Consider the following 69,420-nt stretch of genomic DNA (forward strand, 5'->3'; position numbering starts at 1 on the left):
GCTAAATACCTCAGTCTCCAGCGAAGATCCTCCATAGGGCGGCCATTTTCCGATGCCTGTGCAGCGAAAAATCCATCCTAAAGCACAGCGGGGAGCCATTTTACAGAGCGGGTGGTCATTTTGAAACCCGACGATCAGCTGTTTGATCGTCATAATGCGAAGAATCGGTTCCTGAAGCAGGGAATCCATCGTCGGGAAGCGAATTTTGCCCATTAAAACATCGTTTTGCGATCGCAAAAGCGACCGCAAAAACCTCATCATCAAGCGGATTCGTCGTTTAATGAGGTAATCGTTAAGCGAGGCACCACTGTATTTCTGAAGAGGAAGTTATCAGAACTGGCCCCTCGAGGGAGCCAGAGAACATTCTCTATATAATAGTGTTCGCTATTAAAATAGTGTTTGCTCTAATCCATATTTTTCCAGCATCCATGGGAGAGGGGGCTGGGAATCGATCCCCCACGGATACGGGGGTCCTGCTATACCAGGAACTGCTGATGTCCATTGATCGGGCTGCTCTTAAAGGCACAAAAGGGGCAAAGGAAGTAAAACTGCTGGGCATCCACCTTCAGAAGATGCCCATTTTGAAGGGTGAAAGATTACTCCATCTGGCCAAAGTCAATTCAAAGAAACATCAACACAAATTTGTTTAATCAAAGCTCTTTTGCTTCTTTAACAAATCTTCACAGTCATTCCTAAATTTCAGCAATACAAGGAGTCTGGAGATTCCACGATCATTATTATTCTTTTTTTTTAAGTATTCTGTTTCACTGTTCACAGCAAACCCACAGAGGCAAATGCCCCCCCCCAACAAATTCAACATTGCTCCATTGCCCATCCTCCCCGGGGCTTCCCCATTCCTTGGACAAAGTTCCTCTTGAGTTGTACCTCCTCCATGAGATCTAGCGCCATGGCCAGTGAGGCTGCACAGGTCAGGCCCCCTGGGGTATTCTTCCCTTCCCCAAATCCTGGTCATTAAAAATGCCCCAGCGCTGTGTGGGGTCTCTTGAGTTCTGCCACGGAAAGGGGGGGGATTTGGTTCTGCCACTTCCCAAAAGACCACAGGGCAGAAACTGGGGCTTTCCCCGCACCTGCTTGCACCCGTGTCACAGGAGATCCATTTCCTCAAGGCAACAACAGAACAGGATGTGCGTGACGGCCAATGATCGTTCCCCAAATTCAAGCGGCTCTCTTGAAATCACTGTCTTCCCAGAAAGCACTGCGTTAAGCATAGGGGTGTTAATTTTCCTTTAATTTTTTTTTAAAAAAAACACTGGGAGTCCTGGATCCACTTCCAGCCAACCTGGAGTAACAGGAAGGGTTGAACTCTGAAAACTTTTAAGGGTTGGACTACAACACCCATCCTCTCCCCCCCCCCCAGCCTGAGAGTTTAGGGCAGCTGTCCTTTTGAAGACGTCAAAGCTCAGAAGCAGAGCTGTCCCCTTGCTCAAGTTCAGTGGAGAGGAGTGGTCCCGGTATTGTGAATGGAAGCAGGATTGGTGCTATTATCATGTATGCCCATGCAGCTGTTAAATCATACATGCCCAGTTGAAACAATGTGATTTCTATGCTTCTCTATTTTGCTCCATTTTAGAGTGGGAAAACTCAACAACATAAAAGCACCAATGTTCAAGACACCTTCCTTCCAGCTGTTCGGGAATGCAACCCCATCAGCATCCTCTGTTTCAAAACACCCCCCACCGCCCACCGCCCCCCAAAAGAGAATGCTGTGATTCATCTGCTTCTCGGTTTATTATTATTGTTATTATTATTGTTATTATTATTTGGTTAAATAAAGCAAGCTTCTTCATAATCCTCCTCCTTTCATGACAAGCAAACGGACCAGCATCTAGTAAATCTATGGGATCTTTTTCCCCGACAGCGAAAGAGGACATCACTTTAGTTTCAAAGCCAAACAGAAAAAGGGGGTTGGGAATCAGAAGGGTTGGCCTTGCCAGTTCTGTCCTGGTGGAGTGCGCGCAGCATTCGTGCGGTGCCATCGGCGCCCCAGAAAGGACCAGAAAAGAGCCAAGAGGCATCTCGGCCCTGCCTCCATCTATGACGCTCCTGTACGCCTTAGAAATAAATTAAGGGTCTGGAGGGGGAGTAAAAGAAGACACGTGATAGGTTTTTCTCTTCAGGAGGAGGGGGGGTCGATGGCTGCAGTGTCCTTCCATCCCCCCACACCCCAGACTGTGACAGTGATGCTTTTGTGCCATGCCCGTCCAGTGGCAGAAAACGTCTGAAGTCCTACAAAGTTCTCTGTTCTGTCCTGCCAAAGAAGATCCGGGCGGGTGCTCTTCAAGGGGTTAACGACTGCTGTTCTTTATAGCCTCCTTTGCAGCGATGATCAAGGGAGTCAGGCTCGAGAGTGGCTTAGCCAATTTTAAAAATGGATGCTGAAAGGAATGGAAAAATAATTACAATTATATACCAAGATAGACATCCTTCATTCGTTTGTTTGTTTGTTTGTTTGTTTGTTTGTTTGTTTGTTTGTTTGTTCCTTCCTTCCTTCCTTCCTTCCTTCCTTCCTTCCTTCCTTCCTTCCTTCCTTCCTTCCTTCCTTCCTTCCTTCCTTCCTTCCTTCCTTCCTCCCACTTATCCTGCCTTCCTTCCTTCCACCTATCCTGCCTTTCTCTCAGTCCATCACCCAGTCATAACACAAATCAAAAAGCGATGCTGCTAAAAACATAGTAAATTAAAGATAGAAAACCGCAATGGACACAAAATATCATGTGCATAAGGGAGAGTGGTTGGACGTCATTTGGCTGCCCAGCCTTGAACTAAAGGCCAGGGGCGGGCACTTGTGATTCATAGCTGAATCCAACTTAAGTCACCCGGCAACTCGGGGGGCACAGCAGTGGGGAGGGCAAAAGGACTTGAGATTCGGACTTGGGACGTGGGCCCCCAAGACTCAGACTCAGGCAGAAAGAGTTGCCAGCACCTCTGCCAAATGGACAATCAAGTCTGCAGCCTGCCTTCCGCTCCATGACTGTGCACCTCCTTCCAGGGTCTTGAGTTTATGCTGTGCAAACCCCCTGGGATTCCAGCCCATGAAATCAGCTGTTCTTTTCAAAACGGGAATAAACATGTTAAAAGCCAGTTGGAAAAACCACCATTGTGTTTGCCTTTACCTGCAAGAGCTCCTTTGCTGACCCTCGTCTGTCCACGTCCATCTCGAGGCAGCGATTCAAAAAGTCTCGGAAAACAACAGAAAGTCTCTCAGGATTCTGAAGCTCTGGTGTCCCATTTGTAGCTATCAAATATAAGGCCTAGGAGAAAAGAAGTTTTAAAATAGATTGGATTTTCTCAAATACAGCCTCTCTGCTTGTTTCCCGGCATTTATATGTGGGTTTTCATTCCTTCTCTCCTTCAAAAGACCACTTTGGAAAAGAATTTTAAAAAAATAATAAAGTAACTACAATAATGGTATGCCTTCAAGCTGATTCTGGCTTACGGCAACCCGTTCTAGCGTTTCCTAGGCGGAGAATACACAGAATACACCCTTCCCTTCTTCTGAGAATATCTGGACTTGTGCAGCTGGTCCAAGGCTACACAGGCTGGACCATCGAACATGCACCATGGGGAACTGAAATCCCAACCTCTGGCTCCGCAGCCAGAGACTTAAACCACTGAGCTATCCAGCCAGCTTTTTAAAATCACTAACAATAAAGTGAACTCAACTGTTTCAAAATAAAATAACCAACAGGAAATGTTTCCAGATTCATCCCTATGGCCAACTTCCAGATGTTGTTCTTAACTGGAGCAGCTATTGCTGGATCGGGCGTATGGGAGCTGAACATCTGGGGGACTGTGGGTCAATCACCCAGGGATGTGATGTTGAATACAAGAGAAGGAAAGAAACCACTAGAAGTGGACTTAACCCTTTGTTGTGAGTTGGTTGCATGCGGTTCTGGAACATAAGGAGCAGCCCTATCCAGAGTGACACTATGGGTCCATCCCAATATTTCCAGTTTTGCCTGGTAGAACATCTCCAGGACTCTGAGAGTCAGGATTCTATCCGAGCCCTACTTGGATATCCCTATTGGAAAGAACTAGAAACCAGGCCTTCTCGGCGGTGGCTCCTCGCCTCTGGAATAACCTACCTCCGGAGATTCGCGCTGCACCCTCGCTGGGTACTTTTAAGAACCAACTAAAAACGTGGATGTATAGGCAGGCCTTCCCTTCCAGTTAATTCCTGTCCTCTTTCCTTTTTTATTCTTTTTTTCTCTTTATTTGATTTATTTTGTATTTTTCCCATCTTGCAAAATCATTTAATTAATTAATTGTTATAAATTTTTCTTGAACTAGTTATCCTTTATGTTGTAAGCCGCCTAGAGTGGTCGAAATGACTAGATAGGCAGGGTATAAATAAATAAATAAATAAATAAATAAATAAATAAATAAATAAATAAATAAATAAATAAATAAAGAAAGAAAGAAAGAAAGAAAGAAAGAAAGAAAGAAAGAAAGAAAGAAATAAATAAATAAATAAATAAATAAATAAATAAATAAATAAATAAATAAATAAATAAATAAATAAATAAATAAATAAATAAATAAATATTCATTGGTGGTCTCCCATCCATGTACTAACCAGGCTCAACCCTGCTTAGCTTCAGAACTCAAACCAAGTATATTCAGGGCAGGACGGTATGTAGTCAACCTGTAGGATCCCCATGAATTACAGCAGAGTGTACCATCTGGGGTAGCTAAAAAGGGGGGGGGGACGACACAAGAAGGTGTTGGTCTTACCCTGAGAGGATTTTCATTAAGATACGGAGGTTCTCCTTCCACCATTTCGATCGCCATGATCCCTAAGGACCAGATGTCCACTTTGGGGCCATAAGCTTTTCTCGTGACCACTTCGGGGGCCATCCAGTAAGGGGTGCCCACCATCGTGCTCCGCTTACTCTGTTCGGGAGTGATCTGAGCACAGAAGCCGAAGTCAGCTACGGAGAAGGAAAAAGCAAAAAGGCTGTGGCTTGGAGAGATCATGCAGAAGAAGGCACGCAACCCAGCCCGCGGGGGGCAGGCAAAAGGGCTGGGATTGAGGGGCTGGAGGGGGTGCGGTAAAGAGGAAAGGATGAAAGCACGATTACAGCCGGACCCCCTTATCTGCGGGATCAGTTTCTGATGATTCAGTCTAAAAATATTTAAAACATTAACAGAAAAATCCAAAAATATTTATATATTTTAATGATGATATTACCACAACTAGCCACTAAATGGACAGTGCTATGTATAGCATTCACTAGAGCAGGGATCTCCAACCTTGGGCCTCCAGATATTCTTGGACTTCAGCTCCCAGAAATCCTGGCCAGCAGAGGTGGTGGTGAAGGCTTCTGGGAGTTGTAGTCCAAGAACATCTGGAGGCCCAAGGTTGGGGACCACTGCACTAGAGGAATAGATATCCACATTCTCATTACCAGTACTGGCCACCAGATGGAACCAAAAATCATCCTATGTGTAGTGTTCGCTATTAAAATAGTGTTCCATGTTTTTCAGTATCCATGGCGGGGGGGGGGTTGGAACAGATCCCCCGTGGATATGGGGGTCCTGCTGTATTGCAACAAACTAGAAAAGCTCACAGAGGAAAATGATACAGTAGTTGTTGAACATGAAGAACATTCACACCCAGAAAAGGAGTTTAGAAAAGAAGATATGAAGGGAGCAACAAAGCCTACATTAGCTTGGAACAGTTAGGGCTGTGCAGACTGGAGCAATCTGGCCATTGCAGCCCCAGAAAGTAACTTTTTGCAGGCGCTGAGAGAAGAAGCTGCCTAAACCAAGCAAGGCCAAGAGTTCCTCTATACAAACAAACCGGCTGAAATGCTGTTGCCCAGTTAGGCAAATGGCGTAACTTTTAGGCAAACATTGCTGTAAGTTAAGAAATCTCTGTAGACCTTACATGCCCAGTCGTGAGACTCAGTAGATAATCTCTATGGAGCTGTCTTACCTTGGGGCAATTTCCTTCCAAAAGTTACGTCGTTTGCGGAACGACCCAACAGGATTTCAGCCTTTCAGATTTTCAGACCTGAAGCCACCCCAACCCTCCATGTAGACTGAATCTGGATGCACTGGCTTTGCAAAACAGGCCCTCTCTTTTAACTACCTAACAATGTGCCAAGAGTCATCCCAGGACAAACTGAAGGACTATCAAGCCCAGCATTTGGAATGCCTGTGGAAATCCTGTACGCAGGGGATGAGAACCACAGGTTGACATCCAGCAGTGAGTTGCAACCACAGTAGGCTCATTGTATGGGTGGAGGTTTGGTTACCCAACTCCTCTATAAGTTCCATGGACTCAGTGGGCCCACGCCAGTTGTGACTTACTACTCCAATTTAAGCAACCATATTTACCATCTTACGTTCCCAGCGGCTGATACACAGAGAAACGCTGTGTGTGTGTGCTATTGGAGATGATGCAGAGCCAACAAGGCCAGTAGCCACCATGGGTGGTCTTGACTTCCATGATCTGAGCTCATCTCCACTTCAAGCCTGTCAAGCCGGAAGCGTGACCCCCATCCTGCGACAGTGAGTTCCACAGTTTAACTGTGCACTGTATGAAGAGGCGCCTTCTTTTTATCTGCCCAGCGTCTTAACGTCAATCTGCTTTATGGGTGACCCTGCAGGTTTCTGGCAGCGGACAAAGGAAGAGAAACACCAACCACTCCCTTGAGCCTCAAAGTGTTCCCTCTGAGCTTCAGGGCAATCCTCACAGTAGCTGATTTTTTTTCAGGAACATTGGAAGGTATCACCGCCACTATAATGCAAAATGTGTGTGTCTTATGTGCTGTCAAGTCAGATTTGACTTGTAGTTGACCCTAAAAGGGCTTCTAAGCTAGATGGATATTTACGGAGTGGTTCCGACCAATTTCTGACTTCCAAGTTAAGTCAGATGGTTAAGGAGTAGTTCCGACCGATTTCACTCCTCACTGAATTTCTACAGCCAAACAGGGATTCAAACCCAGGCCCTCGGAGTCCTAGCCTGTCACCTCCTCTGTTCTTGACTGACTTTTCTCAGAAAGAGACAACCGCGTGCAAGAGGGATGAGTGTGCACATTCACGACAACGACACAGCCCGAAAGGAGGATACCTACTAAGTTTGACCGATCCATCCATCCCAAGAAGAATGTTGTCGCTCTTGATGTCTCGGTGGATGACTTGGTTCGAATGCAAGAAATCCAGCGCTTGCAGACACTGGGCGTGACAAAGCAAGGAGATCGGCATCAGTGGCAACCACCGCAGCAGCAGCAGCAACACAAGAATATGCATAAAGGAGTAACAATGGGAGCAGAGGTGCCTTCTTGGGTTGCATTGAGAGGTGGATCGAGAGTCACAGGGCAGAGGAAATAAGCCGATTCCTACTCATACATCTCGGACAGTGGATCTCCAATCTGGGCTTCTAAATACTGTTGGGTTTGGAGTCCAGCTTTCTGGATCCCTGACGAATGGATCAGCTCGGAGGGGCTTCTAGGAGCGAAGCCCAGATCATCTGGGGAACCATTTCTAAAAACCCTTCGTCTAACCAGTCAGCAATGGTAGAACCACCGCCTTCTCCACCACCACCACCTGCCCCACGGATGAGGTTTAAGCATCCTTGGGCAGCCCTGATCGCCGTCACCCAGGGACCCCTTAGGTTTATTTAAAGAGCAGCTTAATCTTTCCATTATCTAGAAGTAATTAAAAGCTATTTTAGTTACTTTTTAAAAAAACTACTGACTGTTGACCTGTGGCAGAAGGACATTTCCTATAATTATAAAGCCTAGTTAAACAATTACAAGCAAGACTACAACAGCAGTGGCCATTCCAAGTTATACTCAGATTAGGATGTAACTGAGTCACGCCTGAGTAACTACAAAAAAAAGAATTAATTGCAAGAAACTACTTTCATGTAACTATTGTTTGGAACAATTGGATTTTTCACCCAATGGTTAAAGTTTCTGAGGCTACCTGTGATGCTTATGAATGGAGAAGCATCATTATTCACCACTTACTTTAATATCTTATTAAACCAAGACACATATGTGCAACTCAGATCACATACAAGAGGATGGGGAGGAACTCTTCAGTTTACATGGCCCCAGAAAAAAATTTCTTGCCTCTCTACAGACAGCAGCAATCTGTCCTTCATCCATGCATGTTTCTGTGACGACATCAGTCAGGGAACCTCCAGCTAAGTATTCCATCACGACCCAAAGCTCATCACCAACAAGGTAACTGAAAAAAAAATCCATTAAAAATGAATTGAGTGGTTTATCTTAGCCATCGATGGGTCAGATTTTTATGGACAATATTATCTCATGGAAATAAATAATGACATTTTAAATAAATGTGGTCTTTCAAAGAGTGGTCTTAACTGACCAGATAGGCGGGATATTAAATAAATAAATAAATAAATAAATAAATAAATAAATAAATAAATAAATAAATAAATAAATAAATAAAGAAAGAAAGAAAGAAAGAAAGAAAGAAAGAAAGAAAGAAAGAAAGAAAGAAAGTTGTCTCTACTTTGGGCACATCATGAAAAGGCAGGATTCTCTGGAAAAGACGATAATGCTGGGAAAAGTTCCAGAAGGCAGCAGGAAAGGAGGAAGACCCAATATGAGATGGAATGACTCCCTAAAAGAAGCCATCAACTGTGACATCATATGCGCCCAACCCATTTTTGGCTCTGAAAGAAGGAAATCGGCAGCTGCAGCTCTGGTAACACTGGTCTTCATTGAACATTTTGGCAGTGTAAATGTCCTTCCAAATTAACCTCCCCTCCAAGACACACTTTTTGGGACTCGGGACTTGGTAGCAAAGACTCGGACTGAAATTCAGGACTCAGACCCAAAGACTTTCCAGCATCCCTGCCGACCAGTGTTCACAAATGCAGGATTTGATACATACACACACAGACACACATCCCAATGAAGAAACACTAGTCAGGTCTTCACCTGGACTACTCCCCATCAACAATTCAAACCCACCCAAAAAAAAAACAGTCGGGCAGTGTGACTCACCTATCTAAATAGTTCACAATGTTGGAGTTCTTATTTTCCCGCATGACCAGGATTTCATTGATTATTAATTCCTTTTTGGGTTGCTGCTGGAGATTCATTTGTTTGATCGCAACCTGAAAGGACATTGTTTTTAGAATAATGTGTCCCCCCTCCTCGAATCCACAACTATCACCAAAAAGGACAGCAAAATACATCCGCAAAATACAGCACGACATTTCTGGGGTTACCGCTCACGATTTTGAGGTCTTTTTTAAACGCTCAAGGTGGAGCAGTTAGGGTTGAACCACTCGCGGCCATGTGCGGGTCAACCTTCACTCCCATCTTCCATGTGGAACCATAGGGATCTTCCATGTGAGACTTGATAACCACATCATCACCCCTGTTCTCATCTAAGAAATGTTGGATGGTTGAATGTCTGGGCTAAATTTGGGGGAGTGATAGCACCTACCTTGGGGAAAGTCCACCATCATTAGTCCTAATTGTTTAGAAGTCCTGCCATTGGGGTTGGCAATACAACGAGTCTTTTGCTGAGATCAACAGCAAAATTCTCCTCTGCGTTAACTGTTTTGGATTATACATTAACCTCCCTTTCTCCTCAAGCTTGAGAATCTTGACCTTCGCGCCAGGTTTCTCCACCATTACAAGAAAGGCATGAACATTAAGGTGACAACTCAATTTGAACCAAACTCAAGGGAGTTCAAAGGCCTGCTTCTTTCTCGGCTTTGACCAATCCCTGGATGGGTCACCCTCCGGTCAACATGTGGAACAGTGCCAAGCCTGACACCGGTTACGCATAATTGTGTGGTTTAAGGATGGGCCTCTTGACCCTCAGTCTAATTTTCCTTCATTTTAACGATCAAGGGCCAGCTGACCTCCATGCCACCTAACTACAAACCCCAAGCTTTGAATACGGATACTGCTTTAATTAATATTTACAGCCAACTTTGGAGATCTGTCCAAATGTTAAGAATCATTAGCATCTCTGGAACCAGTAAGAAAGGACCCCTCAGAAAAAGAACCACCCATCAATTAAATGGATAGGTGGGTATTGTATTAATGATGACAGGCTTAGATGGCCCTTAACATCTGCTTTCTCCAACATGTAATTATCTCTGGGGGGTCACATCCACTTCTACAAAAGCAGAAGGTCACCGCCAACAATGGTCACCCATTGTTCTACCACCCTATAACAACAACAGCTACCTGTTCCTTCAAGTTTCCTGCATGAGCTGTGATAATGAGACCCACACGCTTATAAGCACCACCAGAACACTCCTACCTCCTCCACAAGTTTTGTTGGTTGCCTGTATTATTTTATTCTTTAAAAAATATCCTACAGGCTATAGACATTCTGTGCAGCTCCATGGAACCTCAGGGCCAGTGTGATCATTGGGCAAAGCAATATTGGCCTTGGACGGCAGATATGATGAGGTGGCAGGAAGGGACTTGAGGGGAGAGAGATGTTTTTAATGCAGTCCATCTCAGGATGTGGTGGACCATCGTAGCCCAATCAACAGTACTGAAGAAAGATCCACCTGCCCATGTAGTCATCTTTTTTGGTGATCATAGCTCCTGGGCATCATATAAGGCGTGAAGCAAATGTTGTTGTTGTTGTTGTTTAGTCATTAAGTCGTGTCCGACACTTCGTGACCCCCACGGACCAGAGCACACCAGGCCCTCCTGTCTTCCACTGCCTCCTAGCATTGGGTCAAAGTCATGTTGGTCACTTCAATGACAGATTGAAGTATTACCAAGTGGCAATTAATTCTTCCATCTCTTGATCATTCCACACCTCAAGATACATTTTCAGTAGCTTAAAAATAGTGAGACTGGCTGGGAGGGGACACGTTCAGCAGCCACACTGGCTGGAGAATTTGGGGGGAGTTCGGGTTCAAATGCCTCCCATCCCTTGAACTGGCCAACACAGATGGTGACCTGCTAACATCGCTCAGCAGTCCTGTATTCTGGCTTGCCCGTCGCAAGATGTCTGTGAGAAGCGCTTTATTGCCTTCTGCACAGCCTACCATACCATTCTACGGCGCTGTGTTCGGTTTAGTGAAATCAATCTATTTAGAAGAAGGTGGAAAGAAAAACACTCAAGACAATGACATTATTTGCCCCCTTGCTCTGCTGGTGCAACCACCAAGGGTCTTGCAATGAGCAGGTTTTCCAGCGGACAGCAGGAAAGAGTCTGGAATTTGAACACAAACCCCCTAAATTGCACTCACCTCTTGACCGGTGGCAATGTCTATTGCCGTATACACCGTGCCGGATGCCCTAAAGGAAAACAAAAGGTGGGGCCGAGTTAGGAGGAGCTGCTGAAAGGTCTTACGGAGATGAACACGTGTGTGAAAATATTTATCCTTGAATATTCAAGTCTCAGAAGCCATTCCATCCATTAAAGTGGGACAAGTGTAACTGGACCAGCGGCTTCCATAATCTAGGTGATGCTAGGGCTGATGACAGCTTGGCCAGAAATATCTGGAAAACCAGAGGTGTCCGTCCGAAATTAAACAATGGAGGGATAACGGCTGGTCGGTCATCAATTGTTTTCAATTGACACACATAATGCAACAGCAAGATGACGATAGGGACGGAAACCCCAGTAGCAAGTCTTCAGAAGAGGAAACCCAATGGAACCTACAGCGGAATTGACTCCCCAAATCCTTACTGATTCAATGGGCCTAATAAGTTAGGAATTAGTAGGCGGATTTAAGGTCTAGAAGGATGATGTACGGCCATAGCAGACATCTTTCACGTCTGCAAGCTGGCAACCAAGACGCAACCAAGACGCAACCCAGCAAAACTTACCCTTGTCCGATTTTTTCAAACCGCGTATATTTCTTCTTTGGATCTCCGACACTCACAATGCTTCCTAAAATAACCAAGAAGAACAGATTTTACTTCTCTTGCATCCAGTTGTAAAGAAAAACAGGAATTTAAAAAAGAATCCCAGTGGTGTTGCACATGAGTAAAAGAGAAACCGATTTGTTCGATGGTCAAAATATCAGTTATGAAGGTGACCCAAAAGCTTGCCTTATTCTTCAGGAAATGTTGTGATAAATTGGTGGTCCCATAAAAGAACTTCCCAAATCTGATTTAAGAGCCAGAAAAGGCAGATAATCTCATTCGGCTTTTACTCAGAGTGTATCTATGCTACAGTTTTATATCAGCTGGACATCACTGCAACTTCCATGCCTCTATGAGATCTTTAGGGTTTGGGTGGGGGGGGGAAGGATACATAGAAAACCCCACAGTCATCCATGGTGGGCACTGGAATTCTTCTAACAGGGAATTTTAAGTCCCCGGTGAAAATACAAACCCCAGGATTCCGTAAGAAGGAGTCACGGCAACGAACGTCAATTATTTGCTTTGTTTCTTTGCTTATTTTACTCATCGGTTTTTAATAAAAATCATGTGAAAAGGAGACTTGACATCAGTGAGCATCAAGGCTGGAGGGCAATTCTTCTGAGCCGATGAATCTGCTCACGTTTCAAGAAGATTCAGTTTGGCCTTTTTTTAAAAAGTATAGCATACAAATAATATCCAGTGTAGAGTGCTGCCCTCTGCTGGTAGATTTTCCCCCTGATAAATGCCTGGAGAAATGACTATTAAAAAGAAACCATGAAAGTGTTAAGTCCTATAAGGTCCAGAACTGGACCATCTGGCACTTTGTTTCTTCCTCATGGGATGATTCCAGAAATCGTTATTTCTCAAGTTACATCCCTGTCTCCTCTTTCTTCTCGAGAGCTCCCAAGCGGTATGCGTGACCCTCTTCTTCTTTGCATTAGTCACACAACGACCATGCAGTGCTGGCCAGGCTGTAAGAAGGTGACAGGACAAGGCCAACCAATGGGCTTTTAAAGGCTCAGCGAGGACTAGAACTCAGATCTTCTAAGACCCAGTCCGGTGCTCTAACCACTACACCAGGCTGGTTCTTTGGGGTCACCTGTTCGTTGCACATCCACAAGCATCAACGGCTGCTGACTTCAAAGGACAGGCAACTGCACATGCAGGAGATGGGGCCCACATAAGCCATTTTATAACATGTCAGTCAATGCTCAGAAAACGCCTGGATCCTTTTCAACCACAAGCGTGATTTACTTGACAAGGAGAAACACTCATACCACGGGGGAATAAGGCAACCCAATTCAAATTTTGCATTTAAAAAAGACGGGGAGAAGGAAATGAATTCTTCCTGGTGGTGGCATCCAGTCAAACGACACATGGCCTTAGCTGTCAGACAGCATGGAAGGACAGCAATTTTTACAGTCCAAGCCTGTACGTATTTGAGTGGAAGCGGTACCATTGAACTCAATGTGCATAGTCCTAATTATGGAGGAATAAACCCCACTGAAACCTGTCTGAATAAGCATTCATAACCTGTGTTGTGAATTACACACGGCAATCACAGGTATCCAGAAGAAAGTCCGTGCCGCGCAGCGGGATTCGCTTTTACGAACGTAACATCACTCCACCTCTGGGGAATTTCATAGCTCTTCATACACCAGTCCATTCCACAAAATCTCCCCATCATCCTGCGGGTTGTTGTTTTTTTTTGGGGGGGGTTTGTTCTTTAAACGCACAAAACCTTGTATTCATCATTTACGTACAACTAGAGATGGCTCGAACCGGTGGTTCGGCGGTTCGTGCCAGTTCGGGCAACAGCCAAACAGGTATTCCACAATTCAGCAACCTGCTTATTCCGGCGGCTGCCAACTTACTGGCCATGCCCAGAGGAGGCGGCACAGGGGAGCCAGGGCTTTGTTGCTTCCGAATGGGTGCCCACTGAAGAGGACAGGATGCTGAACCTCAGTACACGTATTCAACTGTTGTCCGAACCAGCACGAACCACCAACCATCAGTTCGTGCCCATCTCTACATATGACTATCCTGAGCATACATGTCTTGTGTGCATCTTTCCGCAATACATGCATTTACTTAGCATCCATATTTTTCTACACAACATCCCCCAATATCCTCATTACTATCACCACCAGCATCATAGATGTGCATTTCTATGCATACGTTTTGAATTGAGGAATGCATGGGCAAATTCAGAGAAATACTGAAACTTTAGGATGGTTTTGGGGACCCCTCTGACTGCTTATCAATCTGGCGGAAAGCAAATAGCATCCATTTGTTTAGTAATGTTGGCAAAGCTAAATTCTCCATCATCCTTATTTCTGAGTAAAGCTGCATCCAGGTACACCCTAACCCTCCAATTTAAACCAGACGGCTAGAACTGGGGGTGGGGTGGGGTGGGTGGCTCCCGAATTAATTTTGTATTTTTCGGCAGTCCAAATCTTGCCAGCTGGGGTAAAGCACTCACTTAATTTCTCCAAGATCTCCTCGTCGGTCATCTTAGATTTTTTCCGTTGCCGGTCTGTATTCCTGTATAAAGTGTTTGTGGTGGAGTTCTCCGGCTGGGGGGTGGTCGGTTCTTTAGCAGGAGCAGGGGTGGCAACCGGCTCAATGACAGAACGTGTATAAATCTGAAAGAAAGCAATTGAAAAGAGACCTGATCTCACAGGATCAAAAGAGACACTGGACAACCACAAATTGTTGAAAGGCTGCAAAAGGAACGACATGGATTGTTTTTGAGACTTCCAAAAAACTACTCTCTCACTCTCTCTCACTCCCTCTCTGTAAAGGTTTAATATAAGCTCTTTAGGCACAGATAATAGTTATCCATGAGGCATTTCAATTTATGATGGTCCCCTGAATTATCCTTTTTGTGCAAGGCAAAAAACGCTTAGGATTAAACAATACAACGCAGAACAGAGTTGACCGGCAGCCATAATTTCATACAAATTAAAAGCTTGAGAAAGGACATTACCCTTGCACTTTTCCACCAAAATGATTTTTTTTCCTTCCGCTGCTTCTAATAATGAGCTACTCGGCTGCCTCTGAGGCAGAAGGTGCCATTGCGCTAACTGGCGCCCAGAAAACATGAGTTCTGTACATATGTAAGATTATGCCAGTGGAGTATTTCTACATAAAGGTTCCACTTCGGGATAAATTGTTGTGGTTTGTCTAAAATCATCACAAGCATAATATTTATTTATATTGTGCTCTGCACCGGAGTGCACTCCAATCATATGAATCATGCACAAATAGGCAACACAACATTTAATCAAAATTTTAATATTCTGTATATGAGCAGAAGCAATTATTATTCAGGGTTCTGAAGGCCCCAGCCCTATTTGCAAGACGTATCAAGCAACTTGGCTTTTGATATTTCTTTTTCCAGATACTGTATTTCTGACTGACTTCACACTTCTCCATGTGACACGGTGACCAAAATCCTCTTCGTTACACAAGCCAGCGGCATGGAACCAAGTAAACCTCAGTGGTCAATTGCCACAAGCTAAAAAAGCATGAAATTAAAAGACGCCTGCTTCTTGGGAGGAAAGCGATGACAAACCTCGAGAGCATCTTAAAAAGCAGAGACATCACCTTGCCGACAAAGGTCCGCATAGTCAAAGCTATGCTTTTCCTGGTAGCGATGTATGGAAGTGAGAGCTGGACCATAAAGAAGGCTGACTGCCAAAGAATTAATGCTTTTGAATTGTGGTGCTGGAAGAGACTCTTGAGAGTCCCCTGGACTGCAAGGAGAACAAACCTCTCCATTCTAAAGGAAATCAAGCCTGAGTGCTCCCTGGAAGGACAGATCCTGGAGCTGAAGCTCCAATACTTTGGCCCTCTCATGAGAAGAGAAGACTCCTTGGAAAAGACCCTGATGTTAGGAAAGTGTGACGGCAAGAGGAGAAGGGATGACAGAGGATGAGATGGTTGGACAGGGTCATCGAAGTGACCAACATGAATTTGACCCAATTTCAGGAGGCCGTGGAAGACAGGAGGGCCTGGCGTGCTCTGGCCCATGGGGTCACGAAGAGTCGGACATGACTAAATGACTAAACAACAACAAGGAAAGCAGCACAGGTAGCTGCCACTGCAGACGAAGCTGTGCGACTCAGCTCACAACACGAGCGTCTGCTCTGATGTCTTAATTGGAGGAAAGCGGCTGCTGTGGTTTATGCTGATTGCATCATGTCCACATAAAGACATAACAGGATTTGGGCCGGCAGCTAGACGTGAGAAGAACAAGAATTCTTTAAACCCTGAATTCTGCATCCAGTATTGGGTTCTATCTTTTCTCCCCTTGCATCTTTCAGGACAATCGCACCCTGTGCCACAGTGCTTAAACGGCAGTACTGCAGTAGGACCTCTGATCACAACCTGAGTTCAATCCTAATGGGCTCAAGGTTGACTCAGCCTTCCATCCTTTCAAGGTTGGTAAAATGAGTACCCAACTTGCTGGGGGACAAAGTGTCCCTTGCTTAATTCTATTGTAAAGCTCTCTGGGACGGTATATAAATTGTTGTTGTTGTTGATTCATTTAGGATACTTCTACCCTACACTAAATCAAGAGCCTCCATAGCACAAAGCAAAAAAAAAAAAAAAAAAAAAAACCAGTTTAAAGCCTATGTATAATGTAATTTAATCCAAGCCATTAAAATATATACAGATAGAACATAAAAGAAACTGGACGAAGCCTTTATAAGTTGTACCATTACAGCAGAACGCTGCACAGGGACCCACCAACCGATGAAGCTACCGCCGCTCAGAACTTACAGACTTTGTATGCTCCGGACGTGGGGCGATTACAGGGGGCGGTTCATTGTCATCATCCTCTTCTTCATCCTCCTCATCTTCCTCTTCCGAAACTGGGGGGGCTAGCGGGGGTTCGGAGGCTGTTTTCGTGCTCTGTGGAGGAGGGAATGGTCGGCACAGGATGAGGCCTTGGCCAATGGCAGAGAAAGATCTGGCAGAGACGTTATCACTCCTGCCAGCCATCATCTCACTTCCCCCTTCCTCATTTTGTTTCCTTCTCTGTCACCTCCACGAGGTGGCTAAGGGTGTGTGTACCGACTGGGAAATAGCTCACGTTTTGGACTGCTATACTTATACATTTATTTTATTTTACACTGCAACTGGAGAGAGAAATGCAGAGACCAGCTGCGAAAGTGTGGTGACCTCACTCAGACACCCACCCAAGCATCTCAGTAATTGGAGTAAGTCGGAGAAGTATTGGGTTTCATTGGGGCAGGAAGCTGTCAGTCTTCTTCTCCTTCAGCTCGGCCTCTTCCTTATAAGGAATTAATACCTCTAGTTTCCCTTTCCCCAATTTTGATCAGCTCGTGTTTTTATTTTAACATCTTTGCCCCACAAAGGCCGCTTATAGCACACAGGGGCTTGCCCCTCCATCCCATAAGCATCCCAGACTCTTTGCTCTGCCCCATATTCATCCCAGGGACACACAAACAGCCCTGATTCATTAACGTTTGGAAATTAGGCTGAAGATGGCACACATCTCCAGTTCACACAGAGGGACAGGTTTTCATACTCACAGACGGATGGGCTGCGATGTAGCCATGGGCGCTCTTATCTGAAACGAGAGAGCAGAAAGTCCATAATAACCAGTTATAATGTAAATCAGTAGTTCCCAGCCCCACATGTTCTCTCTGCAGCAAAGACCATGAAATGTGGAGAAGACATGGGTGGAACTTTATAAGCTCCATGGGACCTGCAAAGCATTAAGGGACTAGAGGGTGGCTTTCAAAATTCTACCAGTCCTGTAAATCTTTGCAGTTGCCAAGAAGCCTAGAAATTTCCACTGATATCCTTCTCCATCCTTTATGGCCACTGGGACAGAGAGACACTGATTGGTTCCCCAAGATCTGGTGGCTTATCTACTCATGTCTTCTTACCTCCAGAAGTAAAGCTCATATATTTCTGGTTGTTTACTGTTTCTTTGGAATCATAGAATTTGAGGACATCTAAAACAGCTTGTGGGTTTTTCTTCTGCTCCAGTTTTGTTATATTCGACGTCTGTAGTAGTCTGGCCCACTGCTCAGGGATCCCCTGTGAACAGCAAGCGGAAACAAAGACGATTCAGGGTGTTTCGTCCACTTTAGCTGATCACCTGCCCACACAATTCCCATGCTCCCTGTAAGATTATTATTCGGAGACTTTGTTTGAGACCTGACACTTTAGTGGTGGGGCATAATCATTCTCTCATCCTCTCCTAAAACAAAGTGCTAAAAGCATGGATTCAACAAGAAAGAAAGAAAGAAAGAAAGAAAGAAAGAAAGAAAGAAAGAAAGAAAGAAAGAAAGAAAGAAAGAAAGAAAGAAAGAAAGAAAGAAAGAAAGAAAGAAAGAACCAACATTATGAGCATGACAGGAAGAAAGCTGCATGGAACTCATCCTTAAATTAACTCTCGCTGATCCATGGAACAATAGCAGAAAAGCTATGCTCTTCCCTGGTTATTTAATGCTCGGCATCCGAACACTACTCTAAATCAGAGGACGGCATGGTGTGTATTTTAGGAGCCTCACACTGGATATCTGGTGCAGAACAAGGGAAATGCAATTCTACTTGAATGATAATAGCAGATCCGATTGATGGCAAAGCCACTTCCTAATGCGCTAATTGGCCTCCAGGGAAGCTCCTCCAGAGTTCGGAGGTGGGGCTGCATTTCGGAATCAACCCAGCAAAATGGAGTTATGCAACGCAGCCAGAGCAATCAAGGAAACCTCTTCCTTGACGCCTTTGCATCTCCCTGTTTTGCACAAAACCCAGGCAAGCGAACAACAAACACCCAGTCCATGAGCAGATCTTGTTCTTGCCACACCCGTTTGCATCGCACTGTTCCGATTTCTGGAAACGTTGCTTCAAAACATCCAGTATAATTTCCAAAAATCCAAGAAATGGCTGTTCTGCCAGCCCAACCCACCCGCAGGTTATTTACTGCAGAAGGAACATCGAAGCAGCAAAGGGTGCCTACGGCATCCAAGCGGTACCAGCTTAGCACTACGTTCTAACCAAGTCAAGGCGTCCATCCTTGCTAAAGGACTCTCTGCCAAAGTGATGCATGATTGATGTGGGACTTCAGGCCTGGAGGGTTAAGGATGAGAGCATGGGAGAAGCCAAGCCAACGAAATCTACGACACACACACAAAGCCTGCCATGGCAGAGCTAGGACGTCTCAAAGAAGCGCTTGGAGGCTAGCTTCTTTTGGGGGGCTTGGGAACGCACCTCTGGACGCTTCCCTGTGCACCTCTGCGAGCCATAGAGATCTGGCTGCAATGGATGTAAATAAAGAAAGAAAAGAAAGTTAAAACAGAAGGGGAGGGACCGGGAGAAAGTTGGGAAGAGGTGTGGAAACCCCGGGGGGGCGGGGCAGAACGGGGCAGGGAGGTCATCCGTGAAAAAGAGGAGATGCGTTGCAAACAGAGTAGCCATTGACAAGTTAGAGAAGACAGATTTTGGGGTGCTGGACAGAAGGAAAATCAGACTGAAGCCCAAAGTTTGAAAGCATCAACACACACACCCATGTCGACAAGGTTGGATAGTTGTCGTGGGGTGTAGTAGAGTCTTTGGGTAGAGCTGTCGCTTCATTCGTTAGAATAAGGATTCCCAACCTCGGGTCCCCAGATGTTCTTGGACAGCAACTTCCAGGAATCCTGGCCAGGCACAGCTTATGGGGAAGGCTTCTGGGAGTTGTAGTCCAAAAACATCTGGGGACCCAAGGTTGGGAACCACTGCTCTAGAAAATCATTCTGCTCAGGGCTGATGGTTGGAAAAGTCATGTTCACAAAACTTGGAGAAAATACTTAAACTGTGCTTGCAATTCTGAACTGACTCCCTACGTGATCCTATGCATTATTTACTCATACTCCTCTATGGATGGGGCTTACTCTCTACTGTACATGCATAGGATCGCCAAGTCAAATGACTTTCCCAGTCACCTTATCAAAAACGTATAAAGGAATGGAAAATGCTATAAAAACATTCCCATTCTATTTACTCTTTCTTATTTATGTATTTATATATTTATTTATGTATTTATTTATGAATTTATTTATTTATTTATTTACTGACTTACTTACTTATTCACTTCACTTGAAAGCAATATACCAGATCAATGCCACTTATGTCAATTATTTTGACTGGTCATTAGTAAGATAAACAAAGTGCAGCTACAGATTAAAGCCATTGCTTCCTTGGGGTTGAAAAAAAAAGAAATCGGGATTGTGTAACCTGAGGTGGCAGGCCTGTTTTTCCATCTACATGGGGCATAAGGATATGTCTCCCCAAAAAAAACCATTTTGCCAAATTGGCCTTCAGACACTGCTGAAGATTCAAACATCCTTTCCTTTCTGTAGGAATGGGTCTCGTGACTGCAGAAGGATGCTCCTGCTCAGCCATGTTCAACCATGTTCTTTTAGTGCCCTGTGTCCCAACTTCTGTGGCTCATGGAGGCTACAAGCGACGATGAGGTGGAGATCAGACATGCATTGATGAAAGGCAGCATCATGTTGTTGGATGCTAATGACCAAAGGCCGAACCTCTCAGAGCCCATGCAGGTAATCTTGGTCCTCATTTTGGAGGCAGCTCAGAGCCATGCAGCCTCTTCAGCCAGAAAGCAGGAACACGGCCAAGGCATCCAAGGAGACTATGTGCCCCTTACGTGGCTCTTAATCAACAAAGGACGCACCGCCACCGTGGCCTTGCTGTGATGTGATGGGAGTATGTTTGTGCAGATTTTGAATGTTCCAGGAGCACTTCCAAACTTTTGAGGCAACAGGAAAGAATGTTCATAGAATCATAAAATCATGAAGTTGGAAGGGTCTATGTTTCTATTGAATGCCTCCAGCGTTCAAGCAGTCACTGCCTCTCAAGGTAATTGATTCTATTGTTTTACTGCTCTAACAGTTGGGAAGTTTTTCCTGATAATCAACCAAAACTTGGCTTCCTGTAACTTAAGCTCATTGTTACGTCTCCTACACCCTGGGAGGATCGAGAACAGATCCTGTCCCTCTTCCAAAGGACTACTTTTCAAATATTTGAAAAGTGCTGTCATATGATCTCCCTTCAGTCTTTTTTTCTGAAGGCTAAACATGCCCCGTTTTTCCCATCTTTCCTCCTAGAGCTTGGTTTCCAATCCCCTAATCATCCTTGTTGCCCTTCTTTGAACTTGTTCCAGTTTTTCAGCATCCTCCTTAAAATATGGTGTCCAGAACTGGACACAATATTCAAGGTGAGGCCTAACCAGTGCCGAATATTGGTCAACTCACACAATTTGGAGACTATTCTTCTGTTAAGGCAGCCTAAAATACCCTTAACCTTTTTTGGAGTCACGTCACACTGTTGGCTCATATTTAGCTTGTGATCTACAACAACTCCAAGATCCTTCTCGCTCATAGTATCGCTGAGCCAGGTATCCCCCATCTTGTAACTGTTTGTTTAGCTTCTTTTTTCCTAGGTGCAGTACTTTGCACTTATCCCTGTTGAGTTTCATTCTGTTGTTCTCCATGCTCAAGCCTATGTAGATCATTTTGATTTTGTTTCTGTCTTCCAGGGTGTTGACTATTCCACCCAATTTTGTATCATCTGCAAATTTGATTAGCATTCCCTGCAGCCCTAATCCACATCATTAATAAAAATGTTGAAAATTGCTGGGCTCAAGACTGAGCCCTGGGGTACCCCACTTGTAATCTCCTCCCAGTTTGAGAAGGAGCCATTAATCATCACCCTCTGAGTATGGTTCTGTAGCCAACTGTGTATCCACCTGACAGTTGTTCTATCCAGCCCATACCTAGTTAACTTGCTAATCAGGATCTCATGGGGACCTTTGTCAAAAGCTTTGCTGAAGTCACAATATACTACGTCGACAGCATTCCCTCTAGAAGTGTTTTTTAAAATCTAGCATTAGCCACTGAAATGTTTGCATGACAAACTTACCATGTACAGTCATGCCCCACTTAACAATTGCCCCGCATTATGACGAATCCGCTTTACGACGATGTTTTACTGAGATCGCAAAACGATGTTTTAAATGTTTATTATTTTTACTTTGGCCCAGTGCTCAAGGCATCTAGAGCAGATCTCATGCTGCCCATCTGGGAAGTGATGGGTTAACCTGAGGGCTCACTGATTTGACCTGGCATGGGTGAAGTTGGGGGGCAGTAAGCCCTAGACAGAATCTCCAATAGTGAGCAATGCTGGGGGGTCGCAGAGGCAAGACCCAGGATGGGACATCTGTGACCTCCCTGTCACTAAATAATTACCATTCCCACCATCCCCTACCACTTGCTAGGCTCACAGGTAAGTGGGACAGAATCCAACAGTACCTGAAATGTTAGAGACATGGGGCCTACAACCTCCCTTCTAGACTACAAATCTATGTTGATCTCTTATAGATCAACAATGAGTAGCTATCCTTCAAATATCCCATGGGATCAATCCACAAACCATCCTGAGGTCTTTTCCCATATTTTTCACAGCCCACAATCTATGATCAGCAACCTTTGGGTGAACAAAAATGTGGTATGCCAATTTACAGTAAACTACACAACACTCACACAGAGACATTGTCTAAGTAATTCTGACTACCTGTCTTCCATGCGGCCAAAATGGATAGTCTGTGTGTTACTCGCATGTAGAAGTCATACTCATGGGCCATCAAGTCAATTCTGACTTCTAGTGACTCTTTTGAGGGTTTTCAAGGTAGAGGATGCAGTAGGACCCCCTTATCCATGAGATCAGTGTCCAGTGATTCCCTTATCCACGGTCTGAACATTTTTTTTAAAAAAAATCCTAGAAATATATATTTCTAAAGATGAAGTTACCAGAACCGGCCATTAGAGGGAGATGGAGACCATGCTATGTATTGTTGTTTAGTCATTAAGTCGTGTCTGACTCTTTGTGACCCCATGGACCAAAGCACACCAGGCCCTCCTGTCTTCCACTGCCTCCCGAAGCATTTGCTATAATCCATGTTTTTCAGCATCTGCAGGGAAACTTGGGACTGATCCCCTGAAGATACAGGAGACCTACTGTATTCAGAAGTGATCTATGACAGTGGTCCTCAACCTTGGGCCTCCAGGTGTTCTTGGACTACAACTCCCAGAAATCCTGGCCAGCAGAGGTGGTTGTGAAAGCTTCTGGGAGTTGTGGTCCAAGAACATCTGGAGGCCATAGGTTGGGGACCACTGATCTATGAGACACCCTTCCAATACATGCTTGTTATACTCTAGAGTTCTGGCCTGGGTCCTCCGCCCATTCCCATGCGCTTTCTACATAACGTCAACATAGATATGATATGTAGGCTGGCTGGTTAGCTAAGCGGGTTCGGTATCTGACTGTGGAGCCAGAGGTGGAGCGTTCAATGTGATGCGGTAGAAATAATGGCGGTGTGTTCTCTGAACCTCACAGCTGGCACTGCGCCCCCCCATGCACGGATTCACGGCATGCAAGTAACTGCTGCAAATAGAGGGCAAGTTTTGCCAAGGAAGTCCGCAGGGGGAGCAAGTACAGGACAAGACGGCCACTTACTGTGAATTCGCCCGTGACTGCGTCAAACCCCACATGGATCGTGTGTTCGAAATCTGAAGGGAGAGAGATTTCAGGGCGTTCTTTTTCCTTCTTCTTGTTTGCTAAGGGCAAAACATTAACAAGCACTTATTCTTCTGCACAGCCATTCATTCGCAAATTTCCTTGTCTGGTCTGTTCCAAGCAAGGCACTGAAAACCTGGAGGACAGTGGGGAAAACTCCACCAAAATGGACCCTTGGCTACACAACCCAACACATTTAATGACATTTGGACTGATAGGTTTAAAGAATTGTTACATCACTCTTCAGCCCAAAGGAAATGGTGCCGCTTCTTAACAATTTAAATGTTAAAAACAATATTTTGTGACCATTTCTTTTTATTATTATTATTATTATTTAAATCGTGATTTCAATCAAGTTGATGTAAAAAAAAAATCCTTGATTTTTATGCCCCCTGTAACTAGGCCCCACTGAGTTCGGTAAGCACGCACAGAATTGAAGTTTAACTGTACAGTAGGACCCCCCTTCTCTGCAGGATCGGTATCCACTGATTCACTTATCCACAATCCGAAAATATGAAAAATACTTAAAGAAAAATACATATTTTAGCTAAAGATAAGTGGCCACTAGAGGGACCCAGAAACCATGGTATGTATAGTGTTCACTATAATCCACATTTTTTAGCATCCACAGTGGGGGGGGGGGGTTGGAACCAATCCCCTACAGATATGGGGGTCCTACTGTGTACTGTTTCTCTAAGCAGGGGCATGTCAATTACTTGAAAGCATCGCTCGTGACTAGGCAATATAAGCACCTGCTATTATGCTCATTAACAAGGGAGAACAAACTTACACATCAAGGAAACGCCAAAACCCTGTTCCATAATTTACGCCAGGAGAAGGAAAAAGGCGTAACAGAGTGGCTAACTGGCTCTTCTCCTGCTCAGATTCTTGGCAATTAGCTGCTACAAGCTATGCCATTTCCCTTCTGCTGATGTAACTACGAAAGAGGATTTGGGGAAGTGGAATGAAAACAGACACAAGTTCTGCCCACATCTAACCTAATCAATCAAGTGTTGACTTGACTGAAACTCATACAATGCAGCAAAATCAGATTTCTTTAATCCTGCTGTAGACCGACTTTCTTCTTTCGTACAAAAGAGAGACTGAGAAGCAAATGTCAATAAGACACCTAGGATGTAATAATTTCAGACACAACCACTTATGCTGGCGTAAATTACGCAACAGGATTTCAGCTACTGTAAGCTAACTAGAAATGTTATTTACAAAAAATTCTGGAATCCTTAAATATTAGCCAAGTTCTCATAGAATGACCAGATTGTGTTTCATTTAATACTGCCCTGCCATTGTATCTGAACCCATTCCTGCAAACAAACCATGATCTCTTGGCCAGAGCTAGAAGCTATCATTTCTTGTTAGCTTACAAATTCCAAATTGTATAAACCGTGGCTTGTCGTTACATCTGAATCCAGGACTATGGCTTGTTCCCACAGCTTCGTATCCTGAATCGGGAGCCAATGAAAGGTCCGTGAGAGAATCAGACCAAACACAGGGAAAATCAAACTGTGGTTTGCTTGTCTAACTATGGGACTACATAAACCATGGCTTAGAATGGCAGCCAAATACACGAACTAATTCCAAATTCTCCATCTATCTTCATTAAATAATAATCAGTCTGGAGTTTCTGCTCAGAATTCTAATATCCCCACTGTCTTAGTTAATATATGATTTTTACTGCAGCACTCATTAGACCAAGGGAATATTGCACCACATGACCCTAACCCTTACAAGCCCCTGCTCTATCGCTTCCCTATCATCTCCATCATCCTCTTTCTAAAATTTACACTGTGTTCATCCTTCGATTTCCAGCAGCAAAAGATGTCCTATCATAGAATCATAAAACAGTGGAGTTCAAACGGCACTAGGCAGAAATCCTTTCAATGTGGACACCTATGAACAGTAAATAACAAACTTAGCACTGATTTCCATACGCCTTTCCATTCCATCAACGGTGGTAGAAATTTGGGCTTTTCAAAGAGCTGCCGAGTTACACTGGAAGGAAAGCCAGATCTGTACATGGCCTAAAATGTTGATACATAATCTAAAGGCATCAGCAGGCTGTGTTTTCCTTTATAGTTGTTTATGGGAGAACAAGGGCTGAGGCTCCAGTAAGAATTGCTGGCATACATCACTGGCGAAGCCTCTCCTTAGCGGGCTGCATAAGTAATATCTTCAATTGAAGAATGCCATTTAACATGTAAATTAAATATGGAAAGAGATGGCTATATTTATCCTCAACAGCGAAGGACTGGCTGCACCATCATCAACATGTCCTGTATTTATGGGGAAGATTACAATCCAACTCCTGGCTGCTTCTAGAAGTTCAGCTTGGTTGACTTTATTCTATGCCTTGCGGGTATTATTTTTTTTCCTAATGGATTAACCAGTTTTCTTGGAACACTCCAAGCCTTACCCAAACCATGTACATCTCCTAGCACTTTATCTCCAACTACAATTCCCATTGTTCCCAGAAAGCATGATTATTAAGCTGTGCAGGCTGACAGGTAGTATATTCCCCATGCATCTCGTACTTGCCAGATTGTGAAGGCTGATGCGTGGCTTCTAAGACATGCTGTGCTTCCCAACCTTGGTTCCCACAACGTTTTTGGACTACAATTCCCAGAAATCCTGGCCGGCACAGCTAGTAGTGAAGGCTTCTGGGAGTTCTAGTCCAAGAACCAAGGTTTTAGTCTTGGGGAACCAAGTTTGGGAACCACACTGCTCGAAATGAAGGCTGACTCTGATCCTGGGCCAGCCCAACACTTCTGCCGCCTGAGGCAGAGCAGTGCTTCGTACTTCCTTTCCATCCACATCAAGGTGCTTATTCTCGAAAGTCCCAACTGCAGTAGACCCCCTGAATCGAGTGCTGAATTGTAAGTCAACACGTACAAACATCCCATTGATTGGATGGGTCTACTCTAGTTGCAATTTGCAACTGGGTTCTGGCCCTTGTTTCCTCTGGGTGTTATTCAAAATCTGAATGTACTCTTTGAATCCCAGTCTCCCAGCTCAGAATTTGAAATATTAACATCCCCAAATCTTCTTTTCTTCTGCTTTCTCAGGAGAGCCGGGTGTGTGTCTTAATAGACCTGAATAGCAGCCAAGAGAAATGGGAATATCCCCTATTTCAAAATAACGGACTAAAAGAGGCCTATGGCTCTTGTCCACGGTCCGTCCCCACCCTTTTCCTCTCTTATAAAAATATCAAGGAAAGCAGTGGTGAAATCAAAGGACCAGAACGACTCGAAGGCCCTTCGCGCGTCTGATACTTTACTTTTATCCCCTCCCGGAAAGATCGAGCGCAGGCGAGCTTTCTTGTTCTTCTCTTCTGGAGCCATGGGGAGAGGTTTGGTGCCGTGGTTGAGTGCCGAAGAATCGCGGTTGTTGCTGTTCATTCTTAGCGGAGGGGCTGGTGGTTTCTCTTCCGTATCCACACTATCGGACATCTTCAGCAATCCTCACAGCCTCCTGGTGGGGTGGGGGGGGTGGAAGGAAGGAAAGGAAAAAAAGCAGGGAAGAAAGAGACAGGGGGAGCAAAAGGATGGGGTTAGGAAAAAATGGAAAAGCTGGAACCAGCGAAGAGACAGGTATTTCAAGACTCATTCCAGCTAGTTTTGATCTCGCGCCACCAACAATCCCAACATGAATGGTTAGGAATTGCAGAAGCGTGGGGCCGAAATGATCTTTGAAATTGCCTTCTCGGACTAAAGCAAGGAGGCAAAACCAGGACTTAAGACATTTCCACAGTCCTCACAATGCATTGCCCAGAACAATGCAGAAGGGATCAAGATAACAGCCGTTTGCTTTTGATTAGGCTGCGACCCTCGCACAGCACTGTGGAACCGACGAACAGAGTTGGAGCAACTTATAATTAATTCCTTTTCCCAAAAACAAAGGTGATCAGTACATTACATGGCAATCATGTCCTCTGCTACTTCTTTTGTGGTGTAACTTTAACAGGTTTAGATATTTGATAGCTACAGTGGGTATGAATTCACTGTTTAGATATATTTTGTACCACTGGCTAGTGACATATACAATTATTGTAGTTAGACTCTGTTTCCGCAGGAGATGGGTTAAAAAAAACCCGCAGATGCCAAAAATCGCGTATAATAGCAAACCCTATACATAGCGTGGTCTCTGGCTCCCTCTAGTGGCCCATTCTGGTAAATACATTGTGGAAATACATATTTTGGGGATATTTTCCTTTAATATTTTTAATATTTTCAGACTGTGGAAAATGAAGATACCAATCCCACCAACAGAGGGGTCCTACTGTATTTAGGTTTTTTTTAGTGACTAATTTTGTTACTTTGGATAATGAGAAAGCCAAGTGCTACTTCTAAAAAACTGAAACTATAGGAATAGCTAACTACATTAGAACCATAATGGTAAACAACTACTTTCTCAAACTAACTTTCCTAGTTTTGCTGATCAGCGTTAGAGCAGTGAGTTATAGCAATGTTCCATGCACTGAATGGCAGGTATGTCTAGGGATTATTTTAATTGTTACCCACAATCGCTCAGAGCATCATTACCTGACGAGCAAGGCAAGTAATTCAAATACGAGATCCCAGACTCAACTGGCTGCCACCAATTTGCCAGTCATGGAGGAACTTTATAGGAGGAACTCCCAATGGGGAGTGAAACAACAACTTGATCAAAGTCCTGCTTGTTAGGTTACCCACCAAAATCCTCATCGGTAGGTTGTGTTTTCCTCTTGCTTTCTCTAGTATGATGATGTGATACTAACCGAGCCATTATCCATGGTAGCAAGGAGCAGGGAAACACAACAACACAACTATCATACTCCATGGGTAGCAGGTGAAATGATGCAAGGGTCTGGGGGAGCCAAGTTTGAGTGTCATGCAAACCCCTCTCTCTGCCCTAATGTGTAGTTTGGCCCTTTTGTAACCCTGTTAATTAAATCTCAATTGGATGTTAATTATGCCAAAGGTTGCAGTGATTAGAAATTCTGAAGATAATTAACCAACAGGTGGTAGTGGGGAGATAAGGGAATTCATAAAAGCACGTCGTGGCTGACTTAAGATCAGAAGGCAGAATCGGAACATGAATTATGCACAGCGTTCGGATAGAAACCGTCTCCAGTGATGTGAAAACTCTACCCCCCTCACGCCTATTATATTTCCTGCAGGTTGCATTAACCCTTAAAATTAATGACGTCTTCCCCTTGTTTCACACAGTTAGAACATAAAATCCAATCACACACAGAAACTAGAAGATTAAGGAGCTGAAACTAGGAATACAGGATAGACTGGCTGATCCGCGTGGAGGAAGAGAATGACCCTCTCTGAACTTTCCTAGCCACCTCCAGCTCCAGGTTTCTTTCCTAGGACCCTGGCTCCCCACTGTAGATCCCCAGATGTTCTTGGACTACAACTCCCAGAAATCCTGGCCAGAAGGCATCTGGGAGTTGTAGTCCAAGAACATCTGGGGATCCAAAGCTGGGAGCCGCTGTCCTAGAATATTGCCGGAGTCTGTTTTGATTTTCTTTACTGCTAGAATTACTACTGTGTGTGTGTGTGTGTGTGTGTGTGTGTGTGTGTGTGTGTGTGTGTGTGTGTGTGTGTGTGTGTGTGTGTGTGTGTGTGTGTGTGTGTGTGTGTGTGTGTGTGTGTGTGAGAGAGAGAGAGAGAGAGAGAGAGAGAGAGAGAACTAGCACAAAAATAACAGCTGACTGAGGAACAAGATGCAAGCAACCCATTTCCGGATTCTGTTTTTGAACAATCTCTGCAGTGGTACATCAAGTGTCATATTGTTGTATAATTTGCCTTATATGAGATATTGGCACTCTTAGTATCATTTTTGCAAAAGTCACTCTCACAAATGTGAGTACTACCCACAAAGCAATCCACCTAAAAAATTTCTCCCAATCCTCTAGCTACCAGTGCATCCCCCGGAAAAGGGCCCATTTGGCTTAAGGTTGCATCCAAGACAAGAAGTTCAACATCAAACCAAGAAGTATTATTATTATTATTATTATTATTATTATTATTATTATTATTATTATTATTATTATTATTATTATTATTATTATTATTATTATTATTATTATTATTATTATAAGAATAATCTTGGAACTGCGGAGCCGGAAGGCACCCGATGGATCACAAAGTCCAGCCGCTGTCAAGGAGGCACCGTAGGGGAATCGAACTCCCAACCTCTGGCTTCGCAGCCAGAGAGAACTAAGCCACTGAGCTGTCCAGCAGTTCTTTTTTGTTCTAAGGAACCATCTCTCTACAGTCACCTAAAGTTTTATAAAAGCATTTCTCAAAAGGGCCAAAAAGACAAAGTGGTCTCACTTATTCCAAATCTATTCAACTTCAGAAGCCCATCCCTATAAGGTTTTGACCCCTTTCCTCAAACCATTTGCTAGATGTACAAAGAGAGGAAATCCCCCCCCCTTTTTTGGGGGGGTGACATCTTCAGGAACCTGATACTGGCCATGGATTTTGGGGTGTTGTAGCCCAGAAAGAAAATTTCCAATCGCCAGAGTTGCATTAGTACCGTGGTGTCCAGCCTTGAGTAACTCAGGTGTTCTTGGACTACATCTTCCAGAAATCCTGGGCACCATGGGCTTGTGGTGAAGGCTTCTGGGAACTGTAGTCCAGGAACACCTGGGTTACCCAAGGTTGGGAATCACTGCTTTACTACAGTGCTGCAGCATCAGATGGCCTGACTAGTGGGTGGTAGGGCTTCTCAGCTATTTCTCCAACTGTTCATGACGATCCCATTAGAAAAAACAGATCAACTTTTACCTGGCTTACCAGGCATGGTGAGCTGACCCTAATCGGTAGTAGTAAGGAGACCCTTCCTCCCCCAGTCTTTTGCATTTCCCACAGCTCAGCAGAGTAATCCTTCGGCTCGTGCAAGCTGTTCTTAGAAGGCAAAGAATCAGGAAAACACACACACAGTTTGAGAGAAGATAGGAACAAGTTACAGCAAGAAATTTATGCAGCTGTCACCAGAGTTTTTCTCTCTGCCTTTTGCTTTTAGAAAGTTATTGGAAAACTGAGAGTGGAGGAGAAAGGTAAAAGCATCAGGTACTGATTTGGTTCAATTCCGGGATCGTGTGCACCGGAAACAAACCAAAACAGAGATCCTACCTGCCACCTCAAAAACAGCAGCCCCTGATAGAGATTCAGAAAGGTGCGTCTAGAAATGCTTTGGGGATGGCCTGGTTCATGCTGGCACTTACATCATCTGATCATCGACAAAAGGAGCGAACCATCCCATCTCCAAAGGAAACCAAAGCGGAGTACCAATGTCCATGAAGCCAGCCCATTACTGTATAGAGGTTGAAAAGTAAACCCTGGATCTCCTCTGGTTCCTGATAGACACGGGTCCAAACTGCCAGTTCGGTGGTTCGCGCATGTTTGTTTATCGGGCAAACTGGTGTTTGGCACTTCAAAGCCCCACCTGGAGGAGGTGGAGCAGGGAAGCCTCTGACTGGGCGTCTGCCAGAAGACGGAGGGTTTTGATGGGCTGAACACCTGTTCAGCCAATAAATGAAGCAGCGTTTCAACCTGATCCAAGCCATGCAAAGGAGAGGTGGGGGCGGAGATACAGACTGAATGATGATATCTTGGAAAGAGCAACTCTATAAACACCTCTCTGAGGCTCAAATCCTGACCTTTCTCCCAGGTGCATCACACTGAGGGGTTTGTAAGGTGTCTACAAGGTAGGCAGAACTCCCAGAATGGGTGTGGGGGGGAAACACCATGCTCATGCAAACATGACAGCGTTGAAGAGGCTTGTGAAGGCTGTCTGCGCGACAAGAATGGAGGAAAATTGGCGTCCTGGCTTGCACAGAAAGTCTTCGCGAATAGACAGATCTCCCCTCTTCCTTCTGAGTGAAGGAATAAGGCCACAAGAGAGCTAGCACATGCCCCATGTTTGCAAGACCTGGATTGGGCTGTTAATACGAAGACCTTCTGAAGATCATGCCTTCAAAAGGTCCCCATAAATTGGAAGCAACCGGATGGTGTATAAAAAAAGTGTACCCTTACCTCTCCCCAGGTTGATGGGCGATCTTTTGTGAACAGACACAGCCAAAGACAGGCCAGTTTCCAGGGTCCAAAGCAAACCCTGTGGTCCACACAGCGCTGTCCTACAAAGGAAGAGGAATGGTTGGGGGGTCTCAAAAGGATCACCTTGGAAGCTGCCGCAATCTTTCAGCATCTGGCACTTGAGGCCATGGTCTCACTCTGCCTCATGGAAGGGCCGGCTACATCTACAAGATGTCAAAGCTGGCAAAGATGCACTTGCATACTTCATCATCATCTTCACGTGCCATCAAGTCAATTCGAAAATTATGGCAATCCTTTTCAAGGTTTTCTAGAGGTGCTTTACCCTTCCCTTCCTCTAGGGGCAGCCTTGGGACTGTGCAGCTTGCCCGGGGCTACACAGGCTGGCTTTTCTCCCTAGAGACACAGTGCAAGGAATCAAACTCCCAACCTCTGGTTCTGCAGCCAGATAATTAAACCACCGAGCTATCCAGTGGTTACTTGCATGTTTAGGAGGAACATAAAATGGAGACCCAGAGACACCGTCTCTTTCATAGCCCCATCAATCCAAACTATCCAAAGCGTCCTAAATGGCAGGTTTTAAGAAGTCCGGAATGTCTCCCTACAAAGGTAAGTGTATTTCATATATAAAGCTGCTCATTTTGGCCACGCAGCCAGAGTACGCTGCTCGGGTTTGGAGATGCTGGTTTATGATCCCAGCCTTCTTAAAATCTATCCAGTTCCTGCATGTAAATCTTTGCTCCTTCGGGGAACCCGGCTGACCTTTCCACAATGCTGTTAAATGTTTGACTAACTGACAGACTGAGAAATGTTTCAGCAGCTTCCAAAGGAATAAAAAAGACTTGCACGCATTACTCACTGTGGCCATTTGTAAACAAAATCAGTTTGCTAAACTCATCCTCCCAGGAGGGAGGAGGGGGGGAGTTTGGTCTACAAAGGCTTCTATTAAGAGTTTCTGGCCCAATTTTCTGGTGATGTCACTGTTTCCAAACTCTGGACCGGAGCAGTATACTTTTATGCCTCAAAGGTATTTCGGGCGCCGAGTCAAAACCAATACAAAGTGCCCTTCTGTGCTGCACAGCAAGAGCGGGAAGACGGCCCGACACGCTTACCGTTTTATAGTAACTTCTTACAAACCGTGCGGGGGAGCAAAGCGAGAAAGGAAATCCAACTGGAACCTAATTAGAGCCACATGGAAATTGTTTCTTGGAATTTGGGGTGAGATTTGGGGGATTTTCAGGACTACAAAGACCATACTTCCCCAAAGACCTACTTTGCAAATACCTCACTGTGATGCACCTGGGAGAACTTTGCAGCATGAAAATGGGGCCATTTCCTGTGCCTTTCACAGCAGCCAGACACGCAGGAATAAAGTCACCCCCTTTCCATGTCCAGAAGAGCAAGGAGAAAATTTCTGAAAAGTTTTGTTCCTGCCTGTGAAAAAATTTACCGTATTTTTCCATGTATAAGACTATACTTTTGTCTAAAATCTTTAGACTAAAAATTGAGGGTTGTCTTATACATGGAAGTAAGCTGAGGCGAGAACAAAAACAAATGGAGAGAAAAGCAGGGATCAAAGTGATCCTGCTGGGCTTTGATCCCTTTCCCCCTACACTTGCTAAGCCCCACTTAGATTTCTTAATTTTGGATTAGAAAAGTGGGGGGGGGCTTATACATGGGGGTGTCATACACAGAAAAATGCAATCCCTGCCTATTCAAATTGATCATGAAACACCAATGTACAGGGGCAAAAATGTGCGTCATGGGGGTAGAATGAAGTAGTTGATTCTTGGAAGTTTACACAGGACTAGAACCATGAAATGAAACACTCCACTTTGCAAAATTGAGTTGCCGGTGCCACTTCTTAAGGTGGTTCTTCATAATAATTATGTGTCATCAAGTCAACTCTTGACTTATGGTGACCCTTTTCAGGGTTTTCTAGATCCTTGGAAGTGCATTACCATTCTCTTCCTCTAGGGGTCCTTCTGGGACTTTGCAGCTTTCCCAAGGCCACATAGGCTGGCTCTTCTCCCTGGAGGCAAAGTGGGGGATCGGAACTCCCAACCTGTATCTCACTCACTCAGCTATACAGGCAGCTTGTTATTCATACAACACCATCAATAGACTGACAAGCTAATAAAGCAAGGGCAAATTTGAGGGGGTTCCCATCTTAAGTTTTCTAGAGATTAAGAAACAGAGGGGGGGGGAAGGAAGATTTTAAAAAAACCTACATTGAGTCCAGCCCCACGTATTCAAGCTTAAAGGCTCACTCTGGACAATGACCGATAAGGCTAAGATTGTTAAGAAACCCATACAAGGGCAGAAGGATGATAGCCCTTTGATGTTATGCTTGGTGGTGGTGGGAGAACTCGCTTAATTCTCAATACCCGTTGACGCCTCAAATGTTATCAGCAGGAGTGGAAAACCAATAAAGAGCTAGTATGACATCCCTGTGGAAGGTGATGGCCGTCAAGAGATCTCATACTCTCGGTTTACTTTAAAGAAGAAGAAAAACATTCTCTGGTGGCAGCTACTGCTTTTTAAATTCTCCAGAGGTGGTTCCTGCCCCTTTAACTCCTTACACCTCATGGCATGGGGAGTTCTGTACCATACCTGTTTATACCGTCAGAACTAAAGTCTGCCTAAATGACATGTCTTGAATACCAACCTGACTTCAGATCTAATGAGAATACACAACTGTCATCTCACGACAGAACCATCATCTTAGAACTGCAGAAGCTGGAAGGGAACCTACGGATCATCCAGTCCAACCCCTGTCAAGGAGGCCCAGAGGGGGAATCGAACTCCCAGCCCCTGGTTCTGCAGCCAGAGGCCTCAACCCCTAAGTTATCCATGTTTGACTCTTGAAAGGTAACCATTCTCATCAAATACAGAGAGGGTGATGGTTCGAAAAGCAAACCAGAGCACATGTTCAAAACATATAGCTGGGTTGCTTTCAGTTAATTTGGACTAATTAACCCTTATTAATAGTTAATTAGTCCAAATTACTAATTTGAAATAATTAACTATTAATAATGACCGTTCTCAGGCATGGATCTTTAATACTGGTTTTACTGAACACAGAGGCTATGTACCTGTACGTCTTTCTGCTGTCTTTATAATTGCATTGCATTGTACATTAATTATATTGTGTTAGATATTACCATATTCTATTCATCTTCTGAAATTTAATGCAGACCGTAAAATAAAACAAGATGGATCAAAGCAGCCCTGATTTCTCATTCTGGACATATATGTGTGTGGATATGGGAACAATCTGTGGTTTCCTGCAGTAACGTTTATTTGCTTGAAACTATAGGTCATCCCCAAATGAGCCATAGGTCATTTGATGGTGAATATCAATGTGGCGTGCAATCAAGACACATCCAAGGTGCCACATGACATCCAAACCTGCCCTTTCCAGCTGAATCCTGAATAAGAAATATGTCATTCTGCTCGGAAATGTCAATAATCCAGCACAACATGGCTTCAGAATTCCCATTGTTGGCTTACATCAATCACAGAAGCAGAACCAAAGGGATTCTCAGCAGAACCCAACGAAGGGAAGCATTTCCTGTCTCCCCACCTGCCTCCCAGCCAACTTGCGTCCAAGGAAGCCAACCCATCACAAAGCAAAACAGAGTCCATGGAGAACACAGGCAGGAATGATGTGTACGTGACAATGGAGACATAAGCTGTTCCGGAATATTTACTGCCATGGACCCACCATGCTGGAATTCTGTAGTACAGAATAGGCAGCCATGAGGTTGCATGGATCCCATTTCCTGCTCAACTGGGCATGTGTGGGCTCTGCTTCCAGATTCTTCCAGAAGCTCCACCAGCTTCTGGATTCCAGCAAAACTGAATGATGAGCAAAACTGATATAGGGGCATGCATTCCTTTAGAAGATAATGATACACCCTGATGTCTTCCAGAAGTGCAGTTCTTGGGTCTTCTGGAAAATATTGGAGTTGCAGAGTTATAGGGGTTCCCCGGGGGTGACAATCACGGTCACGGCAGGCTATCCCCAGGCCAGAGGCTACATCCTTCCCACCCTGGCACTACCGGAATTATATGTCTCACGTTCCTACAAGGCCGTTCCCGAACCTTTCAGGCCACAGAGCAAGCAAATGGCCGGATGGAAGACCAAGGTGCCAGCTTCCCCCCACCCTCAATGCCTTCCTTTGCCAAAGAAAGGTGAACCAGGCAGCTTACCCAACCCAGCGGCTGGAAAGGGACTTTGGCTGGACCGTCTGAAATTACATCGCTCGCGTTTTTTCTGAGTGTCGCTTAGGCGGCCTTGCGGTTGGGTTACACCCTGACCCAAACCTCTTCAAAAAGTGTCGCTTACACAGGCTCTAAATAATGTGTCAGGACGTAACCTGACACAGAAGAAAGAGTAGCAAGACAATAGGTCCTGCCATCCTGGACTGATCCTATTATGAGAAAGAGCAAGGCAACCATCTCAGGTAGCAAAACCAGCTGCTGCTGCGGCCACCAACCCACCCCAGCTATTTCTCCTCTGCATTCGTGCACGTCAACCGATCTTCTCTATTAGAGGACAGAGTTATGTGTGTCACCATGACCCAGCCTGCGCTCACTAAATTCAGGTGCACCGTGCAGTAGAGATAACTAGTCCATCACCAATGTGAATAAAGGGCTTGTGTCCTATCAGTGGTTCCCAACATTAGGTTCCCAGATGTTCTTGGACAAAAACTCTCAGAAGCCTTTGCCGCTAGCTGTGCTGGCCAGGATTTCCAGGTGTTGTGGTCCAAGAACATCTGGGGACATCTGGGGACATGAAGTTGGGCAACAATGTCATACATAAAAGATGCTCATCTACCCAAGATTGGAGTGATCTACCAGGCTATGATGGGGTTTTCCCAGTGGTGGCATCTTAGCTACAGAATTTCCTGCCCACAAGGCTGTCCCTCTGGTTATTGCCTTTAACCTGCCAGTTGCCCTACTTCTTCTGCTTCTGGTGCATCTTTCCCAGACCGTTTTAATCTATGATTTTAGAGGAGGTGTGATTTTTCAATCATGCAGTGTGTTATTCCAGATGTGTGCGATTTTAAATATTTGTAGCTTCTGAGCTTCCACGGTGTATTTTCATGAGTGGCCAGTCACCCTGGGCTCTCATGAGGAAGGGAAATATGCAACTCAAGTAAAGAAACAGATGAAATTCGGTTGAGGATCCAGCTGGCTTCTGCACATGGCCAGGGTGGGGTAGGGTTTTCAGCTCGGCCTCAGGCAGCAAAACATTTGAGCCCAGCCCTGCCTCCAGTAAAATAAAAGGTACAGAAAAAGGGGACTTGAATCCCGTCCACCCTTCTAGAAGGCAAGTCAAGAAGCTCAACTGGAATTTTGGGATGGTCAGATTGGCACTGCGTCCATCTGTCACGCACTAGTTTTGCCTTTTTTCCCCTAGCTCGTCTCTTTTTATATGATCATTTTTACCATCAGGAGTTCAATCCATGGATTGTCTGCTACCTGTGTGCCTCCACAAAGTGTTTTCAAAGATGTAATTTCATCCGTAGGATTCCATGAACCTCTCTCTGCAGAGAAAGTAGCAATATAACACCGAAGGAAGTTCTCTTGCCCTTCAAATCCTCTGCAAGAGGTACATGGTTGGATCTCTTTCGGAAGGAAGGGAGGGAGGGAGGGAGGGAGGAAGGAAGGAAGGAAGGAAGGAAGGAAGGAAGGAAGGAAGGAAGGAAGGAAGGAAGGAAGGAAGGAAGGGAGGGAGGGAGGGAGGAAGGGAGGGAGGGAGGGAGGAAGGGAGGGAGGGAGGGAGGGAGGAAGGAAGGAAGGAAGGAAGGAAGGGAGGGAGGGAGGGAGGGAGGGAGGAAGGAAGGAAGGAAGGAAGGAAGGAAGGAGCTGATGAAGGAAGGAAGGAAGGAACGAAGGAAGGAAGGAAGGAACGAAGGAACGAAGGAACGAAGGAGCTGATGAAGGAAGGAAGGAAGGAAGGAAGGAAGGAAGGAAGGAAGGAAGGAGCTGATGAAGGAAGGAAGGAAGGAAGGAAGGAAGGAAGGAAGGAAGGAAGGAAGGAAGGAACGAACGAACGAACGAACGAACGAACAAAGGAAGGAACGAAGGAACGAAGGAAGGAAGGAAGGAAGGAAGGAACGAAGGAACGAAGGAACGAAGGAAGGAAGGAAGGAAGGAAGGAAGGAAGGAAGGAAGAAAGAATTTTTAAGGTGTCTATCCTAACTCTAAAAGATTGGAGGGGGGGAGAGCATATATCAAGCTTAATCTTGTTAAGGAAAAAAGGAAAGTATTGCATACATCATCATCTTAGAACATGACAGCTGGAAATGAAGAAGCATCACCAGCTTCTGCACAACAGGTCAAAATCATGTCCATTTAAATTTATGCATCAAGGAAAAATGTAAAACACCGGTCTAGCAACCCGGAGAAAGAAGCAGGAGGTTTGAGATGCATCCCTTGCAAACCTCTTTCCAGACATATTGATTTATTTATTATTTTATTTAAAATATTCTTATCCCACCTTTCTCTTTAACAAGGATCCAAGGTGGCTTACATTGCTAAGAGACAATATTGAAAAGCTAAAAACAAAGTATACGAAAAGAATCAAACAAATACTACACTAAAAGCAACAGCAGAACATATTGGAAGCAGTAAAGCACAACCCTCCGTTTTAAAAAATGTGTTTCCCAAAAAGGGGGGGCTGAAATGTAAAAATGCACAGAAACTCTCATAATCTCAAACAGCAGAGGGGAAAATCTTTCAAATATTCAGTTTGCACCTCCACAGACAAAATATGTGACGACTTATAAGCTGTACTCTCTTCCAAAAGCCAAATCTGCTAGCGTAGGATATTAATATTGAATATATAATGCTGATTTTGTTCCAGTTTTGGTTACACAGGCCCAGAATTGAGGTAAAACCTGGTAAATCAGATAATGCAGGGCCCAGAGCTGAGGGAGAGAAACACAGTTTAGCAGCTGGGCAGGTGGCTAAAAGCCACCCAGGGGCCGCCCCCACCCTTGCTATGTAGCTTCATCTCATGCAGCCTGACATCACATTGCATATCTGATATAAGAAGGTTTTTTCCAGGCCCTGCATTGTTGCTGGGGCTTTCCAAAGGCTCACCACCAGCATTAAGGGAGTTTTTTCCAGAGATGTTTGCATGTTTCTTCCAAGGTTCAAACTCAAGAGTAGCAATGACCTTTCCACTTCCTGCTTTGTTCTGTATAGCATCGTGGACCCAACCAATTTCCTCCCACTTCCCTCCTGGACTTCTGAGATGCTGACAGTAAGGAAATGGACCACACATGAAAGCATCTTCATGCTGAGTCAATGAGGCCTGGCACTAGCTGAGGATAGGTGGAGATGGGTTCTCTGGCTATCAGCTCATCACATTTCCAAAATCAAACTTTCTCCTCTGTCAGTCTTTGCTCTGAGATCTGTCCTCCTGGAGAAGTGCAGTAAGAGAGTCCAGCTGATAAGCCCTATTCAGAAGCTCTTGCAAAGAGGATGATGGTGGTCATCACCATGAGCATGAGAATGGCTGAGCTGCAAAACTGTACTGTCTGAATCCCATGAATGCTGGTTAATCCTAACTGTGGTTTGTTTGGAACAAACTAGGTTTATACTAGAAGCGCCTAACGTTAAACCACGATTAACTGAACTTGGAAACAAAAGTTTCCAATCTCTTCTTCACAGTCACACCAGAGGGGAGAGATGGAGAGAGTTTATAAGCCCTGATGGTTTATTCCTGTTTTAATGAAGTTCAGTATATTGTGATGTCCAAAATTCACCACTCCAACCTCGGCATGCGGCTTCTGATTCGGACTGAGAGACAAACCCTCAAAACAAGAAAGCGCTGTTGGCGAAAGGCAGTCCGACCTTGTTTGGAGTCAATGCAACAGTAGTTTTGTTCTCTGGTGGCTGTTTGGGGAAGATTCTGTTTTTGACCTTCAAGTTAAGAGCAGCAGGGAAAAGGTTTCTTATTTGACTAAGAGGTTTCCTGGACTCTGCCAGAAAGAGTTGGCTGAAGGACCTTCTTAATTAAGTCCAAAGTCCCCTCACTTTTTGGTGCCTGAATATTAGCACAATATGTTCTCTACAAACAATGGGCAGCCATGACTGCAGGCTGGCAAAGGGCGGCGGGGGGGGGGGAGGGAAACCAAGGTCCATCTCATCCTTCACCTTTTCCTCCCAACCCAGCAGGTTTGCAGTGACAAGCTTATTTCTCTTACTAGAGATTTGAACTGGTCATTTTTTAAATTAAACCAAGGGGCACACGTGTCCCAGCCTTGCCCGAGCTTCCTGGGGGGGAGCAAAAGTTACATTTTAGGGGAGAGAAGGTATTTGCAACAAACAGGTAGCTTGCACCCTTATCACAGTGCTATCCTTAGCCACCCTACAGACCTTGATCATACTGGCTGAAGGATTTCCTTATCTCCTCCTTGCTCTTGTCAATTTCAGCCTCTTACATTGGTCAGTTTCAAAGGGAGGAGGGTTGCATAATCCTATGCCTTGTTCATTTGTTTATTTGAGTAGTCGTCTCTTCCTTCAGTATGACTCTTCATGCAGTCAATAGCGCTGTTTCTCCATTGACCAACACAACCATTGGAAACTGACAAGCCTAAGAGCTTGAAATTGACACGCCTCACAAACAGGCAGGCAGCCCAAGACAGTCCCTTTTGTGCAAGACATTTTTTTTTTGGAGGGCATAGACAAAAAAGCAGAGTTCAGCACTTCTCCCTGGTTCTACTCTGAGGCACCCCCTAGAATTTGCAGGTGTCCTCACTAGGAAACCCCTGGAAGCAGTAAAAACCACAGGGATTAATAAAATGGCTGAGAACGTGTAATATCCCTAGTTTTATGTTTACTGTAGTTTATGTTTCCCTTTCATTCATCATTGCTTTCTAACTCCTTTTCCTTGCTGTGCTATCCTTCCTGTAATGCCTATACTGTGTTCACTCAATGTCTGGCTGCCTGAGCGTGATCTTTTCAAATGGATTTTTGCACCGCTACTTTGACAGTGTTCTTCGTCTTGCTTGTATTTCCTATTCCTCAGAGGGGTATTCTGTTTCTTCCTTTTTAATATTTTTTTATATTTAGTGTTTTTAGCTTCAAATATTGCCCTTTAATGATGTACGCCACCGCTGTATACTCATTTTGTTCTTAAATGTTGTCTTTCAATGCTGTCAGCTGCCTTGGGTCCTTTTCTAAGGAGAAAGGAAGGGTTTTTTAAAAAAAAACATTTTAAGTAAATTAAACATGTCCATTGCTTGTGTGACTAAAGGTCCGATACTTGACCGGCCCTGATGGCTGCAGGTTGGAAGAACTAATGCTAAGTCACTGAATCCAGTTGTAAATCGGCCTGACTTTGAGCCTACATTGTAGCTGTGAATCTGAGGTCAGAGAAGTTTGGATTTGATGGAACCCAGTTCCTCCTTCATCTCTCCCCTCGCTTTTTTTGGCTTTTCTTTTCTGCTGACGGATCCCAGCCAGTTGTGCCAACAGATCTGAAAGAAGGCAGCACAAGAAGGTGGAGCAAAGACCACCGGATACGGATCAAACTGGGTCATGCACGGATCAATCTGAACAGAATCAGTTCCAAACCTGACTCTCTAAATCAGGTTCCAGACTAAACCAAGGGATAATGGGGTCCGTCCCTACCAAGGGGCATCCTGGAGCGTTAAAACGGTGACCTTCTAGAAGGGGGGAAACTAAGAGCCTCCATCTTGGTTTCCCAAAATGCTCCGGAGCCATATTCTGCACTGAGGCAAATCAAAATGGTTGCTCCTTGGGAGCCAGCGACATCCTAGCAGGAGGCCCACGGGGTGGAGGAGAAGCCCGCCAGACCCATCACCACCATCCTGCCTTCCCTCCCACCAACAGCATAACAATGCCAAACATAAATGGACGCCACAAATTTTTGCACCATAACACCCCAGATTCGTTCTGTTCTAACGAATCGCAAATAGGTTGTGGAGAGAAATCCAGAAAAGCTGCAGCCTCTGGTTTGTTTGTTTGTTTGTTTGTTTCCTTAAAAGGGAGAGGAGAATGTTGTCATGTCTGGAGCACAATGCTTTAGCATGAGTGGGAAAGGGACGGACGTGACTCCAAATTGGGGCCGAGGGTGGGGGGGAGAGATGATGCATGTCTCTCTCTCTGTTCTTTCCCCCTTGTTGCCATGGCAACAGACAGCGTGAACACCTGATCAGGTCACCCTCACCAGCTCCTTCAGGGCCCATCCAGAGGGGGGCTCTGCACCTCTATCATCAACGCCCTTCTTCGTTTCTACATTCATTTCCACAGATTTGGAAAAAAAAAAACCCTTCTTTGTTACAAGAAGCCCGAGTCAAGTCGCCGAATACAGAACTGCTGAATTCCCCCGGTTACGTTGTTCGGAGCAGACGCTCTGGATCGCTTTCAGCCGTTGCTGATGGAGACCTGAGAGGGCTGGTTTGTAAAGGTGCTTTGTGTAGAAAAGGGACTCCATGGTTCATGGAGTCCAGCCCCGGTCTTCTCCCGGGAGGCGCAAAGGGGGAACCGAACTCTCAACCACTGGCTCCAAAGCCAGATGCCTAAACCACTGAGCTATCCAACCATTCTCGATACAGTGCTTCTAATAAAGCTATCACCCACCCTTGATAAAAGTGTTCAGATGAATCTTCTTTTTTTTTTTCTGGAGTCCGGCCATATTACATTTTGGCCCATGATTTCCTGAATTCCCCGCTGACATGGTCAAAATGGCTGAATAGGCTAGGATCAATGTGGTTCAACAAAGCCCTGCAAGGTAGGCCATGGGAAAAGCTATGTTTGCTCCTGTGGTTGAATTCGATATGAACACTCCTCGTTTAGATCTAACGCCTGCCTTCCACTTGCAACGTATTAATAGCCGGATCACGGAAGTCCCTAAAACTGAAATCCACATGTTAATACTCCAAAACAGTAGAGAACAAATCTATGCACATTTATCAGCCAACATTTGATTGTATTCACCGTATTATTCTCTGTTATGTGTCTGGGCGATCTCTTTATTATTAAATCGTGGGACACATTCCAGCATTGATCTCCCCATTGTCCCGGGCTACAAGTTTGTAATTAAGCAAGTGACGGTGTGTTTTTCAACCCACCCACTGCCATGAGTAGAAATCAGCCTCGGGACGCTGGTAGTAAAACGTAGCCAGCAGGAGAAAGTTGCCTTAAAGCTTCAGCTCCTAAAGAGCCCGTCGCTGAAAGCAAAGTGGAATCTGGGGAGTGCTGTACAAGTGTAATTAATCAGAGAGGAAAGCAAATTAATTAGCCAGTCCAGGAATCTGAAAAAAAAAGTAATACATTTGGTGCACAAACAATAATAATCATGTGCTGTCAAGTTGATTCCAACTTTATACCCTTTGCAGGGTTCTCTAGGTATAAAAGTACTCAAAAGTGGTTTACTGTTCTCTTCCTCTAGGGGCGCTCTGAGACTGTGCAGCTGGATCAAGGCCACACAGGTTGGCTCTTTTCCCAGGAGACACAGTGAAGAAATTAACTCCTAATCTCAGTCCACAGCCAGATACCTAAACCACTGATTTGTGCAATAGTGCTAAGAAATTCTGACTTATAGTGACCCATTTCAGAGTTTTTCCAGGGAGAGAATACTCAGGAGTGCTTTACCCTTCCCTTCCTCTAGGGGCAACCTTGGGACGGTGCAGCTGGCCCAAGGCTACCCAGGATGGCTCTGCTTGCAGGAGGAACAGTGGAGGGATGGAACTCCCAACCTCTCATTTGGCAGCCAGATAGCTAAACCACTGAGCTCTCCAGCCCACCTCCCCCAATCCAGGACCCCTGCATACGCAGTGGACATAGGGCATAACCCTTTGTCTGCTTTGCCACATTCGGTTTGCCTACTTCTGCAACGTACCTCCTGCTGCAAAACAAGCAAACAAACTAAAAGCAATAATTGCACGTTTCCACAAATAATGCACACCCACCCATGCACACACTCCTTCGTTTCCACCGTGAGCTTGAATTTCAAGAGTGATGAAAGAGAAGCCAACGCTCTTCAAGGGGCCACTGACGGCTTCCTAGCCAACAGATTTAGCCAAGCTGTGGCCCAGAAGCCCAGTTTCAAGATTCTCAGTTGGAGGATCAAACAAGGACTCGTATGGACATGAAAGCAACACCGTTAAACTATTTACGTAGTAACAGGAGGACCTGATACCAGTCTCAGTTCGAAAGCCAAGCCATTAGAGTGTAATACACACCCATGATGTGGCTCCTTGAGGAATAAAAATTATATCACTGTTCTACCCTGATTTATCGCTCTCTACTATAGAAAATCCAAAATGTTTTTGAATCAACAGACATACACACACACACACACACACACAGGCAGGCAGGCTGCTGCCCCATTGTTTTGCAAATTCTTAAATTTTGTTTATTTATTATTTATTTATTCAAATGGTTTTTGCCCCGCCTTTCTCCTGGAGAGAAAGCCAAGGCAGCTTATGACATGGAAAGACAAGATTTAAAGTTGAAAACAATTTGAGCAGACAACGGTGGCTAGCATCATTAAAGAAACCAATATTAAAAGCTCAGAACAATGAGTATAAGGAGGCAGCTTACATCATTAAAAGATAATATTAATGCTAAGAACAATAAGTATACAAATATTTTTTTTTAAAAAAAGAAACAAATGCCACTCTGAAAAACGGAAAACACAAAAATGGAAAACAGAAGTAGTACTAAAAATCCAGTCAAAGTAGGAATGCAGAACAAGCCATCTAAAAATCACACATGGGTAGCTAGATTAATGAGGGAAGGCTTGCCTGAAGGGAAAGGTCTTGGCCTGCTTGCAGAAGGAGAGCCAAGAGGGGGCCTGCCTGGCCTCCAGTGGGAGGGAGTTCCACAGTCTCTGGGAGCAGCCACAGAGAAGGCCGTCTCTCGTGTCCCCAAGCAAACACATCTGTGAAGTTGGTGGGTCCAGGAGGAAAGTCCCCCCTGATGATTTCAACACCTGAGCAGGTTCATAATGGGAGACACAGTCTTTGAGATAACTTGAATCCAAGCCATTTAGGGCTTTGTAGATTAAAAACGCACTTTGTGCCTGGAAACTGAGTTAGCCATCTATCTCACACATACATTAGCAGTTCTAAGATGATGGTACTGGTAGTGGTGGTGATTCTATCGAGGAGCTCCAGGAAATACACAACATTCTCTGCCCTCATCATCTCCTCACACAATCCTGAGAGGAAGGTTAAGAGGTCGGCCTGAATTTGAAACCAAGTGTCTTCAGTATTAGTTGTCCAGCCTGTCACTCTGACTGCTTTGCTACAAAACGGCTTGTGTGCGTATACATCTCCTTGTGTATACACTACGTGATGCTCCACCGGCAATCCTAGAATCATGGAGCGGGAAGGGTCCTGTATGGCCATCAAGTCTGACCCCCTGCTCAAGGCAGGAATCCCGGTCAGAGCAGACCTCACAGATGCTTGTCTAAATTTCTTTTGAATGCCTCCAACGTTGGAGCGCTCACCACTTCCTGAGGTCTTGGGTTCCATTGTCGTACTGCTCTAACAGTTGGGAAGTGTTTTTAATTATTATTATTATTCAGCTAAAATCTGGCTTCCTGCAACATTATTACATACCCTGCATTGTGGGATGATAAAGAACAGATCCTTGCCCCTTCTCTGAAGGATAGCCTTTCAAGTCTTTGAGGAGTGCTCTCCAATCTCCCTTCCGTCTTCTTTTCTAAACAGGCCCAGTTCTTTCAATCTTTCCTCATCAGGCTTAGTTTCCGGTCCTTTGATCATCCTTTCTGCCCCCTCCTCTTCCAGTTTGTCATCACCCTCAATGCAAAGAAGCATCTGTTTGAAATGATACAATGCCACATTTCTTGCAAAGAGTTGCATTAATATATACTTTACGAAGATGAATGAGCGGAAACCCATCTTCATATTTCCTCTCACTCATGCCTTTTCCAACACCCTGCTCGTGACTGTTTGTTTTCAGCTCCATTTCCTCGCCTCATGTCCCTTCTTAAAATCGCACACCCCAAATCCGATCTCTCTTGATTTCTCTAGAATGCATAGGCCTGCACTTCCCTTCAACTCTGTTCCCTGCTAACGTCTTCCAGATGTTCAAGTGGTGTGGATGAAACACCCTTCTTTAGGCTTGCGATAATGACTAACTTTCATGTATGATTCTATTCACTCCCACAGAGACTAAAGCAGTGTAGGAAATTCCAGTTCTGCTGCTTTGGGGCTGGAGGGGGGGGGGGAGACAGACACCCACTGGGCACAATCTGCCATTTCTGTAGAAACCCTTCTGAAACTGAACACAAGCTGCAAAAAAATAAATAAATAAATAAATAAATAAATAAAAACAGGTCTCACCCCCTTTCCAATGCATCACAGATTCCTGTTTAGGTCTCTTTCTCTAAAGAAATATTGACCTTTGGGGATAGCAAATCCCAATTAAATCTTCACATCTCTCAAATCACAGTTCCTAGTTCCAAAGCCCGGCAGCTCAAATGTTACCCATTGGGCTGGTTCACCCCCCAAAAAACAGGCAACTGGGTAATTTTATTCTATTCTATTCTATTTCTAGACCAGCCTTCTCCATGTCAAGGGGCAAGGGCTGCTCATAAATTGTTTAAAGTGTATGGAAATAAAAGCACACTAAGTAACACTAGTTTGTTTGCATTTTTAAGACACATTGAAAAAACAACACACGGAGATCGATGCAGAAAAAAAACGAAAAAACCAATAAACCTGTAGTGCTCCGCTTTCTTTTATCAATGTTAAAAGCCCCCTAAGAAGGAATACCTTTGCCTCTCAGCCAAAGGACCAGCTGGGCCTCCTGCAGAAAGACTGTGCACAACCTAGGAGCAGCCACTGAAAAGGCCCTGTCTTGCGTTCTCAAAATACATGCCCATATGGGTGGCGGGACCAAGAAAAGGGCTTCCGTAAAGATCTTAAAACTTAGTCAGCCTCTAAACATATTAAAGCAAATTTGAAGGCAGCTGTTGTAAAATCTTCTCGGCCCCCCATCTGTAATTTGGCCAATGGGGTAGGTAAGACATTTGGTCCAGGGCAGACCAGCAATCTATGATGTCACCCAGATCTGTCTCTGTGCAGAGGGACAAAAAGCGCTGCAGTTGGATGAGTCAGAATCAGCAAAACACAGACAGACAGCGGAGGGAGAAATCCTTCGGCTCGGGAAGCACATTTTCAGCCGCCTGTCTGGGAATCTGGCGCATGAACGGTAAGTAGCTTGAGTGGCTAGTCAGAGCACAAGGCTGCCTCTCCCCGCCTATGCTAAACGTGCGTGTTTGTACAGACATTTCCAAGGCTGCCTTCTGCCCAGGGCAAAGGGTGAGGCAGGGCCCCCTCCCATTCCAAAACTTTCTCCAAGGTGGGTCTTGGGCAACATCCACCTCTGACCCTGAAGGGAGCCCTCTCCCTGAGAAGCCTCCTGTTCATCAGCAAATCCCTCCAAGACTTTGGGCACCCCATCTGGGAATCTGCCCCCCAAGGCAGCCACATAATTCTGGTGAATAATAGAACCAGCCCCGAACTTACATATTTTTACTTTTTAAATAATTCTCCTAAATAAAAAAATAAATTTCATTGATTGATTGATTGATTGATTGATTGATTGATTGATTGATTGATTGATTGATTGATTGATTGATTGATTGATTGATTGATTGATTGATTGATTGATCTGCCTTGCTCCTTAAAGAGGACCCAAGGTGGCTTACATTAAAAGAGAATATTTAAAGCTCACAACAGGGAGTATGCAAATATTTAAATGGATCAAACAAATACCATATTTTAAAAATGGTAAACAAAAGCAACACCAAAACACAGCCCAAGCATTAAGGGACAGAAATCCATTTTTTATAATAATAAAAAAACCCCACTCAGGCAGCCAGTCCTCCACCAAATGCACCTGTGAACCCCCCCGTCTACCGACCAAACAGAAATTCATTAGTAACTTTCAAACGAGAAAACACAGAGAGAGAGAGAGTTGCCATTAATGGTTGCAAGTATTATAAAGATGCTAAGCTCCTAACCTAAAGATATTAGCTGGAAATCCTATAGGTGTTCACATAAGGTTTTTGTAACATGTTCCAGCTAACTGCAGCTAATTGGTGAAGTGCTTTTGGTTGCACAATCAACCACATGACCAGGCATGCAACTGAGACATGCCTCAGCCCCTTTGCTGATTAGCTGCAATTCACCCTGACAAGTTGCAACAACCTTACACTGGGAGGATGAAGGTCTCCCACTCATCTTGTGACATCATTCAGTGAGGATTCCTGATTCCTTTGAGGAACATATACAGGTCCATGCATACAACACAGGGCAATAAAGAGTTTCCAGGTGGTATAGAAAAGATCATGAGTCTGAGAATTTCTTGTGTAAACTCACTCGTTACAGAAAGACCATACATGTCCTGTAAAGGCTACTTTAGAGGAAATGAAGCTCAGATGAGTGTTGTCTCTGGAATGCCCCATGGGTTGGGAAACTATCAAATATTCATTTCATGAAGAACAGACAAGCTGCCTCTTACGCATGGATCGGTGCCTGGTTCTCCTGATGTAATTATAGAAGAGGTAGCCGTGTTAGTCTGTCCTTAGCGGGTCAGGCAAAAAACAAAACAAATCAAGAAGACAAAAACATGGTGCCCCCTGTAAGACTAACTAACTCCCAGGGAGGGGGATTTGATCTGTCAAAACAGACTTAAGTCCCACTGGCAACTTGGGCTCAAACTAAACTTGTTGGGTTTTTTTCAATGATTCGGACGCAACTTACAACAAGCCTCCCTTTTTCGGGGGGAGGGGTTGCTTATTTTTAATAGGGACTTAGACTTGGGACTTGGTGCCAAAGACTTTGAGTCAGACTTGGGACATAGACTCAAAGACTGACCCACATCCCTGCTCACTGTTATATTTTATTTTAATGTGAGCTTCTGTGGACAAGTCAATTTCTACCCACCTTTGATCCTTGATCAAATCATGCCTATCTCGCCTTTTCATGAATGTCAAAGATGTGTCTGAATTCAAGATCTCAGTGAGGTATGAAGGTCAAGTTAAGAGCCAAGAAACTAGAGGATTGCTGCATGCAAAGTTTTATTAAAAATAGACTATTCCATTTCAATGAAAAATCCTTGCATGCCTGGCCAATATATGGAGATGTCAGGGTGCGTTTCTCCCCGGGAAGAAACAGATGGCAAATAAGGAAGATCACAGCAGAGCTCAGCAGGGAATCAGAAACAGGGAGCACCGGATGGGGGGGTGAACACTGCATCAATGTCAATGCTCAGACAGAAGGGAGATCCCGTGCCTATAAACGGGAACATTCCAGGAAGTCCCCGTCTGCTTGGGTCCCCTGCCTGTCACTTGATGGTCTCCCTGCACACACCAGACTCCAAAGGGGCATTCAAGGTTACAAAGGGAGAGAACTAGAGGTCAGTGATGGGCAGAAGGCACCAGGACAGATCCCGGCATCTCTAGCATTTAAAAAAAAAAAAGATCGACTCAAAACTGGTAATTCCATGTCTTTGCAGTCGTGAGTCTGTTGCAAATTTCAGTCGGAACTTTAAAGCAGCTTTGTGAACCTATTTTTGGGCATAGGGTTCATTGGGCGTGGGGTTCAGCACTTTGGACAGCTCCGGCCATGTTTTGACACCGACCCAAAGCCGATTCCCCATCCCTGTGGCTTTGGAGTCACTGGCCTTCACTGATCAGTAGGGAAAGTCTTCTCCCCAAAACCCTGGAAAGATCCTACCCCTTCAGTGTAGCAAGTGCAACAGGGTTGGCTCATCAACTGGTTAGACCTGGCCTGCAGGTGGAATCCAGTCCATTGCTTTCCCATCTGATGAGGAATTTGTTTGCAGTTCCTAGATGAGGTACAGTGCGGAAAGGGTTTCTTTGCTAAGAGCTAGCCCACAGGAGGGGAAGCGGAGAGTCCATGTGGCACTGTAAGCAGCTGAGCAGAGAAAACAGTGCAAACTCCACCTGCCCGAGGGTGATAGTGGAGCACTTCACAAACAGGCCTCCTGCTTCAGAAGCCCATTGATCTGAAGGTAGGAGAAGAGGTCAACGTAACAGAGGCAAAGTCAATAGCAGGCAAGGCTCTGAGCCAAAGAATAGAAACAAAACCTTGCAAAAGTAGGGCAGAAGCAAGAAGCAACCAGTCCGGCCACGACGGAGAACAGCCAACTGAAAAGATGGGAGGCACAAAGGAGTCGTGTTATGGAAAGCCGAGAGGACACCTCAGTCAGGAAGCTAAAGCTTCATTGCCAGTCTCAAGCTAGATCAGAAAGGCAACAGAAAATGCCTAACTTCATCCAGACCCAGTGAGATACAGTGCCCCCTAATGATGAAACTATATTATGACATTACCCACATTCACTCTATTCCCTGCAAGCTTTTGTTAAAGGGGGTGGTGGAAATGATTAAATAGATCAAGGACTAGTGAAATAATCAGTCACTGGTCTCTCCTGACCTCAAAGATTCCCAAATGAAATGGAATGTAGGTAGCTTGTGGGTTGGAATGGGGTGTAGCTCACCTCAACATTTTGGATGGAGGGCCTTCTACCCCAGTCACAAGCCATCACTGACGTGGAACAAGAAACGATCAGGTTCAACACTATCTCAGTCCATCGTACAAGATGCTCTGCAGAAGTCTACATAGATGAATGTCGATGTGGACACCCTGGATGCACACTTAGAGGTTGCACAAATACAATGATGATGATCTGGGTGGTTCACTCTTTCCTTTCCTTTCCTTTCCTTTCCTTTCCTTTCCTTTTTTAAATCTTCTCTTTCTTTTTCCCTTCCTTTCTTGTCCTTTCCTTTCCACTTGCTCAGGATCTGGAGCCTGCTATGTCATTTCCCTACCGTTTCTCACGCCAAATGGTGACAATTATAAAAATGTTCAGAACTTCTTTGAGCCTCGTAATCTAAAGTGGCAACTTATTTTCAGGTTCACATCCCTTGGAAATGGGACTCTTTTCTGGGACTGGAACGGACCTTCTGATTTGCTTCTCCCATGACCATCAAGAGGGTTGACCTGTAGCCTCAAACTACAGCATATAGCTCCTTCTCTCGAGAGCTTCTTCCTGGGATGTACAGCCTCCATTGTTTTATCACTTGAGTGAGGACCAAGAAGCCTAGTGGTAATACAGCCAAAAATATAAGCCATTCGGAATGACTAGGATTTGACTACTGTCAATTGAGATGCATTATGATAATCCATAGGGTCCCTCTCAACTCTGCAGTTCTTGGATTAATTTATCCACCAAGGTTGACCTGGAACATTTAAGCAGGAAAACATCTTCTCCAGCTATGCAACAATTTTGTAGACCGGTGGTTCCCAACCTTGGGTCCCTCAGATGTTCTTGGAACACAACTCGTAGAAGTCCTCAGCTGTGCTGGCCACGATTTCTGAGAGTTGTAGTCCAAGAATGTCTGGGGGTCCGAGGTGGGAACCTTTGCTGTAGAAAATGACATTTCTCAGGCAGTGTATCTTGAGATGTTCATGAGATGTTCATGAGAATGAAAGAGGGCTTGCTTCTCATTTTACACATCAGTTATGAGCCTTTTCCAAGGTCTGTTAGGTAAAAGGTGTGGTGGTTAAAAGCTTGTCTCTTTGTGTATTTTTTTGTGTTTTTTATTTTTACAGGATGTGATTTTATTTATTTGAATTCCAGTCCCATACTGTCTGCAGGAGACTCACAGTTATCCCTTCAGGGATAACTTGTCAGATTTCTTTCCATACAGACCAGACTACAATAATATGGCTCTGTTTTGTTAGTCAACCTTCCTGTTTTCTACTCCATAATTAACGACAACACATCTTGATCATCTGTGAAAGCAGTGTTAAGGTACATAGGCTGTTCTAGTTAATGCAATGCATAATGTTTTGACTTTCTACATCACCTGGATGAACCTGATTAAGCCTAGTTTAAGCCACCAGTGGAAAAATGTGCACAACACAAAAAGCGGACCTTAACATCCTCTTAAGGTCTCCTAATGGCGTTTGGTCCAAATCTGTTCCATGGAGCAAAAAGGTTGAGATTGCTCAAATGCCAGCAAAGCATCACTTGCTATTTATACAAAGAGGTTTTGAGTTTTGGTAAGAGTTCCAGAAGGAAATGTGATTGGCATCCAATCTGAGATATGCTCTGTTAGTAACACTCCATTTTTAACTGCTAACATCAGCATGAAACAGTGTAGGTTTCTTGGCATCCCAGGATTGTAAGGCTGAACCCTTGGAGATTATGGTCCCTTCCTTTGGGAAGGTGGCCTTCTGACCTGGTTCCCAAACCCAAGACATGGGGGGATTTTGGTAATAGGTTTCAAGCCAACTAAAGGTGCAGAAATAAGAGTTCAAAATGCAATGGTCCTCAAAGCAATCTTCATAGCTGCTGCCACCAGCATCATCCATAAGGAGCAGGTCTTCGGTAAAGCCAATGGATCTTGATTACCCATTCAAGACTGAATAGCCTCAAATACTTTGCATTGAAAGAAGACAGGCTGCAACAACATACTGATCCCAGGAAAACTCATTTCTCCCCACATTTGATGGCTTTATTATTTATTTACATTTGCACGCATGAATCATGTTTCCATAGAGTACCTTCTGACAGCTTTAGGTTTCCCTTTGTTGGACTACAGCCTCCATCATCCACAAGCTTTTTCCATGCCAACCTAGGGTTGTGAAAATTCTGAACCTTTTGCCTCCGAGAACAACAGGCATTTTTCACAGCTAATTGCCTATTCAGGACTATTTTTATTCACATGCTATCAGATCGATTCCAACTTGTGGTGAACCCATTAAGGCAGTGGTCCCCAACTTTGGGCCTCCAGATGTTCTTGGACTACAACTCCCAGAAGCCTTCACCACCACCTCTGCTGGCCGGGATTTCTGGGAGTTGAAGTCCAAGAACATCTGGAGGCCCAAGGTTGGGGAACCACTGTATTAAGGGTTTCTTTGGCACAGAGTGTTCAGAAGTGTTCTACCACTCCCTTCCTCTAGAGGCACTCTGCAGCTTGGTCAGGGCTACACAGGCTGGCTCCTCTCACGGGATGTGCAGTGGGGAATTGAACCCCCAACCCTCAGCTCTGCAGCCAGGTGCTCCAGCCCACTGAGCTATCGACTACCTCAACATTCTTTGTATTACAAAGCTCACAACGAGGCACTGCTACCTTTGGACTCTCACAGTGCTGCCTCGCCTTCCTCCTCATCCTCATCATCATCATCTTAGAACTTCAAGGCAGGAAGGGACCCTGTGGCTCATCAAATCCATCCCCTGTCAAGGAGGCCCAGTGGGGAATCGAACCCCCGACCTCTGGCTCCATAAACCAGAGACTTAAACCACTGAGCTATCCAGCCTTGCTGCTTCCATTTCACAGCCTTCTCTTCTCCTTTGACTAATGTCAAAACTGGGGGAGAACACTGGAAGTGTCCAGTAAACTCAATACAAACAAAACCAATACTTGTGGGATTTCTTCATAATGTAAGCCTTTGTTCACACAAAACAAACAAAAAAACTCCGAAAAGCTCCAGGTGGAATAAAAGTGTGCTAACTTTAAGATACTGACAAAGCAACACATATATCAATCTGCAACAGTCAAAACAACATTTTCTGAAAGCTTAAATAAATCAGACTTATTGTAGAATACAGTTTTTTGAGACTACAACCCACATCTTCAGAGATATACAAGGTTGAACAGTAGTTTTGAGACAGATCTGTACAGAGTCTAAAGATCATCATCCTCACAGAATGGCGGAAGCTGGAAGGGGCCCTATGGATCATCCAGTCCAACCCCTGTCAAGGAGGCCCAGAGGGGGAATCGAACTCCCAGCCTCTGACTCCATAGTCAGATACCCAAGCCACTGAACTATCCAGTGGTTCTTATATCACATCAAGCAAGAATGGCACATTCATAACATCAGCCACTGGTGGACGCACCCTTTTTCTAGCTATGCTTTGAAGCTGGAAAAGATGTTCCAATTAAACCCAACATTCAAGACAATAATATTTGATGTTAAAAATGCATGTCGCTGAAGAAGTGGACTATCAACCACAAAAGCTCAGCCTAAAACAAATTTGCCAAACTCAAGTTTCTTACAATATTTTTGTTGCTGATGATTTAAAAAAAAAACAATTGGATGTTTTATATTGCTATCTACTTTATTAGTTTAATTTTTAAAAAATCATTTCTTTGTAGAATTTGCCAATTGCTGTTTATAATGCTGAGAGTTAAATACGGTGTCCTAGACAGATGAGGACCGAGTTCAAATCCCCACTAGCTGAAGGAAACTCACTGGGGGTGGCAAAGGTAAATCAACCCTTGAAGGCCTCACATACATTTAAAACTCTGTTAGGGTTGCTGTAATGTGGAAGCAAATGAACAGCACATAACAATTTAACTTAAAGTTGAAGCATAGGATGCAGATGAGAACACTATTCAAAACAAACAAATTATAGTAATTGGTAAATCTCTAGCTGGGACAATCAAAACCCCTAATGCTGAAAAGCAAATAAAAATGTTTTCACCTTCCACTGAAAAGGCCACAAAGATTGCACCGAGAACACACTCAGGGGTGTCAGCAAAGACAAGACCCAGATCGCCTAAGGCGCTCCTCCTCATCCAGATGGAAGCGACCAACCACTGCCACCAAAGATCTGACACAATCTAAGTCTGCGCCTTCTGGAAGTAAAAGTTCCTCACTTTGTGAGGCCTGAGCAAAGCGATCCCAACCCCAGGAACAAGGAACAGCCTTCCATCACTTGATGACTAATGGCCAGAATCCTACAGGCAATTTACACTGGCGTAAAGGAAACAGTGTGAGTCTTGGCAGCAGTTTGCCATTCATCAGCAACGCACTTGCTGTGCCCAGGAACACAAGTAACAAGCACCTTGTTAACAAGGAGCAATTGGCTGCCGAGACTCACGCCATTTCCCTTGATAACAATCAAATGCCATCTGGTTAATTCTGGCTTCTGGTGACCCTGTCCAGGGATTTCCAGGCAGAGAACACTCAGAAGTGCTTTACCCTTTCCTTCCTCTAGGGGCATCCTTGGGACTGTGCAGCTGGCCCAAGGCCACCCAGGCTGGCTCTGCTCACAGAAAGCACTGCAGGGGAATCGAACTCCCAACTCTTGGTTCTGCAGCCAGAGACCTAAAACACAAAGTTCTATTTGCCATCTCCCTTAGGCAAATAGAAACTGCTGACAGAATCCTGGCTATCAAGTTTTACTTGGCCTAAACATTCTCTGACAGCAGCCCGTTGCTTGAGGTGCTTCAAAGCAAGATGACAACAATGGATACTACAAGCCATACATTCTCCCCACTAACCAAGTTAAAGAATTGACAACCTCACTTCAAACCAGGTTAGATCTGGAATCAGACGTTCTTCCAGCACAACCTCCAGGAAACCGTGCCTCCCTTATGGCCCCACAGCTAAATAAGAGGATCTCCCCAGCTGCAGAGGGGCCACACCCAGGCCTCCCCCCGAGGTTTTCAGCTTACAACGTCTGCAGCCACAAAGTGGGGGGGGGGGGGCTATTATTAACAGTTATTATTAGAACTTGCATGCTATGGATGACGGAGACATTGACATCCCTGACAGTCAAGGATGATGGGAAGGGCTCAAAGGATTGCCCGCCTCCTGTGGCAAAGCCAGTGGGTCCAGCTTTGGTTTCTGTGAGCCCTGATTTAGCTGGATGGGGGTGAGGTTTATCGCTCAGCCTCGGGCAACAGAAAAAACTCTTAGGCTGGTCCTCCCTACATCTACGGAGCTTCTGCCCGCGACCCACAAATGCCAGACCACGGAGTCGAGTGCCCACCTCTTTCCTTTGTCTTTCCGGCAACGCTGACCCAATGCCCCCATCCATGCCCACTTCCCACTGCCTTTATGCCCTCCTCACCCACCGCCTCCCTTGGTCGCCGGGCCAAATCTCCCACCTGGGCCCCTCTCCTGTCCATCTTGCCCCCAGTCAAGCCAGTCTCCTCCTCCTCCACCTGGCTCTCCCGCTCTTCCTTCCTTCCCTCCTCCCTCCCTCCCTCCCGCCAGCTGTGCCCCTGGAAAATAAGCTGCAGAATGTTAATTTATGGATCAGGGAGGGGTCGCGGGGGGGGACCACTTGGTTTCATTCCCCACTAGGGCCCAGCCTGGTCTATTCTCTTTCCCTAAAGCTGACAGCTGCTTCCCCCGGCCTCCCTTTCCCTACTTCCCCCCCCCCGCCCTCTCTGGAAGCCAGGCCTGCTGGAAACCAACCCCCCCCTAAAATCCCTCCCTCGCCCCTAAAAGGGATCCTCTCAGACTCACGTTGGGGTCTCGGATCTACTCATCCAAAACCTCACCCCGCCCTTTGCAGGCGGCGGCGGCGGCGGCGGTCGCCAGCTGCAGACCGAGCGTGCCATTTTTTTTTTTAATTTTTTATTTTTTTGCAAGTTCCCAAATGAGTCGGATCGGATGCAAAAGGGAAGGCCGGGGCCGGGCAGAAGCCCCCCCCCCGCCGCGCTGGGCTTTTGTGTGTGAAAAAGGCCCGGCAAGGAGGGCGCGCATCTCCAGACCCAAGAAAGGCGTCCAGGCGCACCGGTGGGAGATCCTGAACGGCGAGGGAAGGCGCCGCCGCCCGGGAGAACCCCAGTCCAGCTCCGGGAGGCTAAAAATAAGCCTCTCGACCGGGGGAGGGGACCCAAGGAGGGAGAGCCGAGAGAGAGAGAAGGGGCGGCCAGGGAGGGAGACTCCGCTCATCGTCCCTGGTTTGAGGCCCACCAAGCCTCACATCCTCAGCTTTTTAAATCCTTTGCTTCATTCATCTATCTATCTATCTATCTATCTATCTATCTATCTATCTATCTATCTATCTATCTATCTATCTATCTATCTATCTATCTATCTATCTATCTATCTATCTATCTATCTATCTATCTATCTATCTATCTCTATACGGCCATGATCCTAGGAGGAGACCCGCTCAGCCGACGGACCTTCCCTTCCCAGGTGAACACACGCGTTCACGGATCTTGAAGACCCACAAGGAACCGGAGGGATTGTCCGCCAAGGGGGTCGGCCAGGAGAGGAGGCGATCTCTGTGACAGCCGGATCTCCCCCCCCCCCAGGCACCCGCCGCGCCGGGACACAAAAAAAGGGAGGGTCGTCAACTAGCATCCCGTGTGAGCTGGGGGGGGGGGAGGAGAGAAGCAGGAGAGAGAAAACAAGCGGACCCGCGATTCCAGACTCAACCGATTTCGCTTCCACCTCCAGGCAAAAAGCACAGCACGTATAACAGGAGTCGCCGGCAGGGTGGATTTGTCGGGGGAAATGCAGATGTGGATATATGGGTCTCTCTCTCTCTGAGAAAGCTGGTCTTTGACTGCCATCCTTACGTGTGTGTGTGTGCGTGTGTGTGCGTGTAAACTGCAGCAAGAGGCCAGGGCGCTCTCACAGGCATCGAAATAACAAGCCAACCCCGTGTCTTCCCTTCGCTGCACCGCCAGCATCCATGCGTTGCTACTTCCGCCAGTGGCGAGACAAGACTCCCTCCTTGGCTTTCCATGGGTGTGCAATTGTGTATGTGTGTGTGTTTTTCCCCCCACAACCCTCTCTCCCTTCAGGAGTTAAGCTGCTCTAGGATCGCTGCGTCTACATTTCCCAAACCCGAGACCAACCCAGGATGGAGAGCAGAAGGGGTGGATGGGGGGGACCGAGGATGCTTCAAAAGAACAGACGGGAGCCCTCTGCCAGGGGCGGGCGAGCGGGCGACCCACCCACTCCCGACTAGCCAGGCCATGCATTGTCTGAGATGAGTGTTTTCCTTTCCTTCCTGGCGGTAGGAAAGGAAGGTGAGTCTGGGAGAAGTCGTCCGCAGAAGGACGAAAGGCAGCCCCAGCCCTTGGCTGGGGGTGGCAGGCGGCTGGCAGCAAAAGAGCACAGGCCCTCCTCTGTGAAACAACAGCCAAAAAAAAAAAAATAAGAGGGAGGTAGGGAGGGAGGAAAAGATGGAAGGGAAAGGAGGGGAATGATATATGCTCATTACCTGCTGTTTGTCCTGTCATACTGCAGCCTGACGGTCCACGCCTTAAGCTCTGGTGCAACCATCCAAAGCAAAATCTCCTCTACAGGGGGAAAAAGAAAAAAAATAAACTGGGGTGGGGGAGAAATGCAGATTCCTGGGTTAGTCCATGAAAAGGCTTTGCATTCTCCCTATAGAGCAGCTTCTGACCTCCAATCCTAACATTAGTAGCCTGGATGCTTGCCTGCCTGAGTGCTGTTCCCTAGCCCGTGTCGTCACCAGGATCCTGCCACCCTGATTGGCTGCGGGGAAGCAGATAATAATACTACTAATAGCCCTGGCAAGGCTGGGAGGGAGAAGCCTTATGTTTCAAAGAGCAGCAACTGCAGGAATGGGAGGGCGGTAGGGCGAGTTGAGGAACTTGCATTCAGAGACCGCTTCCTATGTATATATATAGGATCTTCTTGGAACCTTCACAACTTAATGATTTGGCTTGAAATAGAAATTATGGGGGGCTCAACAAGCCCTTGTAAATAATCTCAGTCAGTGTCTTGCTATTATGTGTGATCACATGGTGGTGAGGAAGGAAGGAAGCTGTATGCATAATATTTTTTGCCATTTCCCAAATATAATCTTAGAACTGCACAGCAGGAAGGGACCCTATGGGTCATCTAGTCTAGCCCCTGTCCAGGAGGCCCAGTGGGGGGAATCTAACTCCCAACTTCTGGCTCGGCAGCCAGAGATCTAGCCCCTCAAGCTACTCATGGCAGAGATACCATCAATTACACTGCAGTCCGATACAGACAACGTTTCTTCAAATGCCATACACTTCTCTGTGGCCTTGATAGGCTCCTCTGTTGTTTAAAACTCTCAAGACTGCACACGTAACAATTTTCCTTTCAAATAAACAGATAAACATCAAGGATAATAGCCATGTGCTAAACAGGTACATCAGAGATACCATGTGTATCAGACAATATTATGATGTCGAATATAAGATACAGAATCTCTGTTTTCAAATGACACCCACTGAAGTCATCTGAGGTCTGGATACAGCAGCTCCACAGATTGACAAGTATTGGGATACACTCAGTATTTTTTTAATTCTAAATAAAAAAACATTATGTTTTTACAAGAACAGCAGCTTTTCCTTCTATATATGAATGGAAAGTCTGTGTTTGTGTTATTCCACAAAAGTTTCTAACAAATAGGGCTAGCCTGGGTGGCCTTGGGCCAGCTGCACCATCCCAAGGTTGCCCCTAGAGGAAGGGAATGGTAAAGCACTTCTGAATATTCTCTGCCTGGAAAACCCTGAAAAGGGTCACCTGAAGTCAGAGATGGCTGGATAACTCAGTGGTTTAGGTCTCTGGTTGTGGAGCCAGAAGTTTGGGGTTCAAGTCCCGGGTGTGCCTTTTTGACAAGACCTGGACTCGATGATGCCTAGGGTCCCTTCCAGCTCTGTAGTCTAAGATGATGATGGTGGTGAATAGATTTATCAGTCAATTAAATACATAAATTAATCAAAAGTCAGGGAGATGGATTTAATTTTCAGAAAAGAAAAGGGAAAAAAATTCTGCGAAATCTAGAGCTTGCATCCTACATTTATTTATTTAAAATATTTATATCCTGCCTTTCCCCTAAAAATGACCCAAGGCAGCTTAACAAGAACGGCTCTGTGCCGCCAAGCCAACTCACCTAAATACAGCTTTGAAGTTCCTCCTTGATCGATAGCCAAGAGTTCTGTCCATCAGGTTTATCTTCTTAAGCAGGACCCAGTGCAAGGCAACTGCTGTCAGAATCCGGCCAAACCTGGTTGGCCACAAGATTCCTACCTTCTACCCACAAGGTAGACAGTGAGTTGTATCAGCTGAGAAACTGGCCTCTGTCCGGGAGGGGAACAAAACCAGGTTTTGTTTTCATTCTTCTCGGTTGTGTCATAGTTGTGTTACGGGTACCTAAATTGTGTTCATGTGACATGAGCGCTTGTCGCTACACCTCCGCAAAACAGATCACTTAAATCTGAATCCCGACCTCATAGGTTTACAAAGACACGTGGCTTGAAACCCTCCCCAACCCAGCAGACGTTTCAAGGTTTTTTTAGGGGTGCTGAGGATTCGACATCGGTAATAAAGGCACCTCCAAGTTATGTTGTGGTCTGGGGTGAAACAGAAAAAGTGTGTGGTGCTCTAAGGTTTAAGTCCCTGTAGGTTGGAATGCTTTAATCCTGTTGTGATGCAGGAATCATCATGTGAGCGACTTCTTGGACAAAGGGAACATAAAAATCAAATCTGTTCCTCCGCCTTCATCATCTTCATCATCATCTTAGAAGTGTGGATCTGGGAGGCACTGTGGGGAATCGAACTGCCAGCCTCTGGCTCCGCAGGCAGAGATCAAAACTACTGAGTTATCCAGCCAGCCTTAATAATCAAGTGCCTTCAAGTCTATTCTGACTGATGGTGACCCTTTCCAGGATTTTCTTCATGGACAATACTCAGAAGTGCTTTACCCTTCTCTTCCTCTAGGGGCAACCTTGAGATTCTGTGCAGCTGGCCCAAGGCTACCCAGGCTGGCCTTTCTCCCAGGAGGCACCATGGGGGGGGGATCGAACTCCCAACTTCTGGCTCCGCAGCCAGAGACCGCAGCCACAGAGTTGCTCCTGCTCTCCTCCTTACCAGCTGCTGAGCATCATCCTGCTGCATGGACTTTGGAGAGGCAAGTCTAAGCAATGAGTGGATGATGAGCCATCCAAACCCAGTTCCCCCCCCCATGCTTCTGCAACCAGGATCAATCAACCCATCATCCCCCACTCTCGTTGCTGGGTTGTGTCATTGCGGTGGCGTCTTCCATCCAAGTGACCACATCTTGCTTCAATGGGTCACAGGAGAGGTCTCAAAATAGCAAACTGGTAGGCAGTGTTTTTTTTCTCCCCCCCCTTTAAAAAAAAAAAGATGATGATTTAAATCTTTTTTTTTAAGGGTGCAGGAGGGACACCTAACACTCAGCAGTAAAGTTTTTGGACTGGTTGGAACTATGATGTCATGGTTTCCGAGCCGGGCCCTGATTGGCCCACACGGCGGGAGCATCTGCTGAGAGCCGGAGCGAAGGGGCTGGTGCGTCGCCGGAGGTTCAGACCTTTCCAAGCCGCTTTGAATCAGGGCTGGTTGTCCTGACAACCCCGGGTAGTGTCAGCGGCGGCGGCTCCTCCTGGTCGCTGGAGAAGGAGGCGGCCGTGCCCTTGCACCCACCCACCCATCAGGGTGAAGCCCTTCCATCAGAAGGGCTTCAGGCACCCTGCGTTTCGGCTCTGCAGTGTCTGACCTGATGAGGAGACCTGTGGGACCCCAAAGCTGACCAGCTTGGGAAAAATTCCACGGTGCAATTTTTTAAAAAATGACCCTTCCTAGGCTTTTACTGCTGTTTTTATTGTTTTGCTTTTGTTCCCTTGCTTTATTTTGCCCAAGGACCACGTGGGCTTCCTTCCCGTCACCCTTTTCCTTCCAGACTGTGTCTGCACTGCAAGCGCATCCCCAGGAAAAGACCCAAAAAAAGGGGGGGGGAGACGAAGCCTTTGTTTCTCACTGCAATGCCCAGCGTGATGAAGACACCTGTAGGACTCAAAAGCTGACCAGCTTGGGAAAAACCCATTGGTGCAATTTTAAAAAAAGATGACCTTTCCTTGGTTTTTCTTGCTGTTTTGAATGCATGCTTTGCTTAGGGTTCCTTGCTTTGCTTTACATGGCTTTCGATTGATCCCCCTTTTCCTCCCATATTATTATGCCTTGCTCTGTAAGTGCATCCCCAGGAAAACGGGGGAGGGGAGGAGGGAGAGCCTTTGTTTCTCACTGCTGAGTCCCAAGCATCCTCCTCCCCTCCCTGCTGCTGCTGTGTAGAATTAGGAAACACCTAACGACTGATAACTATGGAAACCAGCCTCAGATGTTTGACAGCTGTGCATGCGTGGTAGGGCACATTCAGCTGAGGGAGCCGTCTGGCATTTGAAGGACCCGGTTGGGAGGGGGACGAGGGGGAGAGGCAGATGAGGATGCCTGCAGAACTGAGGCAAGTGGGCTACGATCCCCTTTGCCCTCACACATCCACAAACACACACACACACACACCACGCCTTCCATGTGGCCACTAAGAACTTATGCAGGAAGGCTTTGCTTCCTAGTGACCTGGGCGGGAAAGGATGCTCTGAAAACCTGGGATGGTATCTGATGCCATAACTGTCCATCCACCAAAGAGGGAAGGATTCCTCCCCACACCTGTCTCCCAAATTTAGGAGTATATCGAGGTATTTCAGATATTTTACCAGTGCCTCCACCACTGAGCAAGTTTCCATGGCTAAGCAGGGATTTGAACCTGGGTCTCCCAAATCTTAGTCCATCACTCTATACCGCACGGGGTGCCGATACCATCTGCTCAGTGGCTCTGATGTCACAGGGCAGTGAATTTGCTCCCAGTTTTAATCCAACCTTTAGAACAGAGATCCAAATGCCAAACCTATTTAAGAAGTAGTATTTCAGCACCTCGGAGAGCGCCAGTAAAAGTTCAGGATGGCTCTGAGAACAGATTTACATTGGAGTCACCAGCCTTCAGCTATCATTTATCTACTTATCTACCTGCCTACTTATCATCTATTCCAGGTTCAGGTTCACTTTATGTCTCTCTAGTCCTCAAAACACTTCAAAATAAAAATAAAAACCCAGAGACAGCTGCTTGACTATACAAACAAGTACCATCTAAACAAATGCCCAGATTGTGGAAAATTTTGGGTTTCTGGGCTACACCTTCCAATCCCCATTCCATAGTTGCTAGAAGTTCCACAGGCTGTAACCCCAAAAAAATAACATGTCCACCCTCAACAAATGCCAACGGTTGCACAATACCAAAAGCAGTTTAGAAGAAATCACCCAAACACAGTCGAGCATTCTTATTTAAACATTTTTCTTCTACTAACGGAACAACATTTTCCTATCACAAGCATAACCATGTGTGCATAAAAGGAGCTAAGTCCAGAAGCCAGGAGGTGGAGAGAACTGAGGCAGTGATCCCCAGCCAAGGGTGTTATGACCCTTCTACCTGTTCAACTATGCAGTGATTGGCAGCTACGGAATACCCCCAGACAATTCAACTTTGAAATGCTCAGTGAGTAAGTGCAAGGATGCCACGAGGTGAAATTTTCATATTGATCTGTGCTGTGGTCTTGGCTAAGTCACCATGCTTTCGCCTTTTTATGATGATTTTTTAAAAGGGAGAGCACATCAGGGAGGGTGTGGCGAGCTGCCTGTGCCAAGAACTTCAAGGAGCTGGCGCTGGTTGATGCAAGTCATTGTTTTAAAAGGGGGAAACACTTGTAGCCACGGGGATGCCGCTGAGGGACGTTTCCAACATCCTTTCTTTCGTAGCTTTCTTCCAGTCATTCTGAAAGAAGTTGAACAGGCACACCGAGAAACGGATGGTTCTGCTTCTTGTGCTGTTTTAGTGACCAAATATTCAGATGTCATTTTATCTCTGGTGGCAAAAATGACAAACTGAGGCTGGACCCATCACAAGAAGGCAGAAGGCAGGAAAGGACAATCGTGCTGGGAAACGTTGAAGGCAGTAGGAAATGAGGTAGACCCAATACAAGATGGACTGGCTCCCTAAAGGAACACATAGGCTTGGCTTTGAAATTGCTGAGCAGGGCTTTTGAGGACAGGGCATTTTGGAGATGGCTTATTCAGAGTGTCACCATCAGTTGGAGGTGACCTGATGGTGCGTAACAACAATAATCAGCCAAGAAGTGTTTGATTTGCCGACATATCCTGAAGTGGCTCTCTTTTTAAGCCTCTTCACGACATCAGGAATTCAAACTGGAAGGAGGTGGACCCAATAGCATCATGAGAGCGCCAATATGCCATTTAGATGTGACTCTATTTGGCCTACGCCAACCTGCTCCAAAACCGCTCGTGTAGACAAGCCCTTAATTCTCATTGGGCCGAATGGAATATGCTCCGAAGTGAATATAGGACTGCAGCTCTGTCTTAATTTCAGCATATGCTTTTATTTCCATCCATAATTTTGGCACTTAGCTCCACTTCAGAGTAATGGCATGTAAGTATGAAAATTAACACACTCCAATTAAGCACCACCAGACAATTCAGACTGTTTAATGGACGTAGGGATGTATTGCTAGGATCGCTCATTAGGCCACTCCTGCCTGAATGCCAGTAAACTAATTTAATATTTTATCACTGCTCCATAATAAATGCACGCCTTGTTTCCCCTGCTTATCACAGTTTTATACATTCTTATCAGGACATTAGGTGTGGTTCCATTTGCCTTTGAGAGGTGAATGCCGTTCAGATCTCCTGCTGTTCAGTTGCAGTCTACCTTTCAGTAACTGAAGCCCATTTGAATTCAGCCTGTCCTGAAAGGTAGACTGCACCTGAACATCAAGAGAAACACACCAAACAAACATACTGTTCTGCAGATCTCATAGATAGGGGGAGTATTGTAGAGTTTTGAATTTCTGGTTCAATTCCTCTAGCTGTGCAGCAGAAGTGGAGGGATTCACGGAGAAGAGTAGTGTCAAGTTCCCCAGAGTGGTCCACCCCTTTCACCATTAACTGGTGCTTATAGTCTCCATAACTACGTAACTCTGAGACATTACTGCAAGAAAGAATAAAAGGGTCCATTACTTACAATTGAACAGATCAAACAGCAAACTGACAAACATGACAGCTCTCAGCAGCAGACCTCAACATACTTTCAAGAGAGGGGAAAAAGGCCTGAGCAGAGAGGCGGGGCTTTCTTTGAAATCAGACACAGGGAAGGAGCGATTGGTTACTGCTGGATATTGACAGTCACTCCAAACTGACTAAGGACTGCATGTGAGGGTGCAAAAAAAAAACTCCAGCAAAGAGAAGCATGTACACCAGCTTTTATTTGTTGGAGGGAGGCCAATGACAAAAAGTAACTCATTGAGGAAAATACTCAGAAAATTAAATTAAATTAATACATGATCTGAGCAGATAGGTAGAGGATTCTCTTCTGCTTGTCTCTGAGTTGTCAGCACCTTAATGACACCAGTGATATCTTTTTAGAAAAAGTCACCGCTGCTGAGCCTGATGTTTAAGAAGCTGTGTCTGAAAAGATCAACAGTGTGCAATAAACAGTGTGCGGATCTCCAAATGTGGCACAGACGTATGCCATGACTCCCAAAGGCCTCTCAGGTCTGCTGGCTGGATTGGACCACCGGTGTGTCTCATGATGCTATAAACTGGTAAGTGGGCCCCTGCTAGGTTCTGCCACTGGAAGGCCGCGGTGATGCTGCGCTCTTAGCCTTTCAAACTTTTGTGCATAATTAAACCACATAGACAGGGTCACCGGCCATTTTCATGCGGCGGCCACTAAATACCAGCTTAGTTAGAAAGTTGAGATCGGAGCATCTCGTAGACTTGGAAAAAGAAATAAACCCTGTCCTTGTTTTCCATTCCAAAAATGACTTTGTTTTCCCGAGTCTTGGGAAGACAAACAGGTTTGTAACTAGATACCTAGGTATCGGATGCATGAAGAATTCTTCCACAAGGTGGGAGAAAGTCAAAACAGCCAGCCGCAGGTGTGTTATTTCGTCAAGTCAACATATTTGCCTTCACCGCTTTGTCTGGGGAAGCACCTCGCTTCATTTAGGAGAAGGACAATATTTAGATCCCGTTCTGTGCCCTCCCAACTGAGGTTCAGGAGCAAATAACTAAAGGGGGACAGAGGTTAAGGGAACCAAAAAAAAAAATAGGAAAGGGGGGAAAAACAGGATTTACAGGAACATCAAATAAACAGGTGATCTCCAAACACAGAGATAACTAGAGCAACTTGTCTGAGGATTAAGATACTTCAAAAGACTCTTTCAAGGGAAGAGTTTATATTTGCCAGTAAATATATTTTAGAACCAAAGTCTCATGACAGCTAGGGAGGGGATTGTTGTTGTTATTATTTTTTGGACTACAAAGGGCATGATTCTCCATTCTGGGAGTTCCACCTCACAAGCAGGCACCTTACAGACACCTCAGTGTGTGGCTCACCTGGGAGAAAGGCCTAAACAGGAAGACCTTGAGGCCTAGCTAGGCCTAGCTTCCTGTTCAGAAGAAAAGCTCCCAGATAGCCCTGGGGCAGGAACAGGAAACGTGGGTGGAGCTAGTTTCAAAGTTGAAGGGCTCTTTGTTTCTAGTATGTCAGCCTGCTGGGTCTTTTACCGTGTACTTTGATTCCGTACACTGTTTTTTATATGCACGCTGCTTTGGGGCAAAATATCTTCAGATGGTTTATCGGCTTATAAACACTGACAGGCATTTTTTTTAAATCCATCTCCCAACGAGAAACCTTTGATACAGTGTTGTGGGTTGCAATCTTATTTTTTTAAAAAATTTATTTCAAAAAAACCTATTCTAAAGGGGGGGCAAAGCTACTGATTAAAAAGCCCCCGATGGAAAAATTGGGGAGGGGGGCCTTTCTCCTCTGAGAGACAGCGTTCCCGCCCTGACTTCAACCTGGTTTTATGATATTTTCGCTGAACTGAAGACAAAGGTTGAGGAGCTTCACATTGCCTTAATTAAAGCTCCAGAGGCCAACATTACCACCGGCTTATTTCTCCAGCAGATGAATCCTTAAGGAGCTATGCCTCTCTCTCTCTCTCTCTCTCTCTCTCTCTCTCTCTCTCTCTCTCTCTCTCTGTGTGTGTGTGTGTGTGTGTGTGTGTGTGTCTATGTGTGTGTACATGAGTTCATTTGACTAATGAGTGAGGTCGTTGACTTCTATGAATTCCCAACGAAAAAATCCTGATTTGCAAGACCACGGTCAGTTCAGCAGAACCCCGGTGCCAGCTTGTTTAGGAAACATACAGTACACACAAACTTGACAACATGTGTTTCTTTCAGAATCTTCCTACGTGGTATAATTTGAAAAGCTGGGCGTAATTGGTTCTCTTTTGTTTTTGGTGATTACCTTTCGAGTTCACTGACAGTTCCTACTTACGTGCGCAACCCGAGGGGAGCTTTTCCTGCTTCCCGAGGCCCCCTCCTTGGCGTGAGTGCCTTTCCGATGCCATTCTGCTTCTAGTTAATGCTCAGCATTCTAGATCAGTTCCTTGGTCTTTCCAAGGGCAAAAATCCGTCTCTCCTCCTCAGCGTTGCCACCTCTGGTCTCTCATCAACTAATTGCTACTAATAAGAAGTGACATCACAGTGTTCAAAACGCTCCTTCTTCTGACATTTCAAGTTTTATCCTTCATTTTAAAGTTTGAGGCTTTATGTTAATGTCCTTTTCTTTGGCCCTGGCGGCCACACACTGCTTCCCCTTTGTTTCTCTTCTTATCTGTCATGTTTTAATTTATTTTTTCCCCTCCTCCACCATTCATTTCTCCTGTTTTTTCCCAAAGTGGACATTTTTAAAGACAACTGCACAGAACTGCTGGAACTAGCTCTGTGGTTTAGGTCTGGAGCCAGAGGTTAGGAGTTCGATTCCCCCACTGGGCCCACCTGGACAGGGGTTGGACTGGATGATCTCTGAGGTCCCTTCCAGCTCTGCCGTTCTAAGATTAAAATTGTAAGTTTTAAGCAAAACAAAAACCAAAACCCAGGTATCAGATAAATATGTATGTGGTTCCCAGCATTACCTCTTTTTGCAGCTCTGATAGTGTTATTTCAGAAATCTGCAGCTGCTTATAATATTTTATAAGAGTCTATATGCTATTCTACAACATTGTTCCCCGTGCACTGATGATGATTGGTACCAGGGAAATGTGTTTCATCCACAAGCAAATTATTTCTGTTGCCAAGTCTCTGTATTTTGTTCGGAATCTTAGAATCTCAGAACAACAGACCTGAAACGGTCCCTACGGATCATCAAGTTCTACCACAACTGTAGGTGGCAGAATAAACCGAGAGTGTGGTTGAAACATCTAAAGGAAGTAAGACCTCCATAGCATGAATTTCCGAGGCCTCCTGCTGTTTCCCCAGGAACACCAACTACCGCCAGAAATTTTGTTCCGTAAGCCCGACTCTCTAAGCCTTCCCTTGCCATCTGGGCAATAAAAACATCCTCCCAGTCACTGTGTCAGGGTGATCTGAATTCAAATTGTGCTTCCTTGCGAACTCCTATGAATTACCATTCATGATTATAACTGTTTCCTGTGCAGTTAAATAAGATTGGGACATTATTATTTTTTACAAAGTGCTACAAAACTGTTGCTTTTTGTATCTCCATTATCTCCAGAGTGGAGATTCTAAATTTTGTAAACTGGCCAAATGGAAAGAGTTTCTTAGCCTAGCCAGCTGCAAAAATATTCTTCGCAATACAGCTGATGTCTTTTCTGGCCAAGCTCTTCACCGGCTCGATTCCAGTCTTGTTTAGATGCTCCTGTGTTGTAGATTCCATGTTGCAAGTTGCCCGGAGCAAAGAATGAGTGCTCCCCAGTTGGGTGGGCATGGAATTTATGAGGACTCAACATGAATCGATGAATGGCCTATGTTTGCATTTAATAAAAGCATTGGTTCCATCCAAGTGGCTGCTTTCAGGACCAAACCCCTCAAATTTGGAGAAATATGGTGCTGGACTGAGGAGGTGCAGATCACAAGGTCTGCCCGCATATCTCCCTCTACTCTCTGCAAATGCATTTAATGAACTTGGAGAGGGTGGGATAAAGGCAAAGATTAAACTCAGACTCATAATTCTGTTTAGGAATTCGTGAAAATGCAATTCTTCACATGAAAAATGATTTAATCTGCACTGCTCGGAAGCAGAAGTGCTCTGAATTTAGCTGCTTGCTGGATTTTGCATTTCTCCTGGCATTACAAAGCAGTTTTTCCAGGTTGAATATACGGTAGGATCCCCTTATTCACAAGATCAGTATCCACTGATTCATTTATCTACAGCCTCAAAATACTGAATAATAAAAAAATTTAAAATGCAGAAACCTTTTTATATGAATTTCCGGGCTGTATTTACTAGAATTTGCTACTAGAGGGAGCCAGGGACTATGCAATGTATAGTATTCAATACTTCCACATTTTTCAGCATCCACGGGGAGGGGGGCACCTAGAATCACCCCCACACAGAGATACAGCGGTCCCACTGTATATAAAATGCACATCACTTTACATGTTTTGAGAACAAATGAACATTTAAACATATATGGAAATATGCCTTTAGATCTTTGTTTTCTGACTAATTACACACACACAAGGTGTAAATGGGTTTCGGGAGTGGGGGGGCAGTCCAATAATTCAAATAACGGAGCCCCTTTCACTCCCAGGAAAGCTTGTGATACGGCAGCATCCTTAACTTGCTCCATCTGTCACAAGGGATGATTGTCGGAGAACAACAGCAAACATGCTTTGGGACATGCACTGAAGACGTTTTACTGGCCGAGGGTTCTTCAAAAGTCAACGTTTCTCCTCCAGTCGGCGACTGGCCTGCGCAGGCGCTCTCCAGCCTTGGGCATCCCAAAGGGCCTTCGTTAACTTTAAACCAAATCTGTTTTCTTACTCTCCTAGCTGCATATTTCCATGCCAGATGATTTAATGAGTTACGTCCTCGTTCCCCAGGGCCATTTTTTGCAGGGAAGGGCGACCACTCCTAAGCCTTTCGCTGCGGCCCTCCTTAGAGACACCAACAAATCGGCCTCTTCCTTCCCTTATCTTGCTTCGGGTGAGCTTCCTCTTTGTCTTCTCCCAGCTAAGGCTGGAAACCCAAATAAAATTCGGCAACAAATGGCAATTCTCTGATTCTCACCCTTCACATATGCCACAGGTCGCACCCGTATTTCACTTTCAGATTCTCGGACACTCGCGAGTCCCATTTATTTATCTTTAAAAGGCAAAGTGAATCATTTT

At 45.2% G+C, this 69,420-nt stretch overlaps 1 protein-coding gene across 3 annotated transcripts; it reads right to left on the reverse strand.

Annotated features, from left to right (window-relative positions):
- Positions 1 to 631: 631 nt before the first annotated feature.
- PAK3 (p21 (RAC1) activated kinase 3) lies at positions 632 to 57,852 on the reverse strand. 3 transcript variants are annotated; one of them, XM_072981013.2, is made up of 16 exons: positions 57,575 to 57,850; positions 26,767 to 26,960; positions 23,415 to 23,515; positions 19,113 to 19,157; positions 17,783 to 17,936; positions 17,423 to 17,460; positions 16,647 to 16,778; positions 14,341 to 14,503; positions 11,820 to 11,883; positions 11,237 to 11,285; positions 9,009 to 9,121; positions 8,103 to 8,220; positions 7,101 to 7,200; positions 4,753 to 4,949; positions 3,132 to 3,269; positions 632 to 2,396 (listed from the first exon to the last, which is right to left on the reverse strand). In XM_072981013.2, the coding sequence occupies exons 2-16, from the start codon at positions 26,936 to 26,938 to the stop codon at positions 2,307 to 2,309; spliced, it is 1,674 nt and encodes a 557-aa protein (XP_072837114.2). In that variant the 5' UTR covers positions 26,939 to 26,960; positions 57,575 to 57,850; the 3' UTR covers positions 632 to 2,306. The 3 variants fall into 3 exon arrangements, with proteins under 3 accessions (XP_072837114.2, XP_072837116.2, XP_020640087.2); XM_072981015.2 differs by lacking the exon at positions 57,575 to 57,850 and adding an exon at positions 55,858 to 55,959; XM_020784428.3 differs by lacking the exon at positions 19,113 to 19,157 and having other exon boundaries at positions 57,575 to 57,852.
- Between the last annotated feature and the right edge of the window lie 11,568 nt (positions 57,853 to 69,420).

This window comes from Pogona vitticeps, chromosome 11, assembly GCF_051106095.1.
Source record: "Pogona vitticeps strain Pit_001003342236 chromosome 11, PviZW2.1, whole genome shotgun sequence".
Taxonomy (NCBI): domain Eukaryota; kingdom Metazoa; phylum Chordata; class Lepidosauria; order Squamata; family Agamidae; genus Pogona; species Pogona vitticeps.

Bases quoted from the DNA above. Each gene is read 5' to 3' on its own strand.
- PAK3 (XM_072981013.2), bottom strand. From the start codon at position 26,938: ATGTCCGATAGTGTGGATACGGAAGAGAAACCACCAGCCCCTCCGCTA. The intron at 17,937-19,112 runs GTGCGTTCCCAA...TGCTGTTCACAG, and splicing joins GCACAGGGAAGCGTCCAGAG to GGGATCCCTGAGCAGTGGGC. The intron at 9,122-11,236 runs GTGAGTGCAATT...ATGTCCTTTCAG, and splicing joins ACATTGCCACCGGTCAAGAG to GTTGCGATCAAACAAATGAA.